General features: G+C 45.2%; 2 protein-coding genes across 9 annotated transcripts in view; one reads left to right on the top strand and one right to left on the bottom strand.

Annotated features, from left to right (window-relative positions):
* The first annotated feature begins 23,827 nt into the window (after positions 1-23,827).
* PAX6 (paired box 6) lies at positions 23,828-52,664 on the top strand. Of its 8 annotated transcripts, none has more exons than XM_004682947.1 (14): positions 23,866-23,957; positions 30,573-30,768; positions 34,599-34,675; positions 35,050-35,107; positions 38,554-38,684; positions 39,487-39,528; positions 39,623-39,838; positions 40,600-40,765; positions 46,507-46,665; positions 47,122-47,204; positions 47,422-47,572; positions 47,673-47,788; positions 50,862-51,012; positions 51,855-52,664. In XM_004682947.1, exons 4-14 carry the CDS (start codon positions 35,098-35,100, stop codon positions 51,938-51,940), a joined length of 1,311 nt encoding a protein of 436 aa, XP_004683004.1. In that variant the 5' UTR covers positions 23,866-23,957; positions 30,573-30,768; positions 34,599-34,675; positions 35,050-35,097; the 3' UTR covers positions 51,941-52,664. The 8 variants fall into 8 exon arrangements, with proteins under 8 accessions (XP_004683011.1, XP_004683004.1, XP_004683006.1 ...); XM_004682949.1 differs by lacking the exon at positions 23,866-23,957 and adding an exon at positions 29,279-29,439 and having other exon boundaries at positions 51,855-52,657; XM_004682948.1 differs by lacking the exon at positions 23,866-23,957 and adding an exon at positions 29,405-29,495 and having other exon boundaries at positions 51,855-52,657.
* A 5,606-nt stretch (positions 52,665-58,270) lies between these two features.
* ELP4 (elongator acetyltransferase complex subunit 4) overlaps positions 58,271-71,052 on the bottom strand; it is a 182,598-nt gene continuing 169,816 nt past the window's right edge. Inside the window, exon 10 of the mRNA XM_004682956.2 lies at positions 58,271-58,402. Within this exon, the coding sequence (XP_004683013.1) occupies positions 58,271-58,402 (132 nt within the window). The remainder of the gene's footprint in view (positions 58,403-71,052) is intronic.

A 71,052-nucleotide genomic window follows, 5' to 3' on the forward strand; every position in this document is an offset into this window, starting at 1 on the left:
TGAGACAGGAGAAGTCTGTTGCACCATGTGGGTCAGCTCCCTGGCCAGGGATCCAACTCATGCTGCAGTGACTGTGGACAGCTTCTTATTGTTGTTCTTGAACCTGCTGCACCACCAGGGAGGGCCCTATATAAATATTACTAACTAACTAGTAAAAGGGATTAAGTACCGAGGGATTTAATTGTGTGATTGCTCATTGCTTTTTAAGAGTTCCTGGTGTATTATCTATCCCAAGCCAGACTGTTAACTCAAGGACAAGAAAGGTGCTCATATTTCTCTCATAATGTTCTACACTGCCCAGCAAAGTGCTGGACATAAAATAACCTGGACATTCAGACCCAAGTTCAAATTCTTGCTCTGTAAGTGAATTTATGAATTTGAATGATTTAGCTAAATAAGCTGTAGCAACTATTATTCTATTACCATTATTATCACTATTCATTGTTAAGATCCCCTGCTTCCCATCTTCTGATATGTTACCCAGTATAATAATTGTAACAATATTTGAAAACCAACAAGACATCACTTTGGCCTCGTTTGCAGGAGGATCTGTCCTTTGATCTACTGTAAGGAACTACCATATCTTACTTGCCTCTGTTTTTGAGCATTGCCCTTTTTTTTTTTAAACTGAATGTTAATGTCAAGTGAACATCTATCCATCCCCATCAAAAATCTCTCAAGCACCAGCCTGCTGAAAGTCAGCCTTCTTTAATCCAAGGGTGATATTTCTGTGCCTGGCTAACTTTTCTTTAGCTTTCAACATGAGCCAATTGGCTTTAATCACAGGATGTTATCGAAAAAGACTGGGTAGATTATGGGTAGTAATAGAGATAATTGCCAAGGAGAAACAAGGAAAAATAAGTGAATCTTCCATCTCAGGGAGAAATAAATGGCCTTATTATGGGGTCAGGAGGGGTGATCCTAAAATTCCCTGTCCAAGATAAAATGCATAATGGTAGTTGGGGAGTTGGAGAATTTGGCAGCAATAACATCCATGGATCAAAACAGCTCTTAAGGGCCAACCTCCTGGGATTGCATTTCTATAAAAGGAATGAGATGTTTGACTTTATGCTGCAAAAAATGCAGAATCAAAGCTGGTTGGAAGCACAGCTAGCTTGTCTGTCATTATTTGCAAAGGACAAAGAGAAAGATGATTTTCTAAGATGTTAGGGTAATAGGCAAAACTCTCTGCAAGTTTCTGAAATTCATTTAGGCCTGCCTTGGGCAGAAGAAAAAACTTTAACGTACAACCTTTTCAAAATGAGGGTTTTTTCCCTAGAGTTAGCTTCCTAATGTTGGATTTAATAAGAAGCTTTATATTTGAGCTCCATTTGCTTTCTTCCATTTGCACCAAATCCAGTAATGCAGATCTGTGTGTCCTCTAAGTGACACTCTAGAACAAGTGGACACTGTGAGTGGGCTAGCCCTGAGGGAAAACCCACACAGAATGTCCCCAGGACGGCCAGCCAGCAAGTGTCCACTGACCTCCATCTTGAAGAGAAATCCCAACACCCAACCTACACCTCACTTAGGGCTGACCGAGAACTCTCAACAAACCCTGGTGAAGGGGCTTGGAGAAAAGTGCAGGGAGAAATAATTTGAATTACTGCAGGATGCTCTTTCCATTTCTATTGGGAGTCTTATTTTCTCATCTACTGACTTGTATCAGAACAACTAATTTCTCAGCAATGTTCGACATTACACTTTCTCCCAATAATGTCTTTCATCTTAAAATGGTTAAATGTCAACTGTGTGCAAGAAGAGAAAACAAGGAAGTGATGTGAGTGGTTCCAGGTTCTAGTCGTGCCGGGAGCTGGACCTGCGCACCTGAACCCTAAGGAGGAGGTAGCTGACCTCATCAGGGTTCTGCCAGCCTTCAACTCCAGGTCCCCGGTATTTCCCTGGCAACCTCCTAGGAAATGGCACCTCCTTAATGAGGATTCTAAAAAGTAGGTGTAGTGAGCAGACACTACCCAGGCATTGATATGGGGAAGAGGGACTACCTTCTTTCAGACCCCAGCCCCTGGAAATGCTTGGCTGATTCTGAAGAGTAGTGTGTTATTAATTTGGAATATTCAATCTTCACATTTACAAGCAAGTCATGTCAGTATCTTGGATTCATCTTTAATACAGATCTGAAATAAGTAAAAGTAAAAAAAAAATTGAATGTGGAAATATAAATACTGAGATGTGCTTATACCATGCACTCTTTCCATTAAATCATACTCTTAATAAAGGCCATATATAACTAGAATTGTTTAAATCTTTTATTTCTCCTACAAATAACTTCAGATTTCAGTTTTTTAAAAAAGATTTATTTATTTATTCATTCATATAGAACTGGGGGTACAGGCCAGAGAGGCGGAGGGTGAGAGGCTTCACCAGAGACAGAGTGGGGAGCAGAACAGGCAGATCGACCAAGTACACTGCTGAGGGGAGCAGCGGGCTGAGGAGAGGTCTGCCACACCATGTGGATCTTCTCCGGGGCAGGCGGGGATCGAACTCATGCGGAAGTGGCTTAAGTTTCTTAGTACAGTGCTTTAACCCGCTGCACCACCAGGGAGGGCCCTCAGATTTCAGTTTTAATTAGAGTAAAATTGGTGCCTTGAACAGGGATTCTATTCAACATCAACTTACTAGAAACAAGGAACATGACATAATATAATACATTATACTATAATAAATATAACACAATATAATATAATACAATATACTACATAAATAACATAAATCCCTAATAGTAAGATTGAAAAATATATAGCACAAATCATAACTTTTAGATTTTAAAATTCACTACAAATACAAGAAAATCCATTTATTGTGCTGAACTCTATAGTACTGAAAGCAATTGTTTTTTAGTAGCCAAAGAATGTGTGCCCTTGTAGAAGATAAATTGCAGCCCATCGCCTGTGCAGGTAATTACATTCTCTTCTGGCTTAAATCTCCTCCCAAGTTCTATGCCCCGCACATCACTCTCCCTGCATTAGCTGTGAACCTCTAGACCCTGGAGTCCATCGTAGCAATATCCTTACTTTTTTCGAGCAGCCCCATGCCCAGTCCTGGGCAGAATTATTCTTATGAGGGAGTGTGACTATTTCTTTATGTGTCTGTCACCCAGAGCTGAGAATGTCTTTGGGGGCTCTACGTAAGAGCCATCACGGCTTATTACCTGTCTATCTGAAATTCAAGCCTGGATGGCTTTTAATTTTTCAATGCTTAATGTAGAGAAAATAGAATTGCTTTTGATTGATCCTGCCAAAGTGTGCATTGCACATACTTCTTTTTTGTTCATTAGATCATAGAAGATCAGCAGCAAAAGTGTCTCTATCCAGAGGGGCCAGTGCACAGAAAAGGCTGGGTGAGATGCCATGCTCCAATCTTTGGCTACAAGCTTGGTTTCTCTCTGGTTAGCCTTACCTAAGTTATTGAGAATCTCACTACATTCCTTGTCTTTCAAAATATACTAAACCTACTGTGGTGATGAAGAGCAAATGAAGCTATATAGGTTATAGCACACATTTATACATATATATATAATATATAGTGTATACTATATAATATATAGTATATAATATATATCATGTGGTGACCTCTGGCATAATACAAAAGATATTCCTTAAGTGATACGTGTAAATTCTGTATATGCTGACACTGCTTTATTAACATTATAGAGATGATAATCTACAGGGAACTAATTTGCACCATTAGCTCACAGAAAGGATCTTACAGAATTGTAGTGAAACTTTGTTTTTCAAAGATTTACTTATTTATGCATACAGAACTGGAGTACAGGCCAGAGGTGATGAGAGGATTCACCAGAGACAGCCAGCAACAGAGTGGGGAGCAGAACAGGCAGATTGACCCAGTGCACTGCCCAGGGGAGCAGCGGGCAGGTCAGGAGAGGTCTGCTGCTCCAGGGGGATCACCTCCAGGCCCAAAAGGCTGCTGCTAGCTTGCAGTGCTGCGTCCTAACCCGTTGCACCACCAAGGAGGGTCCTGTAGAGAAACTTTTAACAAAAGTTCAAGGTCTTAAGAAAATGTAAAGCAATGCTTCCTTTTCCAAATTTTTGCCTACGTTAAATTGCTAGCAAAGGTTGATCTGGTTTCCTATAGATTCTGAATCTGGAAGAAGCACAATTATGTATTCATTGACAAACAATTCTTCTCCCTCTATAAATCAACATCATATCCTCCTGGCCCCCTCCAAGATACAGCAGCTGTCATAAGGTTGCCAGGTAGAATAATGATTCAGGACCCACAGACCACACTGTCTTATTGAACTGCTCCCAAGCTTGCTGGCTCTGGGACCAATAAATCATTGCTTTACAAGTCATCTGGAACGCAAGGTGCAGCTTGGAGTCAAGAGTCAAGGTTCCATGGAACTATTAGAAGGTATTTGTTCTGGGGCAGGGAGGGGGTGTGCTTCTTTAATTTTTAGTCTCAGAATAACTTTTCTCCTGATCCTTTGAATGGTTTCCTAACTACATGTTTTTCACTCTCTGCATATTTAATAATCCCACTTCAGTGTTCAGATACCACTGTGTTGGTGTTTTTTTGTCTTGATTTGGAAGCTTTTCCAGAGCCCCTGCTGTTTTTTTAAAATATAGAACTCAGGATTCTTTCTGGTGTGGCTTCCACTTCATTCTATCCCACTTCCCATGGAGATGACACACTCACTGAAGAGCCGGCCTGTTCTCAGTGTCCCTAGCAGATGGAGACAATGTTATTCCCCAATTTTGCTCCAAGAAACAAGATAATGTTGTGTTGCCAAGTTTGGCTGTTTCATATTGAGCAATGGGAATATTAAGACTGACACTAACCTCTCTTCATAGTTAGAACTTGAAGATTTACAGAGGTCTCGCCCCTCCACTCTCTCATCATCCTATTCTCTCATGGAAGAGAACTATGACTATAAAATGTACTTCATGGTGCTAGAAATGGCATGGGTAAGGGACAGGGTCTTTATATTTAAGTTGCATCTAAAACTCCAGAGGCTGTGAAATATGATGATGAAACTGAGAACAGCAAGACCCTCTGTCTCATTAATTTCTGCCTAAGTATTTAGTCACTCCGTTTGTTGATGACACATCTTCTCAGTTTTCATAAAAATCTGAACTGAACACCGTGAATATGCTTCTAAATTGAAGTCAATGGCTTGACTTCAAAATTAGGATTAGAAAAAGGGGAAACAACTGTCATTCTCATTCCTCCAGGATGAATGATCTTTGCCATAGGAAGTGTGCTCTCAGCTGCAAAGAAAACAAAACTTCAAATTTCAAATGAGATTATGTGCAAGAATTTGTATTCCTTGTATTAAAAGGGATCCATGAACACTGTAATAATAATAAATGCTATAAGACATGCTAGATATTTGACAAATGCTAAAATGAATAGGTGAAATTTTTAGGAGAAACAGAAAGTAATGTAAATTCAAACTATCTCCCCACCACCACCACCACTAAAGAAACTACTTTGGCAATTTTAGCATCCGTCCACAAACTGTTTAACCTTTTTTAAAAATTTATTTATTTATGCATACACAACTGGGGTGCATGCCGGAGGTGCAGGAGCGGTGAGAGGATTTACCAGAGACACAGTGTGGAGCATAACAGCAGACTGACAAGGTACACTGCTGAGGGGAACAGCTGGTGGGTCATGACAGACCCACACCATGTGGGTCACCTCCTGGGCAGGGATCGAAATCATGTGGAAGTGGCTTTAGCTTCTTAGTGCTGTGCTTTAACCCGCTGTGCCACCAGGGAGGGCCCCGCTGTTTAATCTTATTGCCCCAAGAAGCAGAACTTGATTTCCCTGCCCTGGAATGTGAGTTCAACTTACTGAATTGCTTCTACTAAGAGTAGGGGAAGGGAAAAATTGAAACTTTACAATGTCAAAATCATTTAACTAGGTGATCAAGATGAAGATATGTTATCCCCTTCAAAACTATCAAAGCAGGGAGCTACTCTGCTGGCCGAGAGAAGTCATGCAATAGGATAATTTACTTTAATGAGAAAACAACTAAAGTGTTAGTGGAAGCCTTTTTCAGACTCAGAGACCAAAGAGGCATTTTCTTTAAAAGCAAGAAGTTGGAAGCAAACAGAAATGCCTAAGAATGAGAGAATAAATAGGCAAATCATATTATAACTGCTCCATGGACTAGTATGCAGCCATTCAAAATAATTAACAAAGCTGAAATGTACAATGAGAATAACTTCTGGTTTTAATGGTGTAAAACATGAACCAGAGCTGTTCTCGGGGGGTGATGATTATAGGTGGGTTTCCCTCTCTGTTTCTAAACTCTCTACCATTGTTATATCATATCTATAATTTTAAAAGAAAACACACTTTCCCTCACTATATACTTATCCCAGTGTTCCAGGATGAGTCTTCTCCAAATGTGGGGAAATCCCTATAATCATCTCCTTGGCAACCACTTAAGATAATGAACTTCAGGGCTACTTTTAAGTCTATGCTAGCAGGGCAGATACTGACCTCACTGTTAAACTAAAGTTTCAGCACCAAATCCCCAAATGGACCAAAATGTCAAGCCCATCAACGTCTGTTGTGAGAGGAAGACCCTCATCCCAAAGGCACAGGTGCGGGGTGTGTGGGCCACCACCTCCCTGATCTCATCTTCCCTACGCACCACAGTTTTCTACTTCACACAAGCAAGCTGTAACATCAGCTTCAGGTCAAGAAAAATTGTAAAAAAAAAAATGAAGCCTAAATCCTTTGGCTCACACTTTTAACTTCTGTGAAGCTTATTTTGTGGGAGTCTTTACCCTCTATTTGTGGTACCTTTGTCCACTCATCTCACCCTCATTCTTCTCTGCTGCCCAGGCTCCAAAACCCAAGTTCGCTGTGAACACTGCTTCTAGTTTCCTAAATAATTCTCCCTAAGGCACAAATAACCAAATTTAATAGAAGTTGAACTACTAATGAAATGAAAATTGCGATTTATGTAGCTAGGGCAGCCCCCTCCCCTCACAGAGTGTACATTGTAGCGCCGGGAAGTCAAAGTTAAAAGCGTCTGAATTCACTTACCATTGCTCCTCAGAATCTAGGCTCTGTGAGACTAGCTTCATTTTGCTTTTGACAGATGTAACCCCCATCTTCAAGTCCAATACTTTAGTTACATGTCTCAAGGATAGTTTGCAGCTATTTGAGATATTTCTAGAAAGGAATTTATTTAATAGAATGGTCTATAAAACAAGAATTGCTAAGTAGTTCTATTTAATCAAACAGCCTGATTATCTTTCAAAATTAAAAAAAAAATGTATGAATCCTCTGATCCAGCAATTCCATTTCTTGGTAATTTATCCAAGAAATATATCCACACTCATGGAAAATGAAGTATATTATAAAACATTCATGGCTAGTTTGGTTTGTAATAGCATAAGACTTTTTAATTGATTAAATAAATTTGGCATGTTAATACAGTGAATTGCAATAATGAATCTTAAGATACAGTATTAAGTAAAAAAAAAAACAAGATAGTGTTATGGTAGGGTGTTATGAGAAAGTGGTGCAGAGAGAATATGTGTGTGTATAATTGTAAGAGTAAATAGAATGATGCTTGCTCCTTGGGAGAGGAACTAGGTAACACAGAAGAGAGCACACGCCCTTCAGTGTGCTTTCAGTGTATGCCGTTTGGTACATTGTAAATCTCCTTCCATATGAATGGACTATTTATTATAAAATAAAAGTGTTTATTAAAAAATAAAAAAGCTTTTCAAAAGGGGCTTCCCTTAAGTAAATAGTATTGAGAGTTAAGAGTGCAATCTGGCTTTGCTATTCACTATATCATTTACTCCCGCACAGTTAGGGTCATCTGTGCCTTCCATTCACCTGCTTCCTTTCAACCCTGCTGCATATTTATGCAAAAGATCCTCTCCGAACATGGAACTCCCAGACTACTCTGAAATTCCCTCAGTTTGGTCTTTAAAGGCTGGGAGACACGAAGGGAAAAGGGCAATTGGGGTGAGAGACCAGAACATATGTAGCAAATTAACATCGACAGAAATCTAAATACATAAACTTATCTCCTTTTGGAAAGAGAATGGTGTGTGGCCCATAGTAATGTTTCCCAAAATTTATTCAATGTTTATTTGCTTTTACAGTGAAATTGCTAGGATCCTTGAAAGTAGAACCTACTTTTAAGTAAGTAACATATCTCCCCTGTAATTTTGAAAGTAATTTAAACCTAAATGAATTAAGATTTCCTATTCAATCACCACTCTCCATTAAGTACTATAAAGCAAGCACCAACATCTGTGATAGTGTTTTTCAAGGTTGTTTTATTTTGGGTGCTGTTCCTTAACTTTAATCTCTAATTGTCAGATTAATTCTAAATCTAGATCAATTCTTTATGCAAAGGACCACACATTTAATCTTTATGCAGATTTTAGACATGAAGTCTTCTGAAGTGAAAAGAGAAAAAAAATGGTAATGATAATATTAATAATAGACACTTAATTATGTTCTTTTTTCAGCAGCACTGGTGTTACAATCACCCAAAGTCTCCTCACAACAGCCCCAATCTGGCCTTCCCAGGTGGTGCAGCGGGTTAAAACACAGCACAAAGAAGCTTAAGCCACTTCCGCATGAGTTCGATCCCCGCCTGCCCCGGAGGTGACCACATGGCGTGGCAGACCTCTCCTGGCCCGCCCGCTGCTCCCCTCAGCAGTGTACTTCGTCGATCTGCCTATTCTGCTCCCCACTCTGTCTCTGGTGAATCCTCTCACTCTCTGCATCTCTGGCCTGTACCCCAGTTCTGTACAAATAAATAAATCTTAAAAAAAAAAGCCCCAATCTTAGCTTTTATTTTTTAGTTGATTATATTTTTTATTTTCTTACATTATTGTTCATTTTGTACAGTACTGAGTGATAGCTTCACTCAGATGCAGCCCCCACAAATAGGCCACTGCCACATAACCCAGGCGCCACCACCATAATCCCCGTGCTCTTCCCTCCCCTATCCATCTCCCTCTGCCTTCCCTGCTGTTTACCCCAGATCTAGAGTTTGTCTTTGAGTTTTGTCTTTTTTGTTTGTTTGGCTTCCCTGTATTCCTCCTATAAGTGACACCATCTGATAGTTTTCCTTTTCCTTCTGACTTATCTCACTGAACATAATCTCTTTGAACTCCACTCATTTTGCTGCTTTCTTTTACTTAGCATAATCCTTTCCAGCCCCATCCAGGTTGCCACAAATGGTATGAGTTTATCTTTCTTGATCACTTTGTAATATTCCATTGTGTGTGTGTGTATATATATGTATATATATCACATCTTCTTGATCCATTCACCTGTTTTGGGGCATTTAGGTTGTTTCCATGTTTTGACTATTGTAAATAATGCTGCAATAAACATAAAAGTGCAGGTTTCCTTTTGAATTAATGTTTTTGTGTCCTTTGGGTCGATTCCTAGCAATGGAATCACTGGCTCTTATGGAAGATCTGTTTTTAGTAATTTGAGGAACTTCCACACAGCTTTCCATAGTGGTTGGACCAGTTTGCATTCCCACCAGCAGTGTAGAAGAGTTCCTTATTCTCCACATCCTCGCCAACATTTGTTGTTGCTGGTTTTGTGTTTGTTTTTTTTTTTTTTAAATATGGGCTATTCTCACCAGTGTGAGGTGGTATCTCCTTGTGGATTTGATTTGCATTTCTCTGATTCTAAGTGATGAAAACAACCCCAGTCTAAGATGGGCTGAGCATTTCACAAAACTTATGGGAAAGGGATAAAATTAGTTTATTTCAGGGTCCTCCCTGGTGGCACAGCAGGTTAAAGCACAGCACTGAGAGACTAAGGCCACTTCCGCATGAGTTCGATTCCCGCCTGCCCCGGGAGATGACCACATGGTGTGGCGCAGACCTCTCCTAACCTGCCCGCTGCTCCCCTCAGCTGTGTACTTCATAGATCTGCCTGTTCTGCTCCCCACTCTGTCTCTGGTGAAGCCTCTGAGTCTCTGGCCTGTACCCCAGTTCTGTATGAACAAATAAATCTTTTTTAAAAATTAGTTTATTTCATACATAGAGGTTTCCAGCTTGGTTTCCTTTACTTTTACAAAATGCCTAAGCAAATAGTATATCTTCAATACTCCAGTAATATACCGCCAAACAGGTCTTTCTGTATCCTCCTTCGAGAATGCCATTTGTCCTACTTTGCCACCTGCCCCAAATTTCCTTCAAAGCTCATGACAGTATTGTGATAAACATACAACTTCCCTTTACAGGTGAATTATTACTTTTTCAAGGGAAATGCAAACATATAATTACTTGAATTTCATTAAAATTAAACAAAATTTGAAAATTACTAGGGAAATATGTACAACTACATAAAATACAGTTACTATTCTTTTTTTTTAGAGATTTATTTATTTATGCATACAAGAATAAGAGCTGGGGTGTAGATCAGAGGTGCAGAGGGTGAGATAGAGTGGAGAGCAGAACTGGCAGATCCACTGAAGTACACTGCTGAGGGGAGTATTGGGTGAGACAGGATAGGTCTGCTGCACCATGTGGGTCAGCTTCTTGACTGGCAATCAAACTCATGTTGTAGTGGCTGGCAATAGCTTGATAGCAGTGTCTTTAAACCCTGCACCAAAGGAAGGTCCCACTGTTACTATTCTTAATAAAAAAGCATCCTAGTATTTTTCAGTGAGTGGAGACTACAAAGGGGCCACTAAACATATGAAAAGACATGAAGTTTACTTTATAAATGTAAATTAAAATCAGAGACAGGTCACCTATCAAGTTAACAAAGATAAACATTCACTGAATCAATGTGGAGAAATAAGACTCTATCATTTGCTATGAAATTATAATCTGTATCCTTTCAAAAGATGAGTGGACACACTGTGTCAAAACTTTTAAAAGTATAAATTTCCAGGCCCTCCCTGATGGCACAGCGGGTTAAAGCACAGCACTAAGAAGCTAAAGCCACTTCTGTATGAGTTCGATCCCCGCCTCCCCCGGAGGGATCCCACATGGCGTGGCAGACCTCTCCTGACCCGCCTGCTGCTTCCTTCAGCAGTGTACTTCGTCGATCTGCCTGTTCTGCTCCCCACTCTGTCTCTGGTGAAGCCTCTCACCGCCCCTGCACCTCTGGCCTGTACCCAAGTTCTGTATGCATAAATAAATAAATCTTTTTTAAAAAAAGTATAAATTTCCTCAATCCACTAATTTTACTTTCTGGAAAGTACATGACAGATATATGAAGATATGTGCAGAGTTAGCTGTAATGCAGTATCGTTCATAAAGACACACATGAAATATTGAAACTATCCACTATTACAAAACTGTTAGTATAACTAGTGGTGCATCCATAGAATGAAATGTTTATCAATGTTAAAAGTAAACTACAAGGGAAAGTGGTGATACTTTTGAGTGAGAAAAAGCAGCTCCCTGGAGGGAGCTTAGTATGACTGGCCCTTGCCAAGACTGGGGACTAGGTCAGTTTTCCCAACTGCTCATCCACTCAGATTTAGCTTTCACTGGATTCTGGATTCCACTTGAACTTTTCCAAAGTACCCTCCCACCTTATCTTACAAAGCAGCACATTCAATTGTCGGGAAGCTCTGTAACTGTTAGCATACTGTTCTTTGTGTGTCTGTGTTAAAGTAAAGAGTGCTATAAACAACATTATGGAAGAACGGGCATGGTTTGACATACAACATAACCAAATGCATCGTGGACACTGAGGTCCCTGATAACAGGGCTTTATTGGATAAAATTCTGATGGGTCTCTCACTAAGATAGAAAACTAACATTGATTTTATCTTCAGATTTTTCTTGACCTCCTGATGTGATTGTGGCTCTGGTTATCAGGGAGCTCTCAAAATGGGATATGAGCCCTTGTTTAATCAGTATTGTGCCTGTCTTGTCCCTGATTCTTATTATCTAATGCAAATGGGTTTCCTTATTACCTAACATGCTAGTTTCAAGCATGGAGAACCAAGCAAAAGGAAGCTACAGTATTCAAGCAATTCAGCACAGTCTTATCCCAGGGACAATAAAAGATTTCTTAGTAAATACATGTCTCAATGTCCCAATCCAAAAGCACTACAATAACCAGAAGGGAGTAAACGTCATCCTGAAAGAAATGAGCAGGGAGTGTTTAATTTTGCACTTGGTTCCATGATTTTGGAATAGAAACCAATCTTTTCAATCAAAAGGACTATACCAATTGCCCTTATTTTATCCCCACCTCCACTAACAAATTCCTGTTATTTGTTCTCATTTGAATGGTCTGAAACTGTCAAGTGACAGAAAGGTTGTTATCAATACTGCATCAGCCTCAAATGGATTAGAGGGAGAATGATGTTTGTGGCTCTCTGTAATCCCTCCATCAATTCCAGGATTCTGAGTTTCTCCAGGGAATGTGGCAAAACCACAACAAGTCCCCAGAGGAAGGATGTTGCAGGCTGCTCTCTGGTTCAGTTGCCACACACAGAAAAAGTAATGCAGGCAACACATTTAAAGAAAACTCTTCCTTGCCTGCAACTCAGAAGTTGTTCTCTTCCTCCTGAGGTACACTGTAGCCCATCAGTCTCAGGAACACACATTTCCTGGTACATCTTCTGCTTCCAAAATGAAGTCACCTGCTTCAAGTAGCCTCACGTCTAGTTTGCCTGCCATCTAGTTTGGTTCCCAAGTCCAAAATAGAATTGAAGGAGGCTTTGAACAAAATCTTTATATTCTCTGTGCTTGAGTTCCTCTAAATTGAATGACATTTACTATTCACTTTCATCATGGAATTAAGGGAAAATAGCTGCAATGGGATTTGTAAAAAAGATTTTGGAGCAGACTGTAAAGAGAACAATAAGACATAGAGTAGCCACTCTTTATTCTTTTAAGCAATAATTTATATTTATTGAAATTCATAGTGCATCCATAACCTGTGGGAATACAGTAAGATAGAGTATAGGTTAGTAGTCTCATAGAAACATAGAATCAGATAACAGAATGATACTCACTGGAAAATTCAGAGTCACATACTCACACACACCATAGCATCACAAATGATATTATAGAAAATGTTAACATTCTCTTTTTTCTAATTTTAGGTATTTTAGTCAGCATTGCACAGGACTGTATTAAATTCTCAGTGTTTTGCTTTATTGCCCTAAGATGAATTTGCACTAACAAAAGATTCAGCCTCATCACAAATGTAGATTATTTGATGTTTAAAAATAACTTAAAGATGTGCCAAATGTTTTATGTAAAATACTCACTGCCCTCTAGGAAGATGGAATAGAGAACTTAACACATTCCTAGAGCACTTAGGGCCTAAAATCGCCACAAATGACATTAGTAATGTGGGCATTTAAAAATCCAGAGTAATTACCACTTTAGCAACAGCAACAAAAATGAAGAGTTGAAATCAATGTTTTTATACTGTATCTGCATTGAGAAATACCTTCAGAGGATAAAATCATAAGCATATCAATATTGGGGAATATTTATTACACAATTTTTGAAAGACACATAGTGATATGTGTGATACATTATATATATCATAATATATAGTGATATATTATGCCTCCAGGCAATTCATGCTTCATTTTGGATGAGAAGACATTGTTACTTATAATTTGTACAGAACCTAAGAGACCTTGGCACTACGTCCTGCTTTTAGCTGCTCTGAACTCAACATATCTTCCTTGAATTAAATTCCCAGAGAAATAAAGAAATTCCCACTTCAAATACACAGAAGAGCTCAACAGAGCTTTAATTCTTTCAAATGTGATTTCTACTTCTACACACTCCACATAAGTGCCCGGCAGCAGGAAGGTAGAGCGTTAAAAGCCAAGTACAGTGAAATTTGATCTTGCCAGGACCCGGTCAACGTCTAGGAGGTTGGTTTTTCTTTCTTGCAAACAATTGCAAAGTAGCAGTGACAGGGAAAGTCCTTAAAATTTGGACAATCACTAGGGAATACTTCATTCCACCATACAAATAGGGAGTTGAGAGGTCGCCACTTGTTCTATGGGTTTCCTCAGCAAGACAGACTCTCAACACCCACGTTTTGAAACTATGAACTACAGTATTCCACAGATGATTGTGCCTGGTGTTTAAAAGGCCCCTGCAGAGGTCTAGTCAAAATATTTACATTCCTCTCAGAAACTGTAACGCCGAGGAAAAGAGAAACAAAGTGAGAGGAGAGGACGAATCAAAAGAAAAACTTTCAGTCGCAGGCAGCTAGAAAGGTGTTAGGCGGGGGTCTCTTCGTTTAGATCAAGCACCGATTAACAACCCTTTCCGGTGAACTTTCATCGATGGGAAGTACCTTAAAATTCTGTGTCAGAATTAGAGTTGTCTCAATTTCGGAGCATGTGGACAGCAGAAAGCCTCGATCGTCCCTCCGTAAATGGGTGTGTTGAATTGTCCAGGCGAGTGTCCCCAGCACTGCACCGGCGATGTAACTGCATGGGTGAGTGTTAAACACGTAGATTTTTGCCAGAAAGAGCAACCACTGTCTCAAAGTGAGTCAAAGTTCTGCACCGAAGTGTGTTCGAGCCAGGGCGACGCCGGGGACAAGGGGGGTGGGGGGAAGGGGAGTGTGTGGGGGGGACGCGATGATTCGCGTAGGAAAGGACCCTGCTCCCGCCTTTCTGTTTGCACAATCTGCGTCACGCTACTGTACTCTCCGGGTCCGCGGCGGGCGAGCGGGCGGCGGTGCACACCAGGTCAGGCCGGGCACCCGCCTCGCGGTGGCCTTCCCGGCCCCGGGATCCTCCGGCTCCCACGCTGCCAGCTGGGGGTTCCCAAGAGAAGCCAAGGTGGGCACTTGGCCTGGCATCTCGGCTCCAAACCCAAAACCCATGGCACCGCTCCCCTCTCGACGCCCCTAAACGTCCAGAAGCCGGGCGTGCAGCCGCCCGCTAGGCTCACCCGCCGCCGCCGCCGCCGAGCTCCTGCCAGCCGCGAGACGGCTAGGGAAGCTGAGATAACTCCGCCAAACAACTCCCGCCACCCACGTTTGGAACAGAAAAGTACGTTCTGGGCAAGCATTAATAGTGATACTCCGTTATTCCTGTTAAAGCAAGTTAATGTAAGGGTTGGGCCAGGAGGCCCCAGGCGGGGTCACGTGCGCCCCCGTCACTCCGGCTCCCCTGGCCTCTTCCCTTCGAGTTATGCCATCAAGCTAATATATTGTGACTGCTCTTCTCTCCTGTGACAAAGGCTTGCAGCTGCCTCCAAATCAATAGATGTCAAAGAAATATGAAAACAATCATGACACAAAACTTAAATCCTGGCTGGAGCCTACATAATCAGAACTGTGCTTCTGTTCTTCAAGCCGCCGATTAATTTATCCCAAAGTTTAGTCAAATTTTTATTCCGGTACCTTTTTCCCAGCAGATCCCGCTACATCTGTCGGGTTTGTAATGTAATTTGTAATTACTGCCCTTCATGTGGTCCGGTGCCTTGAACCATCTTTAATTAAAAGCATAATTAAGGGAAGATCTAAAGAAAGACAATTACCAGATGGTCTTTTTTTTAGAGGCAGTAGTTTCGCGAAGAGGGGCCCAGGGTCTGCCCCCCGACCCCGCATCTAGGGAGGGGGCGACAGGGTCCGACCAGCACTTGCGCATTGTAGAGGTCTCGGCCTGGAACCCACCTCAGCCGGCACCCCATTCCGGCTCTGGCCTGAAGACCAGTCTAATGCCGCGACCCAAGGGGAGCGCCGGCGTCCCCAAGGTGCCAAGAAACCTTTGCTTTCTTTGCCTTTTCCATATGGTTGTAGGTTACAGGGAGGCCGTGGGAAAGCCCGGGCAAGTCCAAGACAGAAGCAACATCTAATTCTGCGATGACTCCCCAGAAGCCGGCCCCTTCCAGCCCTGCGCGGGAGATTGGTGGTTGGAAGGCAGAAATAGGGGAAAGAATCTAAAAGGAAGGGCTAAGGAAAATAACAGCGCTCCCCAAAGGTAGCCTGGAGAGGGGACCCAACTTGGGCCCTCCGCAGACCCAGGTCAGCCAGGGCGAGACCTGAGGCCCCGCTCCAGAGCGGGTGGGAGAACCCGCAGACAAGAAGACAGTCGCGCAGCGCCGTCCTCCGTAGTCCCGTCGGGCAAAGTGGCCCCTGGACGGCGATCGTCTCAGTTGTTGGCTTCTCGGTGACCACTGGTTCCCCAGGATTTTCAGAACAAAATTCGAGGGGAGGAGGGAACAAACCCATTCTCCACCCTTATCCCCACCCTCACGTGCGAAATGAATAATGCAGGCAGAAGCCAAGATTTCTGCATTAGCTCTGCGTTGCCCAGGCGGCTGGTGCGAGGATCCCGAAGTCGGATCATGGAAATTAAGCTGTTGTTGTATGGCGGGGATGTCATTATGTGACTGTTCATATTCAAAGCCAAGCAGCAATGAATTGTAATCATTTCAATTATCTTCAATACACTTTCTTTAGGACACAAGTTGTCAAAGATAAAAAAAAAAAAGTACATTCTTGCGGCTCCGTAGGTCCATTTTCCAGACGGTTTGTTGCTCTTGCTGCCTGATTTGGTTTCGCCTTTTATTCCCCAGTCTCAGATTCTCTTACAGAGACTCCAGCGGAATGAGCTAGCCGGGGTAGTCTGGCCGCTTCTCTGGCTCTACGGGCCGGCTACGTGAGTCCGGAACTGGCCTCCGAGAGCCTGCAGCTAGCATTTCGGTAGCTTTCAGGTTTAATTAACTTTGAACAACAAATATGCTTAGAGCTCGAGATGTGGTGTCGCCCTGGGGGAAGGGGCCGTGGTGTTAGAGTCTGCGTTCTCCCCAGCCTAGGAGGGTGGGCTGGCTGTCACAGCCTGCGCCCCGGAGGCCCGCGCGACGAGTCAGAAAGGCACGTGCTGGACTACATCTGCTTCTCCGAGATCCTTGATAGAGCCCGGGACAGTCTCCTTTCAGTCCCGAGAGGACAGGGAGGAGCGGGCACCCGCGGAGCCTGTTCGTCTTTGTTGAAACTACCCACAGCCTCATGCTCGCTCCCTCTTGTCCCTGAACGCGAGGCAGTGGCGAGTTGAATGTGGTGTCCTCGGGGGATGGCAAAGCGCCCTCCGCCCCAGCCGGAGCAGCAAGAGTAGGGGTCGCCTTTGAAGCCCACGTCCACCGCACCGATTACGACTAATCCCGATCTTTACACTAATATTGCCTCTCAGGTTTTTATTATACTCATTTGGGAGGAAATGAGCTCTTGCCAGGCAAATAGCAGCCCGCACCCCACTCTTCATAGCTGCGCAGGGCCGGGGCCTGAACAACCCCGCGGGCAATCCCCGAGCTGCCGATATTATATTTGTGAAATGTCCTTTTGTTGAAGCTTTTAACACCTTCTTATAACGAATCATTTGTTCTTTTCTCTTTAATTTTGATAGACAATTAGCCATCAGAGATACACCAGTTGACTGTAACCGAGCATTAAACTCGCCTTTATGTAACGCTAATTTAGCATAGCTGCTTTGTTTAACTTTGCTATATAAGAACCAGGTTTTGTAGCAAAAAAAAAAAAAAAAGGTGTAATTTTATGTGGGGCTTCATTTCTTTTGGCCCTGTACGCAGCAAGCCCTCTCCTCTTTGTGAAGCATTCTGTTGGGGCCTGACGCCATTTCCCGTGCCTAGCACCTGCAGGCTGGGGGGAGAGAGGGAATTAGCATTGATATAGATTTAGTTGAAATGTAATCTCTTAAATCTGTCCAAGATTCGGGGAGATAATTACACTTTCACTGAATTGCCAGGGGTCAGCGTCTCAGAGGACCTGAGGAGTTGATTTACTAACAATAGTGTTACATAAAAAAAATGGTGTTTGAGATTATAATGTTAATGGCTGCGGTCGCTAGGGAATGTGGCTGCTTCCAACTAATTCCACGCAACTTGCTTTTTGCCTCTTCCTCTCCTTTCCCTTCTCTAAATCTGTCTTTGCATGGATGCAGAGCTTCATGGGGCTCAAACTGGTAGTAGGCAATGGAAGTTAGCATTTGGAATTTAACGTGGACCCGCTTTCTCTGAAAGTGTCTCTGGTGACACACGTTGTGGCCTCAACAGCAAGAAAGGGTTCTTCCCCCTCATGGACCAGGATGAGGGCGCAGGCTTGAGTGGGCACCATAGAACAAGTCTCTGGGTAGAAGAGACAGAACAGGGCATCACAAAGAAGCGTGGCACCGACCCAGACCAGGCCTCCCCCACTGGACTTGTTGGGTTTCCAGCTTTCTCAAACTCTCACACCAGCGGAGGTCTAGGCCCTGTTCTGTATCCTACTCTCCTGCTCAAACTGCTCTGGCCTGACAGCCTCATACCCAGAGAAGTTCACTTCCCATCTTTAACTTTCCCATGTTCCTTCCAACTTAGAATAGGTGGGTGACCCCAGGCATTTGTTCAGAGTATGACTAGAAATACAGAGACACCACAAAGCCCAGATTCTAGCTTGGAAAGGGGGTAAGATTCAAAACTAAGAAGTTAACCTCCTTAGGGTTGGGATGGGTAAGACATTTACGTTCCCCTACACAAAACTGTCGAACTTTACCACACTAGTCTCTATCTACAGACCCTAGACTACACCAGAATTTCCCCCAGAAACCCATAACTTGTAGCCTGGGTTTGGGGAGGAGAGGGCAATATTCCAATGCTTTGCTTTTGATAAAGCCTAACTAACCCTATTGGAATGGTCGTAGGTCACCCAGGGACCTACCCTCTGACTAGTCCCCCCATTCTTAAGCCAACTGTGCAAAAAGTCAAGGCATAAATAGAGTAAAGCAGCTCCTTTTCCCTGGTAGGACAAAGAGAGCCAGTTTTGTGACCTCCTCCTCCAGGGCGAAGGTGGGCAAGACAATCAGATCAGGGAATGTCACACTACTGGCTGAGCCTGAACCCCAGAACTCAGATTCTTTTCTGAAAGTGGAACTTTGGAGTTTGTAAGCCTGTACCCTCTACCTCTTCCTCCCTAGCCCAGGGCTTAGAAAGGCAGGTGGAAGCCAGGCTCCCTTGCCAGGCCTGAACAGGGGTCTTGCCCAAGCTGTTACTGGGCCTGAAACTCTGTTCTATGAAGAAAAGGTGCTGGAGCCATGACCTGTGGGTCCAAGCAAAAACATGGCCACAGTGATTTGGCTGGGGACCCGTGGCTGGCTTCTGGTGACCCTCCAGGTTCTGCCCTCCAATGCTAACAGAGAGACCCCCTATACCCATGCATGCCTTTGGCACTGGTGGGGGTCTCTCCCCACCGTGTTTATGTCAGCTCCCCCTTATCTTATATGTAACAGCAATATATATGTTAATTGAAAACTTCTGAATTTAAAAAGGTTGTGACAAGTTATAATTTGTCCTGTCAATGCCAGGAATCCTTATTTATCTCTTTAGCTTGCCTCCCCGCTCACGCCTGTCAACTAACAGCTTGCCTAACTCGTTGACTTCCTCACTCATGGCACGGAAATGACAAATGTGCTGTTTTATCCGTACAATTTATTTCATTATTGTTGCCAGCACGAAGCATCACAATCAATCATAAGGAAGTCCAGTTGGCAGGTGTCAATCTTGGTATGTTTTTGTACCTCTCAGTCTATATTTGATCCAATTATAAGGGTCACAGAGTAAGTGCCAATCCTCTTGTTACAATTCACATCTTATTTAAGATTTAAAGTAAAAAAAAAAGTCAACTCTATCACATAGACCTTTTGGGGGGAGAAAAGGAGGTATCTTTGAAACCCCGGTTTTTTTTCCTCTCTCTCTGCCTTCTCACCTTCAGTTTAAATTATGCAGCCATCTCTTTTTATTAAAGAATTGCAGGGATTCCGAGTTTTATGAGCATTTGTGTGCAAATGAAGGCTCTCGTTATTTTGCTAAAGTAGAAGCAGGCTTAATGATGAGAGATCTTTCCGCTCATTGCCCATTCAAATACAATTGTAGATCGAAGGCGGCCTTGTCACGTTGAGAAAAAGTGAATTTCTAACATCCAGGACGTGCCTGTCTACTTTCAGCGAATTGCATCCAATCACCCCCAGGGAATTCAGCTAATGTCTCAGTCTCCACCCGGACTAGGGAGAGAAAGAAATCAAACATGGGCACAAGCTGACTTAACATGAAAATAGTTAGAAGGAAAGAAAACACAGGGTTTTCTCCAATTGATTGTATAGAGAGTTTCTTCATGGGAAAGCAAACTAGAAAGATTTGCAGATTTCCCCAAACGCCCAAGAAAACTTTATGGTGTGGTAGAACTGTCAGAAGAGGAAATTCTTTCCTCCTAGAGAAAATTCTCTAAGTATTTCTTTGAAAAAGAACAGGAAAGTAATTGAATAGTGGAGAAAACAGAATTGCATAAAATCGTTTCATTTTAGCTCTGGGTGAAGAAACACAAGTACTATCTTTGCTAAATGTTTCCCTTTTTGAGACTGAGACTCACAAAACATTTCTCCTTAATTTATATTAAAATAAAATTTTGTTTTAAAAGCTTGTCTTTAAAGAAAGGGTGTGGAGCAGAGGAAGGAAAAAGCAAGTGCCACTTGTACTTCACAGTAAATTTAATTTCTGAGGTGATATATAGATTCCTATTTCATTCAACTATTTGAAATGACACAGTGTACACAAAATTTTTTCTCTCAATTTGCCTGGGACTTTTCCATCTCCATTTATTTTTTTTATACATAAATGCCTTGTTAAGCCTCTATAAACTAGCATCCACCCAGGAATATTAATTCAGAAAAATAGAAGAGTGCATTATCATCCAAAACTAGCAAAATGAAGTTAAGATACTGAAGTGGAAAATTCTACTTTTTATTCCTTGGGTTCTCAATGCCCATTTTCAGTGAAAAGACAAATATGAAACCAACTCCCACCCACCCCAAAGCACAGATCTAGCGGGAGGGACTTCACCAATCTAGATGCCACTTTAAATGCATGGAGTGGTTAAGGGGTGGGAGGGGACATACCTTGGACAAGAACAGCTACAGTTTAAGCCAAGGACAAGCTATCTCTCTCTCTCTCTTTCCTGCCAACCAAACCTTGATATTTAATCATTCCTCTCCAGCTCTTCTTCCACCAACCTTATCCCTCTGCCAGTCTCCTCACCTGCATCCCCAGCTTCTCCTCTGACTGGAAGACAAGCTTTGGGCTCCCTGGCTGCCATAGGCCAGAGCTAATCAGGGAACCCCGGGTGGGTTAGAAGCCCTGGAGCTCGCTCACTGCTGTTAGGAAGAGTTTGGGATTGCTCTGGGTGTCAGAGAATCTCAGTCAGTACTATCCCCACCCTGACCTTGAGTTGAGGGGCAGCGCAGAAGTCAAGCAGGTTCCCAACACCCGCACCATCCCACACCGTGTTTCTGGCCCTTTGCATCGCACCTACAGCCTTTCTCAGTCCGCACTGTACATCCCGGGCTCTCAAGTAATCGATGACGCCCCCTGTGTCTCTCGGGGTCCCCTGCCCTGGCGCTGCGTGATGGTGCGGCCTAGAGTGTCCACCAAGGCAAAGCAAGACTGGGCCTCCGTAGGCTGGTCACCACGAGGGGCTGGGTTGGAGGTCTCAGACTTGGGAGGCCAGCCGCAGCTCTGGACTCTGGGAGGTCCGGGGGTCTGGGAGGGTCTCCAGAGTTCTCCCCTGCCAAAAGCTACCCAGCTAGCCGAGTATCAACAGTGGTTAAATCTGCACCTTTTCGGTGGAGACCCTTAAGCGGGCTTCCTCCCGCCCTGCCTCTGTGCCGGGGGCAAATGGAGAGGGTCTCTGGCGTTGGCCTGGAGCTCGGAAGGGCCTAGTCGGGCTTCACCACATCCCTCCCGGCTCTCTCACGCGGACGGGAGCTCGCCCTTTATTGACAGGCAGATAAGCAGGCGGGGGCCGTGGCGTTTCCAGCGTTGCTCTCGAGCACCCTGCTGGGTTGCAGGGATCCGTGCACATTAATGGCCGGGACTCCAAACAAGCCGGGAACTGCTTTCCCAGCGGCCTCCAGAATGGGCAGAAGGGGCGGGTGGAGAGACAGCTACCGATGGAAACTGGGGAACCAGGGAAGCCTACCCAGGCCCAGGGCCTACCCCCAGTCCAAACTTCAAAGCGTAAGGAAGAGTGGGGATGAAGGGGGATCTCAGAAACTCTGAGCCCCAGGGTAGGTCCTGGAAGGAGCTAAAGGTTCGTGCAGAAACTAGTTCATGCATAGCCTCGAGAAACTGTAGTTAACGCCTCCTTTAGTGCCACTGAATCGGCCTCGGTCTGGGGGATACAGGTCACTGCAGGGTCCTGGCTCAAAGAAGTGGCCGGTAGGGATTTAGAGGGCCAGGCCCAACACTCAGGACATCTCAGGTGTTGGGACATTGAGAAGAAGCGTGAGAAACGTTTGTAAATAAGTGGGAACAGCACGGTCCTTAGACCTCTCATCCAAAGGCTCTGTTCTCTTTCCTACCTCAACTCTTGATGGGAGGGCCTGAACACACTCAGAGAAATAAAAATAAGAAAAGAAACCAAGTTCCACTGGGAGCAGTCACCGGCAAAAGGAACCGGCAGTCGGGCTGCCCGGAGCCGTCTCTCCGCTGGTTGCGAAGTCCCACACCTGTCCAGGTGTTCCCGGGGGCGGAACTCGACCTCTGGTGCCGCCTGTGCCATCTGTGCTCCTCTCTTCCTTCACCTGCCCCCGTCGGAGCATGGTCTGCTGGAGCAGCCCTGACGCCCTCCTCGGTGCAGACATCCATCCCCCTCCCTGCCTCAATGCGAACCTCTGAGTCTCCACAGGCTAAGTCTCCCACCGGCTGCCTAAAGGCAATTCCACGCCTGCCACTTCCTCGCGCCACCTCCTCAAGTGCCTCCTGGCTTCTCCTGGCCAGACTTCTGTCACTTCCAAGTTCGTGACCCGGATGGAGGCAGAGAAGGAAGAGATTGGACAGTGAGAAGCCGTTCGCTTGTTTAGGAGGGGGAGACAGGGGAATGACAGATACGGTCTAAGTCCACATCCCAGGATAGCCAGGCCCAGCTCTGCTAAGCCTCCTCCCAGGCGGCAGCGGGTGTGAGTAGAAAACAAACACGGACCACCGGGTTAGTATTCTTCCGACCCCGCCCCAATTTCTGTTGTTTGCTCCTCTTGGCAGGGGGAATCTTGACTTCAGAAGCTGGGACTTTCTTATTTTCCTCTTCTAAGCCACAAATAAACAGTTAACCCCCCAAGTCAAAGATTAATAAAGTCACCTGCATTTTCTATGCATCCCAGAAGTTTTTCAGCCCAAGGGGGCGAGGAAGCCCGGGTAACCGCCTTTGGGGCTCCCCTATCAAGAACCTATAGGGCCAGCCGAGGACTTTGACCTAGCCTGGGGAGAACGATCTCTTGTACTTTCTCCAGAGTCCCCTTCTGTGCCCAGCCGGTGACTTGCAGGTGCGAGGGCCAGGTTTGGGTACCCGTTGCTCCTCTTGAAAATAATTCCTGTCAGAAATCCCTCTCAACCCCGACGCGACCTCCTGCTCCCTCTGATGAAGTGACTCCTTCAGGGATCTGAGGAGGGGAGAGGGTGGGCACCCAGAAACGTAACTGGCCAGCCTAGTGATAAGGACACGGGTGCCCGCGTGCCAGGCAGGGCGGAGCAGCGCACTCAGGTTTCCTCGGGGTTCACTTTAAGCCCCAAAGGAGGGCGGGGCGGGCCGCGGCTGGGTTGGGCGTGGACAGCCACCCGCCTGGCTCTGGAAGGCCACGGTCGGGGAAGGAACCTGGCAAGACTCGGATGGGGAGGGGGAGGCTCCCGCCGGGCCCGAGCGCTAGTCCGCGCAGCGCCGAGCCCAACTCTGGCCGCCATGACGTCACGCGGGTAGAACAGCCAATGAAAACCGCGCTGGCATGGATATTAAGGAAAGTTAGCGCCTGCCTGAGCACCCTCTTTTCTTATCATTGACATTTAAACTCTGGGGCAGGTCCTCGCGTAGAACGGGGCTGTCAGATCTGCCACTTCCCCTGCCGAGCGGCGGTGAGAAGTGTGGGAACCGGCGCCTCCAGGCTCACCTGCCTCCCCGCCCTCAGCTCCCAGGTAACCGCCCGGGCTCCGGCCCCAGCCCAACTCCGGGCCTGCGCCGCCTTTTCCGCTGCCCGCGATGGTGCCCTCAAATCTAAGCCCGCCCCAAGTAGCCCAAGGGTTTGCTTTTTGCTTTTTTAAAAGAGGTATACCAAAATGGAGGGGAGTTGCGCGGGGGAGGGGTATTTAGTAAGGGCGGGGGGGTGTCTTCTCTTTGAGAAGCGTGCTTTTGTGCAAAAGTAGCAAAATGTTCCAGTTCCCAGAGTGGACCTCCAGTTGGGTGCTGTGCTGGGGATTGGGGAAAGGGAGAAGGATCTGGGAATCTGCTGCTGCTGTCTCGCGACCGTGAGAAATGCATGAGGTGGTGGTGGGGGGTGTTTGCAATCTGCACCCGGACCTCCCCACTGGCAGTTCAAGACATTCATACATAGAGAAGTACCCCCATTAACGCCTAGAATTCGTGGAAACACCCCGCCGCCGGTCTGGCGAAGCGCAGCAAAAGTTTCCCGCGGTTGCAAAGTGTAGATGGTTGGACTGAAACAAAGTCTTAGAAAAGGGAGTTCGTTTCTCAGAAACGAGCGGAGGACGAAAGAATGCGGCCGGCAGAGCTGGGCAGCGCGCAAAGCCCCCAGCGTGTGATTTGAGCTTCACTTCGGAAGACCTAATAATTAGCGATTCTCACTGAGCTAGAACACTGTCTCGGGTTACCGCGGGAGCTGCAGCGCTCGCTGGCTCGGTGGGAAGCTTGTCGGCCAGAGGAACCCGGCCGCTGAAAGCCGGGCAGAGAGCTGCGCTCCGCCACTCTTCTGGTCCCGCACCGCCCAAGCTAGGTGCCAGAAGTTTCTTCGAAGTATGTCAGGGAGAGGAGGCTTTCAAACTTAGACTAACTCGTGGTTCCGCGGGACGAAAGTTCTGGGAGTCTAGCCTCAAGCGGCCAGAGACGCCCGGGCAGGACTAGGCAGTGCGAAGGAGCACCCCGCCCGGAAGGCTGGAGAGACCTCTAGGCCAGCCTGGCTCGCCCCCTCACTCCCACGCATGCTTCCTAGCGCCCCTTCTTTAGACCTCTGGAGGCACCTTTGGAGGACTTCTGGATCTCAGGCACCTACGACAGGTGCTTGGGACCACCGCCTAATTGCGAACAGTGAACGGGCCCTGCCCACCCCGCCTAAGAAGCAGGGGAACAAGAGAGTGGCCACCCGCCCGCGTGTCTTACCTGAGCCCGGGTCCTCTCCTCCGCGGGTTCTTTTCTCCAGAGCTGGGCGGCGAGGGAGTAGCCCGCTTCGCAGTAGGAAATGGACCTTCTCCTCCAGTCATAAATCAAACCCAGCCATCCTCGGGCCTCCTCCCTCATTAGAGATGTTTATTGGAGATTGTGTTTATTCGGCTGTCACGGCGAGAAAACGCGGTGACATAATTACCTCTGACCAGAGTCCTCGCCCTGAGCCCAGGGCAAACCGGGGACCTCCTCTGTCGCCTTCTCACTCCCGTCCCCTCCTTGATCGCAAGGGCAAATGTGTTTGGAGCGTCCTTTTTTTCTCACACTCTGTTATAATTTCGGTTATGGAATGAATTACTATTCAAATGTCCCCAGGGCCTGGCCTTCATTTACTAATTTATTTTAGAATTTGAAAGGAAAACCGGAGGCAACCCAACGCCCCTCCAGGGCAGAAGGGGGCAGCGCGGGGAGCCGGAAGGAAAGTCCCTCTCCCCTCTAGCTGCGCGAACTTTCCAGCCCGCCCGGCTGCGGCGCGCGAGGGCCAGACGCCACCCGGCGCCAGAGCCGGGTCTGAGCAGTGGGGGCCTGAGAGGAAGGGGTGGATGCCGATATTGGTGATGCTATTTACTGTTTAATTTTGCATTCTCTTTCCTTTCGGGAGGAATCTGAGGCTTCAGAGTCACAGGCTGAGGATTCTTAAGCTCTCCCCGGCCGGAACACCGCGGAGCAAACCCGCGGCTCCTCCCCCGCCTCTTGCCCCACGACTGCCCCCGGGCATCGGTTTCCTCCCTAGCTTGGTTTGCAAGTCGCCATCTGTGAGACTGGGTTAGGAAGTGATGAAAAGCGCCGAATTGTTCTCTAATTGAAAATACATTTTTTTTTTTTTTTTTGGTGGCCGCGTTGACAAATATCTGGGATCCCGGCTTTTGATCCCTTGCTGCTGCCTCTGTTCTCCAATCGCTAATAAAACTCGCATTGAGCCCTTTAGTGCCATGATTAACAGGCAGATTAACTCTTACCGGGGTGGGGAACAGCTTGTCCCAATCAATGTCATTTTAAAAGCCCGTCAGGATATGCTTAGCTTGGGTCCCCTTGCTGCTCCAGCGAGCCAACCATGACATTTACTCCCTCCCCTTTCCCTAGCCCCAAGTCTCCCTCTCCCCCAGTAAAAACCCCCCAGTCCTTGGATCTGCCCCACTCGAGGACAGGACTAGGTCCCAGGCCTTATAAGACAAGTAGCTGTTTAGAAAGCGATTCTTTGGGGAGAAGGGACTGAGGTGGCCTTGCTTGCTTTTCCGTTTGAAGCCGAACTCTTGAGCCTCTTAAGGGGCAGATGTTACAGAGAAAAGAGAAGTTAGACAGACCTTCCTGGGTGATGAAATGGAAAGCAAACTTTCCTAAGAAGCCTATTTGCAAATATCAGAGATCACCACTTATTGCAAGTGTCTACCTATCAGTTTTAAACCTGGCTCAATCTGGACAACATGTAGAGTCAGGAAAGAGAAGACTGGAGAGTTCAACCTGCCTGGTTAGCAGGGATCTCTTGGCTGGGAGACCCCGCTGGACAATATTTTTTAAGTGATTTTCGAGGGAAGGGAAGCCAGAGAGATGCTTGCTACCTCAGGTGAATGGAGGAGGACTCAACCGAGAAAAAGCAATGAGACAGTTGCCATTTGGCAGGAGGCGAGCAAAGGCTAGGGAGGACAGCGGGGCTTTCCCCAGACAAGCGTGGTCATATCCTGGAGATTTTAACCGGCTTGTTCCAGACTCTCTTCGCTCCTGGAAGCTTTGGGCTTCTCCAAGCTCCGGGTGAACGGGAAATCCTCTGGTTGCTGGAAAGGGGAGAGAGAAGGCCCCCAATAGGGAAGGCACCCCGAGCTAGGCAACTGGAGTAAGCGCCTATGCTTTTCCTGCTAGCTTGACCCATTTCTCCAGTTTTGCAATCCAGGAAACCCACCTTCTTAGAGCCTGCAAAAAGGGTCATTTGAAGCTCTGCAAAATGACGCAGGTGTCTGCGGAGACTTTACTCCTTCAAATAAATGGCTCAAGTCCACTCTTCTCAGAGCGCCAGTACCGCGCCTCTGCTAAGTGAGGGAAAGAGGCAGATCCGAGGTGTCGCAACACTGGGTGGGAGACCCTTGATTCGAACGCACAATCCCTGAGAGCTAGTCACCTTTGCTTTGCCAAAGGCCTCTTCCAGACCCGAAGCCTGGGAGTTGGTGAGAGGCTAACGCCAGGGGCCGCAGGGAGTGAGAGAATGTTGGATCCCGCACGAATGCACCAATACTAGAGGCTCGGGGCACTCGGGCGAGCGGCGGTCCCCCAGCGTGACTCTTTCAATACAGCCAGCCTCCCCCTAACCGGTGCGACGACCCCTAGGGCCCCTGCGAAGACCCGCGGAGCTGTAGTCTTTCTTGAGCTCCAACGCTTGTAGGGGTGGAGGAACTTGGGGAGCGGCGGGAAAAAGCCAGACAGAAAACCGAAGGTGCGATTCCTTGGCCTTAGAGGGCAGCGTGAGCGCCACCGTCGTGATGGAAGCCGCAATTAAAATGGCGACCTGCAAGAAGTTCAATTTTGCGCTCACCTCTGGCCCAAGAGCGCCACACCTCCATTCACACCCTGCCCCCCCGCTCCTCCTCGCCCCACAACAGGTACTTGTTAGAGGGCGCGAGGCACTCCAAGAGGCAGAACTGTACCCCCACCCTCCTGAGTAACCCAAAGAGAGCTAGAAATCTCGCTTTCCACTCCTTTCTCCTGAAACTTTGAAAACTGCCTTCTTCCAGGCTGAGCTCCCTCCCGCCTCCCAATATTGACTCGTAGGAAGCAGCCAGATCCTTTTTGTTTCTGCTTGTGCTGAGGGGTTTCCAAGAGCTCTTCTCTCAGCCCCCACCCCCACACATGACGTCAGTGGCATTCACTCCCAGCCTCTCGCCTCCTATGATTTTTTGTTGTTAAAACTTTCTCCGAGGTTACGTTGGGGAGTAAGGTGGGGGCGGGGAGGGGGGAGCGAAGGAACCGGCTCAAAGAGCCAGTGCCCTGGGGGGAAATAGCAACAAGATTACGGCTGCTTCTTTCCGAGGCAAAGCTTAAGAAGGTGCTAATCCACTCGGTCGCTAATTGAGAGGTTGTAAAAATGATATTCGCCTCCAGTTCGGACAGAGTCTCTGGGTCTTGCCCCAATACCCCCACCCCTTGCTTATGCCCGGCTGCATTGCAGTTCAAGCTTTTTTAATGCTTGTTTGAAAAGTTAAAAGGGAGAGAAAAAAGAACACTTCTCGAGTCCTAAAGTCGCGGTCCTACGAAATCTAGCAGGAAAGGCCGAGGACCCGGGCGCCGACTGCCACCTCCTTCGCTTCAGGGTAGATTTTCATCCTGGGTTGCGTGCTCCTGGGCTTCGGGAAGGACCGTCCCTAGGTCGAGGAGGTAAGCAGGTTGTACGACCCCAACCTTAGCCCTGGACAGGAAAGGCCTCGCAGAGCTCTGGCTCGGCAACTTGGTTACTGCGTCGGGGTTGGGGAAGACGTGTGAGACCCACAGTGGCCCAAGGCGGTCTGCGGAGTCCTTAAGTTGGAGCCGCTCGTCAGCGGTGAGTTCTGGGTACACAGGCTTTATTGCTGGGTTCTGACTTTCAGCACTTTTCACGAGTCAAGAGGAGTCAAGTGTTCCCGGCAGAGGCTTCCTTTCAGACTCCCTCCCTCAGCTCTTCCCACCCTATTCTCCCTCGCTGGTTCCTGGGGCGTGTCCCCCCATCCCAAAACTTCTTTCGCGGAGCCTGGGCCTGCAAGCTCAGACAGCGCTCAGCACAGCGCAGAACAACCAAGCAGTGGCTCCCTCCTCTGTCACCTTAACTGCTGGCACCAAGGGGTGCCTTTGGAGTGTACTGAGGTGTATCCTAATCGTCCAGCATTCAACAAATGGACTTCTGGTGTGTGGTCAGAAGAGAAAAGCCATTACTTACTTTCCTCCCCGGCTTTCTGGCAACAGCTGAAGGGGAGCTGCCTCCGTGGACTGAACAGACCCAAAAGAGGGAATCCCGGTGCTGACACACACTCAACACACAGAGCTAACGGTGGGCACACACAAGACGCACGCTAACACCCTGTTGTCGCCACTCAGCGCGCACATACACACACGCGCGCGCGCAGAATCTATCCCTGCACGGGTCATCTGCCTCCACCCCAGGCCTCCACCCCTCCCTTTCATCTCCCCTCCCATCCCCTCCTCTCGGGAGCCTGGAAGAACAGCCGCACTTAGTCAACAAATGGCACGTGGGAGAAGTTGGTGAGTGTTTGGTGAGGACTCTTCAGGGCTTTTCACAAGAACCCTCTGTACACAAAGTAAGTGGCGTGTTTGCTCGGGCCTCTCCAGCCCCGGGTGTGCCTCCGTTCCGTTGCGCACCGCGGCTTCCGAATGGAGAAAGGACAGAAGAAAGGCCGGGGGAGCAAGGGTGGGGGGGCGGGTAGGAGGCCTGGCTGGGGAGGCCGCTTGACTTCGCTGAGTTCCCAGCCTAGCGGCCTCCTCTCGGCCTAAACTTCGCTTGGGCTTCCACCGGAGTGTTGCTGCCCCGACCAAGTGCCGATCTCGCCCCATATTTCTTCTTCTTAGAGGATAGGTGGGCTAGGGAACTTCCATTGCTGAGCCCAGGCAGATAAGGGGTAGGGGCGGGAGAGAAAGGGCGTGCGGGGGCGGGGCGGCAGGCCACGCTGCGCTGGAGTTGGCAAGAAAGGACTGCACAGAATTGCAGAAACTTGCTCCCTGCGTGAGCGGAGTCCCACATCCAGCCTGGGGAGTTGAGGGGCGCGACCCCGAGCCAGCGGCCCTCCCTTGATCCTTCAAGTTCGCAGACACTGTGCGGGTAGCACTGACTCCCGGATCGCTTGGAGCTTAGAGATGTCGGCGAGCGCCAGCTCCAGAGCCCGGGCGCGGGGGCCCAGTGCCGGGGAAAGGAGCCGAGACCCACCCGCGGAGCCGAAAACAAGTGTATTCATATTCAAACAAACGGACCAATTGCACCAGGCGGGGAGAGGGAGCATCCAATCGGCTGGCGCGAGGCCCCGGCGCTGCTTTGCATAAAGCAATATTTTGTGTGGGAGCGAGCGGTGCATTTGCATGTTGCGGAGTGATTAGTGGGTTTGAAAAGCGAACCGTGGCTCGGCCTCATTTCCCGCTCTGGTTCAGGCGCAGGAGGAAGTGTTTTGCTGGAGGATGATGACAGAGGTCAGGCTTCGCTAATGGGCCAGTGAGGAGCGGTGGAGGCGAGGCCGGGCGCCGGCATACACACATTAACACACTTGAGCCATCACCAATCAGCATAGGTGTGCTGGCTGCAGCCACTTCCCTCACCCACACTCTTTATCTCTCACTCTCCAGCCGCTGACAGCCCATTTTATTGTCAATCTCTGTCTCCTTCCCAGGGATCTGAGAATTGCTCTCACACACCATACCAGCAGCGTCCGTGGAGAAAACTCTCGCCAGCAACTCCTTTAAAACACCATTTCAAACCGTTGTGGTCTTTAAGCAACAACCGCAAAAAAACAAAAACAAAATCAAAAAACCCAACCAAACAAAACTCTTGACAGGCGCTTTCACGAGAGAGGATGCCTCATAAAGGTGAGTCTGCTTCTTTCTTCTCGCTTCATTTTTATTGCGATATCCAGGCAGGTCTCCCCCTTACGCCCCCCTTCCTTCCTCCCCTATTCCCGGTCCCCTCCCCCACTGCTACGCTGGGAGAGTTGGGCCGGAGAAGTTTCCACGCAGGAGCCCAAACTTTCTACTTCCAGCGAAAGCCCGCGTCCGAGGGCTGCGGCCGGCGAGCGGGAGCAGCGACCGGCTCCGGGTGGGCGGCCGGCTTCTTCCCAGCGCCTGCGGCAGCGCTGGTTGAGCTCACAGGAAGAATTGAGGTTCCGGGCGCAACAGCAGCCGCGGCTCCCAGCCCCAGCATCGCCAAATGCTCCCGGCCGACGGGAGAGAACGCAGAGGTTTTCCGGTGCCCCCAGGCCCGGGAACGGCCGCAGGGACCAGCCGCCCGCGGCTGCTTTGTCCAGCCAAGGGCCCAGCGAGTGCGCAGAGAGCTGGCGCGCCGAGGAAGCGCCAAGAGAGTCGGCTCGCGGCGCCACCGCCCGCCCCCGGGCTTTGTGCCGCGCTCAGCTCAGGCACCGAAGAGTCCGCTGGCACTCGAGCGCCGAGGGGCACTTAGCCCGTCACCAGCCCTAGCAGAGACAATCCGCAAGGCAGCCTCACGCTGGAGGGAGAGCGAAAGAGCGAGTGAGCGCAAGCCGGGAAGAAGCCACCAGGCCAAGGCGGTCGACTGCGCCCGAGGGAGCTCAGAGCCAAGCGGGAGAATTGTCAGCTTCCATCCAGCCCCCAGGCTCTTGCCCCCAACTTGAGCGCAGATCCCGGAACTTGAAAACTCTCGGCTCCCCAGGCTTCCCCCAACCTTCGCCCTCGCTCTGCTAAAGCTGGGGTCTTCCCTGTCCTCCAGCCCAGCGCTCGGTGGGTATTTTTCCTTGTCTTTCTCTGACAAAGCTGCACCCCGTGTTGCCATTTCAACAAGTTTCGAGGTGGAAAGATAGATTGCTTTTAGAAATCCAGATCAACTGATTTTTTTTTTCTTTGTGGAGCCTAAAAAAAAAAAAAATCAATACTAAAGCATTGGTTCCCCTTCGTCTGATCACATCCTCTCCCAGCTAATTAGCCTGAGTAATTTGAGAGATTTTGGATTCTAAGACCCCAGGAGGAAAAGTGTCTTTTCAAAGTTGGTAAAGTTGTTGCCTCTTTTCCTTGTGCTGATTTTTTCAGTCCCCTTGCACTATAATAGCCCTGAATTTTAGCAAGTGTAATTGGGGGGAAATGGAGTTGAATTTCAAGTGGAAATGCTTTCTTTTTCGAGTGCTAAAACGCGGCCCTGCAGTCATGAGTGATTTCTAGAAAGTTTAAAAACAAAGTGAACGCGTTTCTTTTTTACTCATACTCTCCAAAGCTCCTTAAGCCATTTTGGAGAGGTTTAACTCGAACTTGGGAAGGCTTGAGGAAGGGATGGGAGCAGAAATTGAAAAGTCTAGCGAGTTTACCGTTTACCAAGGAGAAATAACCGTTGTTACCATTGACATTACAATTTTAATAGCAGAAGGCCTTTCCAAATGTCTGAAGGCAATGTGATTAGTCTTTATCTTATTTGGCCTTGGAGAGTAAAACTTTGTCATCTTAATTGCTAATTGCTCTTTGGGGGCCAGGAGGACTGAAAGGGAGCCCCCTCCTTCACCCCAACTAAGCAGTTTGAGGTTGAATTTTGAGAAGGAATTAATTAAAACAGCAGCAGCATTTGAAAACTGAGGCTTATGTTGGGGGTGAGGGTGGCAAGTAGCCTGAGGCTCAAGCGACCCTCAGGTGTCTGGGGACTCTTTTCTTACCCAGCGCGGGTCTCTGAGCTGGGCAGTGCCTTACCAAGCCTGGGATCTAGCCGGGGGCCTCTGGCTGCGACTTGTACTGGGGGGGGTCCAGCCTCTCGGTGTATGACTGCTTCCGGGTGGGTGTCGGTGTGTTTGCCTTCCCAGACCGCTTTTGCACTAAGTGTTAACGATTACTTAAGTAATTAGATAGCTTCTTAGCGGAGAGGGGGGTGGGAATGGAGCAGAACCGGAACTTGAAATGCGTCCACCTTCCCAGCTGCTGCGAAAATTGATCGACTGAGCCTTTCTGAAATCAGCTAACGAATTAAAAAAAAAAATGGCTGCAAGACTGTATAGGCCAGGGTAGGGGTATTCAGCTGTGGCTGAGTACGGTATAGGTTCTTGAGAGGTTCACAGGAAGTTTTACCCCTTCTAGGAGAATTCCACCCCTGCCTTTCTCTCCTGGAGTCCTACTCCTGTGCAGTCTCTGAGTACCACTTTGGTGCGGTGGAGGGCACATTCTTCCGGGGGCGTTGGGAGTTAGGATTTCTGGCTCTCGATAACTGTGGTCATAAGTCCTGAAAGACCAGAGGGATCCCTTGGGGAACCAACCCAACTCGGGGTAACTAGGTGGCCATCTGACATCAGTATTTACAAAGCCATATTTAGAAGCTGGGAAAAAGTCCTCCTCTTAAGTTTATTTTTATAGATTTAAACTGCTTTCCAAATAGTTAATAAACTAGACTGTGAATGGCATTGATGAGAAGAAAATATGATTTCTTTAATAATTTCTTCTTCTTCTTCTTCTTCTTTTTGGTTGCTGGCAGACAAAATTAATCACAAAAGGCAAAACAGGAAAAAAATGTTTTTACAAAAAAACCCAGAAATGATGCTGTGACTATTTAATTATTTTACCTTTTTTTTTGGCAAACCTCTTGAATAGGCTCTTTATTGTAACACTCTCTTCCCAATTGAGCTCCCCACGGTGCCGTTGTATCTTTTTACAGCCCCTAACAACTCACACCAGCAACACAATTACCTCTAGATATTTATAACAAGAAATTACTTTCCTATGCAGGCATGAACCTTCTTCTTAAGGGAAGACAGGGAGGGGTGGTTGAAGGGGGAACCTTGGAGGACCCACACCAGGTCAGACCTTATGAAGGGAGAAGCATCCTTCTGTTCCCTTTGTGAGTTGGTGGGTTGTTGGTGCATTTAGTTGAAAGCCGAATTGCTGGTTAGGGAGACTCAGTTTTGCTCGTGAGGTTTGGGAGAGGAGTTGGAGAATAGAAACCATTGTTTGCTGTCTGTAGGCTTTGTCGATCATGTTCACCCCCTCCTGTTCGTACTTTTTAAAGCGGTGAGGTGAGGTAGACTGCGTGTGTCACAGTACAGTAAAAAGGGGGAAGATCTAAACACCAAAAGAGAAGTTAAACACAATAAGTGAGTTGGGGGGGGGGGAGGAGTTGGTCTCACTACTTTCAAAGTCCCAGAAAGGCTGCATGCGAGGTGGGTAGAGAAGGGGCCTAAGTGGGAAGCTTTGAGGGAGAGAGTGAAAGATAAAGGGGTAACCACAGATAAGGGGTCTGGGAGCATAGGGCTTAGTAGGATAGTGAAATTCCTTCAGGAAGGACCAAACCTGGCTCTGTAGTCTTCCAGTCTCTCACACCCACCCGCATGCACCCTCTGAAGTTCTGAGGTCCTCTTCCCTATAAACTTAAAGTGTTAACCTTCTCCCTCTCCATATCACACCCCCCTTCGGTTTCCTCTTGCTTCACTATTTCTTCTCCTTCTGTTCCCTGGTTCTTGATATTTTATAATATGGAAACCAGGCGCTTCAGATTCACTAAGCCAGGCTAACACACTCATTTCCAAACGGTGGGACTTCTGCAGGAGAGGCCAGTGGAAATGTTAATGCAACTCTGGGATTTATGGTTTGTGGCAGTTTGAACCCTGTGTATTTTCCCCCTGACAGTGTGGCTCAGAGAGCCCATGGGCCTGTGCTCTGGAGCCACAATTTGACGTCCTTTCTCTCCTTCTGTTTTGTCTTAGGGGGAAGACTTTAACTAGGGGTGCGCAGATGTGTGAGACCTTTTACTGTAAGAGTGGACAGACATCCCTGATCACAGGCAAGTTCTGCAGTGGCTACTTTGGGCTCCAAAACCCAAAAGAGTCAACATATTTCAGAATGGTTCTTCACTGTAGTTCAGATGGGGGGGGGTGGGTTTCAAACTTAGCTCATCATCTCTCCTGATTAATGACTTAACTAACTACAGGATTTGGGGAAAACAGATTGGAAATACTGGAATATTTTATTTGTATACCAAAGGGTAGATTTTTCACGAGCACTGGAGGGCAGAGATGGATGATTCAAGCGACTGAGTGGATCACTGCCTAAAGGGGGGAGGTAACCCTTCTCTCCTAGCTCCAGGTCATCCTCTACCAGAAATTAGGCCTCCCTGGCTCCATGACCTGGGATTAACACCTGTATTTTTGCTAACAGAGTCCCAAATTCGAGCCCCGTGGGATCCCGCAGCCCCCCAGTGCCAGTATGCAGAACAGTAAGTGCCTCTGGTCAGTCTGGGTCTTAGGGCTGGGGACTAGCTGGTGGGTCAGGGGAGAGCAGCTCCCGGTTCTGGCCAGGCTGCCCTGTGAGAGAATTTCACCCTCCTCCTCATCTAGCAATCCGAGAGGGGAGGGCATTTGCTCCTCTGTTTTCGCTCCTGGAAAAACAGGGTCCCTTCAAAACAGCTCTCGAGTTGGCCAAGCTGCAGTAGAGAAACCCCATCCCTTCCCCCCCAAATCCTGTAACCCACACCCCCTCCCCGCCCCTGCCCGGGCTCTGACCCCAGAGAGTGGAGCTGGGCTGAGTAGGGCGGGGCAAAGGCCTCTCCTAGTTGCAAGAGGGGAAGGAGGCCCCTTTGGGCTTAGCCAAAGCTGAAAATCTATGGGGTGGTGGTGGAGGGTGCTTCCCCTCCCCCAGTCACTCTAAGGGCAGCTCCTCCCCTCCCCACCCTTTTTTATGGGGAGAGAAGGGGAGTGGGATACCCAGACCTGCAGCAGGGTGCGGGGCAGCAGGGTTTACTGTGTGGGCAATGCATGGGGGTCTAGCTAAAGAGCTGGAGAACCCTTGACATCGCTGCTGCGGTTGCTTGGGTCCTGGTCATTTCCGGGCCTACAGTGCCTCGGATTCCCAGGCGCCACCTTGCCTCTGCTCAGTTCCCTTGAACTCTCAGCCAACCTTCCTGTTCAGTAGTGGGTGCTGGTATCTGACAGGCCAGTCTGGAACCAGGGCCTGACAGCCTGGAAGGGCAGCCAAAGGAGGCCGGCTTGAGGTGCTGGAGTCTGCAGCTATAGTGGAGTGCGGAAAGACTTGTTATCTACAGATCTTCCTTTGCAGAACTCCATTTGGAAGGGTCACTGGTATCCCCATTTATCTGTTTGGAAGCGCAGGTGCTAGTGGACCCCAAGCATAGGAATAGTGCAGAGGTGCGGAGCTTCAATGCGGGTTAGTTGTGCAGAACCTGTCAAGCCCCGGGCTTGGCCCAGGAACCACTGTTTGGGCTAGGTGAAGTCTCGGCCAAGCCCTGTCCAAGCTGGGGTCTTCCCTTGGAGCTCAGGCTCCTCAGCCGCAGGCCCAGGGGTGGGTCCAGCAGGGCTCATTGCTCTGAGTATTTGCCACTACGGCCTGGCTGTCTGGCCCAGAGGGCCGCGGGGTCGCGGGCTGGCCTGCAGGGCTTTGTACCGCTCTCCCGGGTGTGTGCGAGACGCAGAGCTTCCAAATTGACACCATATGTTTTCCTATTAGATACTTCGCGGTCGAATTCTAGGCGCATAATCATCGCTACCGGGCAAGAGCGCCAGCGTCCCTAGGGAAGGGACACAATGATTGAGGCTTAACCTCTGAAGGGGAACTTAAAGTTGCTCTGTCTGGCTGCCATTTCGATGCTGGCAGAGGCGACTTGGCCCTGGCGTCTCCTGGGTGAGCACCCGGCGGTCGCTGCGGAGGTGGCAGGCACGTTAGTTTTTGCAGTAGGGGAGGAGGGAAGGAAAAGGAGGTCTAGGACTCGGCGGTTTCCCGTGCCTTGGCACCGGTAGATTGGGAATTGCCCAGGCCAGGCTTGAAGTTTGGAAAGTCTTACTCCGTCTCTCCCTGGGACAGGCTTTTTCTTTCCGGGTCAGTTCCTTTTGCCCAAAAGGGAGGCTCCGTAGCTGCGCTGGAGATGCGTTTTGCTAGGCAAAGGAAAGCAATGGAGGGAATTTAGGAGAAACCGGAAGAGCAAACTAGGCCTTAGTCAGTTGGAGAACTGGTGTCTTCGCGACATCCTCGCTCTTGCTGGGTCGCACTGGAGCCCAGATCCCCCCCGCCGTCCCCCCCCCCACGCTTGTCAGTTCTCATCGAATTGAGGCTCCGGCCCCCACCCCTCCCTAGAAAATAGTCCCCCTCCTCCCTCAGTCTTGAGCCTTCGGCTACCCTGAAAACGCAGTTCCCCTGGAAGGGGAAAAGAGTGCAGTTCAATCTCGTCTGAGTGATCTACAAATAGGGACAGAAAGGGTCGTTTTATCATGGTCCCGTTTGTCGTGACGATGCAATTTCCCGGAGCGGAGCACTGTCACAAAGTGACAAGGCTGCCACACGCGCCCCGACTGATCTTTTCAATTAGCCTTCCATGCATGATCCGGAGCGACTTCCGCCTATTTCCAGAAATTAAGCTCAAACTTGACGTGCAGCTAGTTTTATTTTAAAGACAAATGTCAGAGAGGCTCATCATATTTTCCCCCCTCTTCTATATTTGGAGCTTATTTATTGCTAAGAAGCTCAGGCTCCTGGAGTCAATTTGTCAGGAAGCTCCAAGGAGAAGAGAGCAGGAGAGAGGAGAGAGAGCGCCGCGTCTTCTGGAAGGGCTGCTCTTTAGAGTCTGGGCTGCAGGTTGGAGATTTCTAAGAAAGTAGAAATGGGCACTTGGCTTTATGTGTGTGTCTGTGGTTACCAGGGAGGGAGCTTCAGAGAGGTACTAACTCCCTCTCTGAATTCTCTAAAGAAATCAGACAATAGGGTGAGGTGGTGAGATAACTGGATCGAGGAGGAAAGGGGGACACTGTGGTGTGTTCTTTTCCTTTTCTCTTTCTGATTTTTGCTAATATGTGTCCCTGGTTGTGGGAAGGCCAAGTTCAGAGCAGCAGAAGTAAAGCCAGTGAACAGACGTCCAGCTCTCAGGTCGCCTGGGCAATGGGACAACTTTATGGTTGGAACTGGGTGGGAGCTCAGACCCTCATGTCTGAAGAGGAAGCGCTGAAACCCAGGTTGGAGTTCACTAGCCAGAGATTTGCAGTTCGGGTTCTTGGTTCTTCGCTGCTCTGCTTCCTTCTCTTCTACAGTTTGTTTTCTTTTAATACTCCAGTGTTTGTGTGGTGCCTCTGCCAGTTTGGAGTACGAGAGCAAACATTTCTGGACTCTAGTGTCTGATAGAGCACTGAAGAGCTGTGGGATTTGCTATCATAGTTCCAGCAATGCAGAGACATTGGAGATCCAGTGTGGGCTCTGGAGAACCTTGGCTTTATCAGGACACTCAGAAAGGGTCTTGGGGAGGACATTTTTAGAATGGATTGTTTGTACCTTGTGGATTCAGAGACTAGATGGTGTGTTTGTAAGAGGGGCAACAGGCTTGGGGCATTGCTGGGGTGATGGTGGTAATGAGGTGTGTGTTCTTCCTAAGCATGTGTCTGTATGGTGCTTCACCAGTCCTGTGGGCAGGAGCATGGCTGATTTGGGGGGCTGGGCAGCCCGATGCCTTGCATGGCTGGGTGGTGCTGTTGCTGCGGGGTTTTGTTTTGTTTTGTTTTTAATCAGTAGCAGGGGCTTGGTAGCCAAGGATGGCATGGGTTGGCAGGGAACTGAGGATGCAATGTGGTTGTCTTCTCTATATTCTCTTTACCTTTCTTCCTCCTTTCTCTGCTCTGTTCTGCTCTTTTCTTCTGTGCTCTGCTCTACTCTCCCTTTCCTTAGGTCACAGCGGAGTGAATCAGCTCGGTGGTGTCTTTGTCAACGGGCGGCCACTGCCGGACTCCACCCGGCAGAAGATCGTAGAGCTAGCTCACAGCGGGGCCCGGCCGTGCGACATTTCCCGAATTCTGCAGGTGATCCTCCCGGCGCCGCCCCATTCGTCGCCTCCTTGACCCTCTACTCTCAATGCCCTCTCTTCATTTCTTACTGTAAACGCTGCTAATTATGGATCCCCACCCTCAAAACCCCTCCCATTCCAGTCCCCACCCCAGTCTCCTGCCTCCGCTCTCCCTTTCCCTCCCAATCTCCTTTCCTATCTCTTTCAACCTGGGTCAGTCACATAAGTGATCCATCTGCTTCAGAAGAAAAATGTATGTGTGTGAATTTTAAAAATACACCTTTCTATTTTCATTTGGTTAAAAAAAATTTCATTGATTGTTTAACAGTTTATGAACTACAATAAGCTGAGTCATTTAAACTGGCAAAATTTCCCTCCCTCCTCCGTCATCCCATGTTTACCTCGGCTTTTGAGATACTTGTTTGCACTCTTCGTATTTGTGAAATATATATTGATTTAAGAAGACACATGGTATTTTTCTCTCTCCCTAACTCACATTCAATTGGGCATATTTTTAAAGGAAAAGATCAGTTTAGCCCCCCTTCCTTGCTCATGTAAACATAACCTTTAAGCAGGGTCAGCACAAAGAGAGAGAGAGAGAGAGAGAGAGAGAGAGAAGCTGACTTATTTTTGATGCATCTTCAGGCAGTATTTAAGAGAAGTTTTTTTAAAAAAACTTTTATATTAGTTTTTTAGTTCCAACTGTTTGAAAGTATCATCCTCTTTATAGTTTTTAGGGCTACAGATGTAATTTTAAGAAAAAAAAAGCTCTCTACAGTAAGTTCTCGTACCATTGAAGGTATATTTTTGTGTTATAGACCCATGCAGATGCAAAAGTCCAAGTGCTGGACAATCAAAACGTAAGCTTGTCATTGTTTAATGCATACTTAAACAATTTTATTTTTGTCTTGAAATTATTAATAATGTGGTTTTCTGTCCACTTCCCCTATGCAGGTGTCCAACGGATGTGTGAGTAAAATTCTGGGCAGGTATTACGAGACTGGCTCCATCAGACCCAGGGCAATCGGTGGTAGTAAACCGAGAGTAGCGACTCCAGAAGTTGTAAGCAAAATAGCCCAGTATAAACGGGAGTGCCCGTCCATCTTTGCTTGGGAAATCCGAGACAGATTACTGTCCGAGGGGGTCTGTACCAACGATAACATACCAAGTGTAAGTTCACTGGGGACATCCCCTCTCCCTGCCCTAAGCTCCATGCGCTTTCTTCTTCACCATCTCTTTCTTTACCTTTTCCCGCTCTCTTCCCTCCCAGAGTCTCCCCAATTTTTATCTTTTACTGCTCCACTTTTGTCCCTTCTACCTTGGGGTGTTGAGAGGAGCAAAGTGACCTTATTCTAATCTCCTAATCTCCCCAAAATGGGAGTCAAATGTGGAGATTCATTTTCCTCACTGGCAAGCTGCAAAGAAAGTAGAGGGTGGAGGCACCCGGGAAAAGGCACTTGAATCAAGAAGGAAAATGAAAACAGATTCTAACTTTCCCCAGATCCACCTCCCTGAATCTTCCTTTGGGTGCCAACCATCCTCTTCCTTCGTCCCCTTCCCTCATGTTAAAAAAAAAAAAAAAGTGAAAGAAAGTGTCAAACCCAGTCAGCACCTTTTTTGGGGGAAAATCTTTAACAAAACAAAGCAGCCCCCTGAGTTAGGGCACCACAGATACTGAGCAATGATAAAGGATTCCCTCCCCCAGTCTCTCAATTCTCTGCCCAGGACTGTTTCTGTGATCAGAATGATGGCTGTCACTCTTTTTATGATATCTCCAGAATTACATCCACTGTCCTGGGGTGGCTGGGAATACTATAATATATTAAGGATCATTCTTTTGGGGGATGGGCATGCCAAGATGGGAATTTATGACAGGGTGGCCATGTCTTCAGGAGAGGCTACCATTTGGTTTATTTTGGTTTGATCTGCAGGTGTCATCCATAAACAGAGTTCTTCGCAACCTGGCTAGCGAAAAGCAACAGATGGGCGCAGACGGCATGTATGATAAGCTAAGGATGTTGAACGGGCAGACCGGAAGCTGGGGTACCCGCCCTGGTTGGTATCCTGGGACTTCAGTACCAGGGCAACCTACTCAAGGTAAAAACCCAAGCACACCCATCCTCAAAAACTCTCCATATAAGCAGTTCTTTGCCCATTTTCTTCTCTCCCTATCTTCTCCCTCTCCTGGGTCTGTGCTTGGAAAATGAAGTGGGGACACACTTCAGAGACTTGGGACATATATAATGACTACACAGTGTATAGGTGGTGGTGTTCGTTGCACTATCTGGTTGACCTGGAAATGTGAAGGTTATAGCAGGAGTACTTTGTATGTAGCTGGTTGTATAAATATATGTGCATTTTATGGGCAGGAGTGTGTATCTGAAAGAACTAGCTGTGTGGTGCCCTTATTCACATTTTACCATTTAAAATGCACAGGGAACCCCCTCCCTGTACAAGTGTCCCAAGTTAACACCAGACGGACTGTGAGGTAAACATAATTGCATCATTTTGCTTTGTGCTGTGGTTGACACTTATGTGACTAGGAGTAGTGTGTACATGAGAGGTGAGCAGTGAGATGCAGGGCGCATCAAGGAAGGGGCATTGAAAGTGGTCATCTACCACCTGACACAAGCCCAACCAGACCCAGCCTTTCCCCTCTGCCACTCTGTGGGTGACACCTAGGTAGAAGGGTGGGGTGAGTATGAACTGTGAACTGAACTCTGTGATACCTGGAGCGGCTCCCAGGCCAGGAGGAGAGAGGGAATCTGGGCAGCCCCAGGACCTGTGAGAAGGGCTGGAGGACGCGAGATGGGGGTAGGGTGGGATCGGTTGGCTCTCTCTTGCTCCCTTACGTGCACCGAGGTAGCTTGGTCAAGAATAGGAAACAGTTTACTCCAAAGATTAATCGGTATTTGTTGTCCTTGTGACAAGGAGATAATATGCAGGATAATGGGACGTGGCGTCTCACTCCCCCGAGCACAACCAAGCCAGGGGGCTCCCAGCCGGGGCTGCGTGGGGCTGCAGACTGGGCCTCCTGTGCGTTGGTGTGCTCCGGGATGGTTCCGCATGCCCCGAGCCTTCACCAAGCCAAGCTAGAGAAGGGAAAATCGGTAACAGTATGCGAAATATCTGGTACAAAGGATGCTTCTGTCACTCGCAAGAATTTGTTATGGGAACAATCCTGTCGCTCTGTAATTGCTCATTAGAGAACGTTTTGTTTCTCATTAAGGCGACATGAATAAGCGTCTAGTTGAAGGAGACAGCTGTAGAAATGTTCCACAAGAGACCTCTGGACACGATTCGGCACCAATTGCCAATTAGACATGTCAGTTTTAAGAGCAGAAAACAATATAGGACGGACACTGGGAAGATAGGGAGCGAGGCGCCCGCTCTGTGTTTCCCAGCACAGCCGCTGAGGCCTCCCGATGTTCTCCCCTGGGCAACCCTGCCTTCCCGCTAGCCCGCGAGATCCTGACCCGCGACCTGGGGAGGGGGTGCGGCGGCAGGTAAGGCTCTGTCTCTGAGAGCCAAAGACCACCACACCCTCACCTGCCGTTTAAAATTCTAGAGTTCCCACACATGTGCCCGGACACATCCAAGTGACACCCAAATTCGCATTCCCTACCGCCTTTCTTCAGCCTACCACACTCCCGCCACCTCCTGCTTTTAAGGCGACCCCTCCCACTGAGTCTGGCGGTCTGCGGTCCAGAAGTCTCGGCGAGGGTGAAGGGCACAGCGGCCGGGGTCGCAGGGCTGAACCCACACCTTCACACCCGGGACCCCTCCCCTCCAGGGCTCGAGTCAGCTTGGGACCTAGAGGGACGCCCTCTTTCAGCTTCCCGGTGCCTGGACTGCCCCCTTCACCATCCCCACCGCTTCCACCAGAGGCGGCACCCACTTGGGGCAGCTTTTCGTGGTGGGAGCCTGAGGGGGGAAGCGAGGGTGGAAGCGGAGGACTTGGTGGTGATGATTGTGGCAGGAGGTGGCGCTAGTTCAGGAGCATTTAACTTTCAGGTGCCAAATTGCTAGGGCATTCTGGCTCACTGGCTGCTAATCTCCCCTTTCCCCCTCCCCCAACAAACAGCCCCACTTCACTTCTTGGTTCTGGGGGCGTTGATCTCTGTCCACGCTGAATGGGGAGGATACGTGGAGCCAGGGCAGCGCGGATTCCCGGGGTGCGGGTGTCGCTGGTGGTGAGCTCCGGGCGGCATAGTCCGGAGTCCTGGGCCTTTGGCGCTAAGGAGGGCCCCGCCCTTCTGGTCTCTTTCCTCTGCTCTGGGAAGCCTTTTTTTTTTAAAGTTTTAAAGAGTCCATTACTCCGAAAACATAAGGCGAGGTTAGGTCTCAGAGGGAGACAAATATGGTTTCCATCTGATCGATGCCATGCGGTGGTGAATAAAATACTGACGACGTGGGCTGACAAGAGACAACTCTATCCAGCCCCAATTCTCCAGCGATTTGCTGATTTTAGGGATCACGGAGACACTTTTCTTATCTCCTCCTCCTACCCCCACCCTCCATAATACCCAGGCCCTCTGTAGGATTTAGTCAGTCTCTTTTTCAACAGATGCTACAATGTTTTGATCCGCGCTCCGGAGCTGAAAAGGTGCCGCAACCGGGTTGCTATCTTTTCTTGCTTGTTTTCCGCCTCACTGATTAAGACACTAAGAAACTAAGGAATGATTTTATTTCCCAGCGTCTTTTTTTTTTTTTTTTCTCTACTCCTTCTTCCAGGAAACAAATCCTATCCCCAGCGTCAGATGGTCCTGGGGCTGGGATAATGGGAGGCGCTTTCACTCGCCTTCTCACGGATTAGGCTGGAAGGTGGACGGGGCCCATTGAAGGCCCCTTCTTTGCTCGCTGTGAGGGGGAGCCTTTTAAAGCAGATATCTTAATTGTCTGCCACTTAGTTTTATCATGTGGGGAATTTGAGATTCAACTTCTAGTTTTATTTTGTTAAGAGTTTAAAGAGTGGTAGGTAAACTCACTAAAGAAAAAAAGTGCCCCCCCTCCCCCACCATCTAAGAGTGACCTCCTTGTCATGGCCTCCCTGCAAACTTGCTACTTTGTAAGTAGCAAACTAACTTTCAATGATGCATGCTCACCCTGAGTGAGGGTGGTGCAATCATGCAGCCAGAGTGTCTCCTTACCAGCTTCGAATTCCACTTTTTTATTCCCCCCCCCCCCAAAAAAAGCTTAAAATCCATCTGCTTTCTGCTCTATGGACTTCCCTCCACTCTAAAAGTCAGTTGTTAAGCGGCAGACAGGCTCTGTGTGTGTATATGGGATGGGGGGGTTGTTGAGGGAGTGGGGCCGTGGGGAGGAGCGAGGAAGAGCTCACAAATGCAAATCTGTTTTGAAATTAGGGAAATGTCATAGCAGCACATGGGAGCAGAGAATACTATCTGCAGGGGTCTTCTGAGGGAGATCCAGGCAGTTTTGTTTAATTGGCAAGATCGAATGTGCCAGAAAAAGGACTGAACTGGGGTCTCCTGGAAGGCAGGGACATGAGTGACCACCCTGGAGATGGGATTGTGTTCTTGGTGCAACCCTGAAATGTGTGTAGGATGGTGGAATGATCCCAGATTGTGTTTGTGTTTTTTTCCAAAACAATAGGCCACTGGCCTTCTAGCTGACCATAAAGGGCTATATTTCCAAAAACTTTTTCACCAAACATGAAATGAGGATGCTTCATTTCTTTCCCCCAAGAGCACTTTGGGAAACTTGGGGCAGTGAATTATCAGCTGCTTCTGTGTTTGGCCTTGGGTTGAGCATCTTTCCTCTTCCACCTCCCAACCATTTCTGACATATGGAAAGTCAACCCAGGTAGAGCACCGCCTGCTTACTAATCATGTCCATTGTCCTCTTTCCCTCTCTCCCCACCCTCCTTTTACCTCTCTCTCTCTCTCTTTTTTTTTTAACCTCTTAGCACTTTCTGGTTTATATCTTTCTGATCTGTTTCTTTGAAACCCTCTTACCTTCGCTTTACCTTTCTCTACCTCTTACCTTTCTCAACTCCCCACTCATCCCCAATCTCCTTGTCCACCTCTCTTCTTCATAGCCTACCCCCCACTCAGGTCTCCCCACTCTCTGTGGGTCCCTTTCCCCATCTTCTTGCCGCCTCTGTCCCCATCTGCCCTCCCTGCCTCCCCTCACCCCTGTTCTGGGCCCCCATCCATCCTCCATCCTCCCCTCACCAACCCCCCCCCCCCAGCCAAGTGCCCTAAATAGCATTGAGACACCGCTCTTCGGACAGTGATTAATGATAGCAGAGCAAAGGGGTTAACACACTTCACTGAAAAGTCTGTTGACTGGGCTTCTTGTAACACAATGTGGCCCGCTGCACGCCTCAAGAGAATCCTTTTGTTGTCCTCGCTCATTGTGGCCTCAAAATTCTGCCCACGAAAGTTTGCCAACGCTCCTGCCCCAGGAGTTTAATAGTTTCCCTTACTCACAGGGCATTGTGCAGCGCTGAAAAGCAGCCCCTCGCTATTCAAGTGTTGGTGGTCATCTCAATAGATCTCCAAGGGCCCATATGGTGGCCAGTGCCGATGAATCCGCCTGTTTAAATGGGGGAGAAAGTTAGGGTTTTAAAACATTTCAAAGTTCCTGAAAAGATCCCACTAGATCCTGTCACAATTCCCTGAACTCTTTGAAGGCACTGCCTATTGTCTCCTGGTTATAAATGATATTTCTGGCCAAGTCGATTCCCACCAAGGCGTCCCTGGAGTCCCCTCCCCCCACTGGGGCGGGCAGCCCCGGTTGGTATCCCTTGGGGGCCATAGGACCCAGCCTACGTGGTCCTGGAAGCAGAGTCCTTCTGCTCAGAGGGGCTGTGGTCTCTCAGGCAGGCGAGGTGAGAGACAGCTCACCCAAGTGCACATCTTGCCTTCTAAGCAGCAAAGGAAAACAATAAAACTTTCCCCTGTTTAATGATAGAAATTACATTAAAAGTGGTGGAAATGCCCTAATTAAAAATGTACCACTTAAATGATATGCCAAGGATTCAGCTGCAGCATAGCATATTTAGCTAGTTAGTGAACTCTCTACTATTTCTTTTTTAAAATTACACGTTAAAAATTTAAAAGAAATCTTACTTTTCTCTGGTGCAACACATTACAAAGAATGGACAGTCCTTTTATCTAAATATAAAATTCCATTTTCAGCAATTATAGCCTGTTCTTGGTGATGATATAATTACAGCTGTGCTCGTAATAGGTGTCAAGGCAAAGCGCACTCATACAATAGTTGAATAAAACTGCAGAACAATGCAAGCACTTCTAAATTCACAACCTTTAAAATGAAATTGACTGTGCAGAATTCAAATAAAAACTAGATAAATATTTTTTTAAAAAAATTACAAGCTTGGTTTGGTTTCTTAATAGCATTTTCTACAAACCTATCAACATCTAATTGATTAGATAGGAATTACTGATTATAGATCAGCTGAAATCTTGTACATCACTCTTCTATTTTCCCAACACAGCCATAGGTAAATAGATTCTTGAAGGAATGGGAACTGGGTGAGACATTTGGGTAGTCAGGATTTGTTATGAAGGATCATTTTCATTGGAAACTTTGGTGCTTGTTTTTTCATTCAAAGAAATGCCACTTGGTGTTTGTATTGTATGGTCTCATGATAAAAACTGACAGAGAGAAAGTGGTGGGATGTCATTGATGTCTTTTATTAAAAGGAGGTCGACACTTAGTTAACTTTGGGAGTGTGGTTATGAGACTATGGGACTACACTGTTCTTGGAGTTTATGGCTCTTACAGAACCCTTTTGGAAGCTCTGAGTTATCCTAAATTTCTCTTATTGTCCTTTCTTTTTGTTCCAGATGGCTGCCAGCAACAGGAAGGAGGGGGAGAGAATACCAACTCTATCAGTTCCAATGGAGAAGATTCAGATGAGGCCCAAATGCGACTTCAGCTGAAGCGAAAGCTGCAAAGAAATAGAACATCCTTTACCCAAGAGCAAATTGAGGCCCTGGAGAAAGGTGATGGAGTTTTTCAAAGTAGAGAAGCAGTAAATCAAAGTAAATGCCACATCTTCAGTACAAAGAGCTAAATTTAGCCAAGGCCCTTTGCATAGAGGACTGAAAAGGTTTCTCTTTTTCTTCTTTTATTTTTTTTTCTGGGCATCTTTTCAGTGTCTGTGTTTTCTTTTTTCTTTTCATGTACCGGTAACTCGAAGACTTAAAGTCTGACTTCTCATAAGGGAAAAAATGATGATTTGGGTAATCCAGGCCACAGAAAGGTCCTTGAATGTCATTTCAAAGAAAATTTAACTTGATTCTGATGGGATAGTTCTTTCAAGTTCAGTCAGTGTTAACAGTAGTAACATTTTAAAGGAAGGTGTTGGGAGAGGAAAAGTGAGGCCAGCTTGACCTAGAGCTTGCTGGACGCATTTTGTATATTTCTGTCACACTAGAAAACTCAATTTACTCTTGCAGAGTTTGAGAGAACCCACTATCCAGATGTGTTTGCCCGAGAAAGACTAGCTGCCAAAATAGATCTACCTGAAGCAAGAATACAGGTACCAGCGGTTGGGTGATTTTCATGCTTTGCACTTCATACCTGTTGCCTTATCTAAAAACAAAGGTGTTTCTGAGAAACACCATTTGTTTGTATAGTAAGTAACAGTTCAGTCTGCTAAATACTTCTCTGCCATGGTGGGTGAGGGACATGATGTATCAGGGGTGGGACTGAGCTGGTGGGAGGCACAGAACTAACCTCTTCTGCCTGATTTCCAGGTCTGGTTTTCTAATCGAAGGGCCAAATGGAGAAGAGAAGAAAAATTGAGGAATCAGAGAAGACAGGCCAGCAATACTCCTAGTCATATTCCTATCAGCAGTAGTTTCAGCACCAGTGTCTACCAACCAATCCCACAACCCACCACACCTGGTAATTTGGAATAATGGTGCTGCTAAAAATGTGTTTAAACCTCTGTTCCCAGTAGCTCTGACTCTTGCCATGACCCTCTGTCCTGTTCTTCCTCTTGCAGTTTCCTCCTTCACCTCTGGCTCCATGCTGGGCCGAACAGACACAGCCCTCACCAACTCGTACAGTGCTCTGCCACCCATGCCCAGCTTCACCATGGCGAACAACCTGCCTATGCAAGTAAGTGAGCCCGGGCACCGCCTGCCTGGTGGAGACACAGGAGGAGTGAGGAGTGGGTCAGGCCTGCACACCCCATGCACCCTGAATGCACCCTTGGCGTTGTTCTCCCTGCAGTGGTTGGCTTGACCAGTCAGTCTGAGGTGAAATAGTCATTCCACATTTTAGTTGATGGATTGATTTGACTCATGCTCTATATGAGCATGACATTAAGCCAAGTTCTATCTGCCGTCTGCTCATAGGGAATGCTCACTTTACAGCCTTGGATAGGAATGGGGCATGTTTATGCACCCGTAAAACTTGTATCCAGAGTTGGAAAACAATGTTGGCATGTGACTTAATAGTAAGGGGTTACTTACATTAAAATTGGGTTTATGTTGATGTCTGCATATTAATAACTTTGTAATATGCATATGCACATTGGACATTATTTAGGACATATGTGATAAATTAGTGAGGGAGTAAAAAGGACTGCAAATGGAATTCATATTTGCATGATTGAATATGCTTTAGATAGAAGGAAAACTAGTTTTTCAGCATCTTATAATAAATAAAAGAACAAGAAGGTTTGGCTAGAAATGTAGTGTGTCTTTGCCATGAATGATGTGGTGAGCTTATGATACTCCTGGTTGTCTGGAAAGGTTGATGCTCTTTTATCACTATAGCCTGCTCATACTCTCAATTCTCTCTCCAAATGTTTGTCAGTTTCTATTTGTGCTAGGCTCTGTGCTGAATTTCCTTTAGGATGGAAGCTGTGTACTAGAATTAGGGGTATATTAGAACTTTGGAGCTAGGTGGATTTTTGGTGGGAAAAAAAATTGGTCTTTTGGTGAGTCTTCTGCAAAAGCTTTCCCAGGACTCCTGTTTGTTCAACAATGAGAGATGCCAGGATGGTGTGCAGTTGGTCAGCATGAACCCCTGCTGGGAGCACTTCTGGGGCTACACAGATTGTTTATTCTCCATTGAGTATGTTTTGCTGGACTTCTAATCCAAATAACAGCAAAATAAATGTTTCACAGTTTTCAGACTAACATAGGAGCAATTTAGAGGAACTCATCATATGTTTATTTTTACTGCCTCTGAATATTATTAACTTTAGTGTAATTGATATAAATTAATGAATTAACAGTGCATTAGTTGGTATTGCAGCAATAGCCTTGGAAATTTTCAGAAATCAGGTGGCCTAGAGGAAATAACTTCAGAAATTAGAACCAAATGTAAGCTGAAATGTTGACAAAACCCTTAAGGCCTGCTTGCTTCTTTGAATCATATGTTAGCTGTCATCCTCGTTTTAATAAGGCCAGTGTCTTGCACCGTTTTGTAAATTATAGCAACATTAGGTCTCAGTGAAAATAATGTGTATATGAGAAAACAGTGGGGACCAATGGGCTGTTTCCATGCATAGACAGATGTGGAGTCAACTTATTTTAAATAGTGAGCCAAAAGTTACACCACTTACACACTTTTAAAAGATATATATGAGTGGAGCTTCCATATGACCCAGCAATCCCACTCCTAGGTATCTACCCAAAAGACACAAAAACAGATTCAATACCTGCACTCCCATGTTTATTGCTGCTTTATTTACAATTGGAAAGACATGGAAACAGTCCAAATGCCCAAAAGTGGATGACTGGATTAAAAAGATGTGGTACATAGATACAATGGAATATTACTCAGCAACCAAAAAAAAAATAAACATATGCCTTTTGCAGCAACATGGATGGAGCTGGAAAAGATCATGCTTAGTGAAATAAGCCAGAAAGAAAAGGAAAAATACCAGATGGTTTCACGCAAAGCAGGAGTATAATGGACCAAACGAGAAAATAACAATAATAATGAACAGCTATATACCAGAGACATTTTATGGGGGTGGAGTGGGGAATGGGATCAAAAATGGTGGGGGGGAGGGAAATGCGCTGGACTGTGGTGATGGCACACAGGTGATTTGGTGATGGGAAGCCCACGGGGATTACCAGTGAAATGGAAAAAGGCACAAAATGATGTAAAAATAAACTATTGTATTATTTAAATATATATATGTTCATGAAACAAAGAAAATAAAAATTATGGATCATTCTAGTTTCAGAGGAGACTACTCTGATTTTTGGTGTTGGGGCTGCTCTGTTTGTCCATCAGTTCATCCTCTTGACCAAAATCCTCAGCCATTTTACAAAGGAATGGTGTCCTCTGACCTTTTTCTAATGTATCATGCAATTCGAGATTGTGGATCTTGGGATGTCAAACATTTCCGCAGTTGTGGGGCAGAGTAGAGTTATCATCTCCCTTGTTCTTGACATTATATTTCCATTAAATCATCCCCAACTTGCCGATATGGCCTAATCCTCATGAGCGCTCATGAGAGGTTTTGTTCTAGTTCTTTCTTACTAGAAATAAATAAATGTATTTGGAGAAAGGTTTATCTCTACAACACCATCATTTCAAATACTCAGAGGATAACAGTGTGACTGTTTTTGGTAGCAGCTCACAGCCCATTCTCAGGATGGGGCTGGTTATTTACTCACACACCTGAGCACATCAACCTGGGATCGTTACCCATCTGCCTCTTCAAAAAATCTTTAATCCCATAGTTCAACCATGAAAAGCCCCCAGGATTCCTGAACCAAACTTTTCAAAGAGCTGCTTCCACTTTTCTCTGTCCCAAAGCTCTAGATATAGGATCTGGGAGTCACTGGATCCCCAAACGGATTGCATTTGCAGAAAAGATGGGTTTTTGTGGAAGTTCTCATGCTGCAGGTCCCCAGAAGATGTTTGCAGAGGTTCAAAATGGAAACAGACAAACATTCTATTATTTGTGTAGATAGTACACACTTCTAGCAGGACAGTTGTCTGAAATGACAGCACTTCAGAAGTCTGGTTCACAGGCACCTTGATTAACAGTGGCCAGTAGAAGGACCGGTGAGAAGCCCAGGCTTAGCGAAGCCCATACTTTTTGCAGGAAGGCATCTTAAATGATCATGCTGGTTGGCAATGTTCCTGGGAATGGGGAAGACGTCTGGGACACAGTTGTGTGATGAGCTCCTCAGTAACCACAGGTTTGTCTTTTTCCTCTCAGCCCCCAGTCCCCAGCCAGACCTCATCGTACTCCTGCATGCTGCCTACCAGCCCTTCAGTCAATGGGCGGAGTTATGATACCTATACCCCCCCACATATGCAGACACACATGAACAGTCAACCGATGGGGACCTCGGGCACCACTTCCACAGGTGAGCTGCTGTTCTCTTCAGCCTGCACACAGGTGGCCTGGACAGCTTCTTTTGCCAGGTGATGTCCCTTCACTGAAAACTGACCTAAAACCCCCCTCTGGCCTTGTGTGATAGTGTTTAAATCTTAGATGCTTGCTTCTCTGGAGAAAACTGTTTGAAAAGGAAAATCCAATCAAGCTCATTAGCTACTTGACACCATAGGAACAAACTCTGAAGTTGTTTTCCTTGAATTTAGTCAAAGAAGTTATATATCAACACAAGACCTGGACTATAAGTTTTTGTAGGATAGATTATTAGCCATAGTGCCAGCCAGGGGGTGGGGTTCCCAGAAGATGCTTGCAGAGATTCATGATGGAAATAGACAAACATCCTATGATTTGTGTAGAGAGTACACAGTGTGTAGCAGGACTGTTGTCTGAAATGACAACACTTCCGAAGTCTGCTTCACAGGCAGCTTAACTCTTAGCAGCGGCCAGTGAAGGACCGGTGAGCAAGTTCAGGAGGACTGCTCCTTGGAAGACCATCTACATTCCTTGTTCTTCTATGCCTCTCATTGCAACTGAAGACCACGTTGGTTTTCCAGAAAGTTTTGTTAAAATTCCAAACATACAAATAAATGGAGGGTTTTTCCCCCAATTCTTTTGGCTAGGGATTCAAGATACATGAAGTCAAAATGTTATCTGGCTTCTGGAAGATGTTTTATTTTGTGTTTCTCTTTATAAATACAGTTAGAAAGTATTTGAGATTTTTTTTTTTTTTTTTTTTTTTACCGCTGCATTCATACCCCATGCCTGTTTCTCTAAGGAAATATCTACATGGCTATTTCTTTCATTCACTTCTAGGACTCATTTCCCCTGGTGTGTCAGTTCCCGTTCAAGTTCCTGGAAGTGAACCTGATATGTCTCAATATTGGCCAAGATTACAGTAAAAAGAAAGAAAGAAAGGAAGGATATATTGTGTTAATTCAGTCAGTGACTATGTGGACACGGCAGTTGGGCATGCAGGAAGGAAAGAAAAAATGGCTGTTAGAAGCACTTGAGTTCTGCAATTGTGTCCTGTATTGTACCACTGGGGAACGGACTTGACATGAGGACCTTTGTTATACAGAAGGCACGATATCAGTTGGAACAAATCTTCATTTTGGTATCCAAACTTTTATTCATTTTGGTGTATTATTTGTAAATGGGCATTTGTATGTTATAATGAAGAAAAAAAAGAACAACGTAGACTGGATGGATGTTTGAACTGTGTTGGTCATGAAATTGTTTTTAAAAAAAGGAAACCATGATCAACAATTTTGCCACGAATTTAAGAGTTTTATCAAAATATATCGAATACTTCTACCCATCTGTTCATAGTTTATGGACTGATGTTCCAAGTTTGTATCATTCCTTTACATATTATTAAACCTGGAACACGTGCACTAGATTTGTGTAAGAAATATCTGTTGGTTTTCCAAAGGTTGTTAACAGATGAAGTTTATGTGCAAAAAAGGGTAAGATATAAATTCAAGGAAGAAAAAAGTTGATAGCGAAAAGGTAGACTGTGTCTTCGATATAATCCAATTTGTTTTATGTCAAAATGTAAGTATTTGTCTTCCCTAGAAATCCTCAGAATGATTTCTATAATAAAGTTAATTTCATTTATATTTGACAAGAATACTCTATAGATGTTTTATACACATTTTCATTCAATTCTACATTTCCTCTTTGGCCAGCAAAAGATTGTTCTTAGATATATAGTTGTATTACTGTTCACAGTCCAATCATTTTGTGCATCTAGAATTCATTCCTAATCAATTAAAAGTGCTTGCAAGAGTTTTCAACTTAAGTGTTTTGAAGTTGTTCACAATGACATATCAAAATTAACCATTGCTGATTGTAAAAACCATGCCAAAGCCTTTGTATTTCCTTTATTATACTATTTTCTTTTTAACCTTATAGTGTGGTGTTACAAATTTTGTTTCCACGTGAGATTAACATTCTAAACCAAAGGTGACTTTCATACATACTCTATTTTCAATTCTGTTGCTCCTTAAAGAAACAACTCTTATCGATAACATAAATCAGAAATGCGTTAAGGAAAAATTCCACATAAAGCTATGTATAGCTCTGCCCCATTTATACTGATGACATATCTACAAAATGGTAACATTTCTCATTTAGCAGTTTAAGTCAAAGTCTAGAAATAATTAAAAAATGCAGCAAGCTATTAACTAGGAATTGTCTTTTGAATTAGAGCTGGCATTTTCAATCTGGGCAGATTTCCATTGTCAGCCTATTTCAACAGCGATTTCACTGAAGTATATTCAAAAGTAGATTTCTTAGACAAGACTCTCTGAAAGCTGTTGCCTTTCTCAAATAGGCCCTCTCCCTGTTCTGTCTCCCTCCCCTCTGCACAAGAGGCATCATTTCCCATTGAACCACTACAGCTGTTCCCATTTGAATCTCGCTTTCTGTGCGGTTGTGGATGGTTGGAGGGTGGAGGGGGGATGTTGCATGTCAAGGAATAATGAGCACAGACACATCAACAGACAACAACAAAGCGAACTGTGACTGGCCAGTGGGAGTTAAAGGCCTTCAGTCATTGGCAGCTTAAGCCAAACATTCCCAGATCTATGAAGCAGGGCCCATTGTTGGTCAGTTGTTATTTGCAATGAAGCACAGATCTGATCATGTTTAAAGTGGCGGCACGCAGGGCAGGAGTGCTTGAGCCCAAGCAAAGGATAGAAAAAAATAAGCCTTTGTTGGGTGAAAAAGAACTGTCTGACACTTTCTGTCTGTTCTGTGCAACATATAAGTCAATATAGATAACTTTTCTTGTGCAAACTTCAGTCGAAGGCTGAGCATTCCAGCAGTCCAGATGAAATGCTTACACGGGCAGAAATCTCTGGGGACAACGACACAATTTCCACTGAACTGAATGGCACTCTGCTCTTTTATTTGTTTTGCTTTCAATCACCAAAGGCAAATGATCAGAAATAGAGAAATTAATTGGCTTTGAAAAATAATCCAGTTCGACCCCTACTATTTTCTACTTAAGGAGTTACTTGTGAACCAATAATTGTGATTCATCACTTGCATGCCATATATTACTAATTTTACTCCGTCGGGGTCACTGCAGAGACACCTTCCTCGCGGCATTGCAGTTCTGATGTGTGTGTCTATCATTTTCTTCAATGCCAGTCTGCGCTGTGCCCTCACACGTCCATCTGCTGTGGAGTGTCTCACATAGGCGTTGTTGGGATAGTCACTCATGCAGCTATTTCTACTTCCTGACATTTTGAAGCCTGCATTCCCTGCGGGGCATATGCCCAGGGAGCTGTGAGCAAAGGGCTGTGTGTAAGTGCGTGCTACAGCTGCTGGCGGGCTCACTTCTTCCTGGTTATGATTTGGGCCAGGCTCAGGCCTCCAGCCCTGGCCCATGGTTCTGAGTGTGGAGGGCATAAACTGTAGACAACTGGATAGGGTCCTGGGGATGTAGGAGCTGGGACTGGGAGGAGGGGAGTGCCGAGGGTCTGTTTGACCACACTTAGTGCAGAGACATGTCTTCTAGGGTCAGGATTGCAAGAGTCCTGGCTCAGCCTGCTTGAGTCTGCTCAGCTGCAAAAGCCCTTGGGTTCGACTGGATGGATGGCTGCTTGCTTTCTGCCTTCACCCTAGGGAGAGAGCTGTCCTCCTGAGTGGGGCCAGGCTCTCTCCCAGGGCAGCCTGGCAGGCACTGTGTGGAAGCAGAGCCCAGGAGGTGGCCTTTAACTCATTGTTGAAATAATTTATTATTATTTATTTATAGGTAGGTATATTTATATATTTATCAATGGGAACTTTGCAGGGACACTGCCCTCAGGATGGAGACCATCCATAGGTGTTGTCCTCGGTAGAGCAAGACTAACCACCTACGATGTCTCTCCAAATTTGACTGACTTAGGAGACCAGGTGAACAGAACTTGAACTGAATGTTTAGGAGACATTTAAGTTACTAGGTGAAAAATGCTTTTTATTACAATATTTCTAGAAGAATTTTCCCTCAAAGTTGTGCCTTCTAATGCTTCAATGCTAAGCAACTGGCTCACTAATCATTTCTTTCTACTTTTTAAAAAAACATAACTAGTTTTTCTAAGATTTATTTATATAGCATTCTTAACATTCAGCTCTGTTCTGTGAATATCTGTCATCTCAGGATGGTGTCTATAGTCTTCTGTTTATTTTTTTTTGTGCTGGGCCTGGATGTTAAAAAGCTTAAAAAAATTTTTTTTTTTCTTTCTCTTTACAATGTTTGGCTCCCAAAGGCCAAACACATATTCTTTCCTTTTCTGTTTCTCAAGAATAAACCACATCTGTTTTTGCCTCTGTCCTGAATGACTTAACTGTTCAAATTTAAAGTTCAAAGTGTAAGTACTTAGGGGTAGTGTTGCCTAAATTTGATGGCATTGATGGTGACTATCTTTGGAAAGCAGTAATCAAACATTTCAGAGATGACATTCACAATGGGTTTAAGCAAATGAATAGCCCTCCCTTCCCTTTTGTATGCCTGTGTGTCTGAGTCTTTAAAATTAAAAGATGGACAGGGAATTGACTGCAGGATTGCTTCCTTTTGAGTTGTTTTATTTTGTTTAGTGTTCATATTTGCAGATCTTGGAGGTGGAGATAAAGAAAAAACAGAAGAGCAGAAAAGTGCAAATTGTCTGGTGGCTACTAGAAAGAAATTCAGAAGGTCTTAGAACCCTAGCACCTGAGCGGAATGCAGTAGTCAAAATATTTATCTCATGTTAAAGAACGGGAAATCTAGCGTAAGAAATGAGTACCATAGAGGGCTTTAAAGTTTTAGAAACATTTAAAAGATGTGAGGACATTTCAAATGCTATGTTTGGCATTGTTCTTAAGTATTTATATCTTTGACACAAGTTGATAATTGGGCAAATCTTTTAATGGAGGGTATATTTCATAATATGTCAAAGTGGTAGGTATATCTACAATAGTATTAATGAAGACCTTATTTTTTATGTAGAAGCTTATTAGCATATGATAATGCATAATGTTGCAGAGGAAGGAAAACACATTTTTAGAATGGGTTTTTATGAGAGGAAAACAAAAATATACATTCTTCCCTAGTAGCTGATTTTCACAGACTGCCTAATGAATCTGAATAACAAAGCACTTAGATTGATTTTTGAAAAGCCCAGTATTCTTACTCATGCAGTTTGAGTTTGAAGAGTTTTGTTCATACTGAAAATAAGAGTTCAAATATTCACATTCAATTTTTGTAGTATATATTTATTTGCAAAGCATATATTAACCAGTAATTGGCTGTTCATTTTATAGACATGATAGCCATGGTAGTAAATCAATGACCTATTAAGTATTTTTGACAAGCAATTTACATATCTGATGACCTTACATTTCCTTTTCAGAGTCAAATGCTATGTAATTGTTCTGCTGTGTTTGTAGAAAATGCAATCACAACATAGTTAAAAAAAAAAAAGTTAGAGTTGTTAAAATAAGAACCTGACTAAAATATTACTTGAATTTATTCAGATTGTTCAGAATGCTTTCAAAGAACATAGTAAAGCTTTTGTGGAATATCTGCACATTATTTATTATCTATGAACTAAATTGATTTTTTGAAGTTGCTTTAAATTTTAAAAGCACCTTTGGTTAACATAAAAAGCCCTTTAATTTTAACTGACAGATCAATTCTGAAACTTTATTTTAAAAAGAAAATGGGAAAATTTGTGTCTTTAGAATTAAAAGAAGTGAAAAAAATAAACCAGACAATCTAAAAAAATAGAAAAACTTGATTTTTAGTACTAATGAAATAGCAGGTGACAAAATAGTTGTCTTTTTGATTTTGATCACAAAAAATAAACTGGTAGTGACAGGATATGATGGAGAGATTTGACATCCTGGCAAATCACTGTCATTGATTCAATTATTCTAATTCTGAATAAGAGCTGTATACAGTATGTGTTTATGCTACAGTGGGTTTTTTTTTAAGTGAATGACATTCATCATATTGGTTAGACAGTTTTAAAAACCTAGTCTTTGTTTTCTACAGTGTTGTCAAGAACAAATAAAGTATAATTTGTGGTATACTGAAAGCAAACTGCTTAAAATGCTAGTTATAACCGCTTCAAAATCCTCCAACATATTTGAAAATGCATTTTGGGAACTTAGTTTCTCCTAATGGATATTAAATAGCTTTTTAAAAATCCAGTCTCTATTGAGATATGTGCAAGAAACTTTATAACTTTTGCTTTTTTGATTTACCATTTTTCAAAAGCTTTCAGAATATGAAAATTATGGCTCAGAAACCTAGTGTTTCTTATGAAAACCAAATCTATGAGCTATGTATCTTCAAAGACATGTTTATTTGTTTAGAAATGTACATATTCAGTCATGTTCATAATTAATGAAGGGCTATCTCATACAATGGGAGTCTGAGTTAGCTTTAGCTTTTCTCTTTGCCTCAGAACTGTGTTCTGTAAATACCTCTCGCTAGCTCTCAGTACATGTTTTCCTGCCAGTATTCTAGCATTAATGTAGCTGTCACTTGGAATTTCAATCCCAAATTATGTCTGTTTTCATAATTTCATAATGTTGACTTCGTTGTTTAGCATTACTAAGCAGAAGACCATCAACTCCTTTTTCTATGCTTTCTATCAGTCAAGTTCTTTATGTTTACTAATGACTGTGGCATACTAATTATCTTCAATGAAGTCAATCTCAAAATATTACTTCACAAATTTAATAACAGGATGTATACATGCAAATCTACTATAGTTAGTCTTCATATAATAGACAAGTGGATTTTTCATTAAAAAAACCTTAGCATTTTTGAGGCAAGAGACTTTTTCAGAAATAAAAAGAAAGTATATTTTTGATATATAATTTTGAACTTCATGTTTTATATGCTTTCTGTTGTATCATGTACTCTCCCTCAATACATTAAGTCCCTCAATACAGGTAGAGTAGTGACAACTGAAAGGCATCTTGAACTTCTGACATTTGCTTTTATTTTAAAATAAAATGATCTGTTTTATTCAGTGACAGCATAACACAAATTTTAAAATGAAAGCATGTCTATGGTATTATTTCTTTATAAAAAGTTGGTTCAAAAAATGAACAGTGGCCTCATTTTGCAATCCTGTGTTTTTCAAGGACTGGAGGGTCAAATCGTTAAGAAAAATATTTACATAAGCTATTAGCAATCATAATTAGAGTGTCATATAATCCTGCAAGCAACAACTAAGGAGAAATTGCTAGAAGTCCAGGTGCTTCTTGCCTCCGGCCATCGTGCCACAGCCTGGGCCCAGCAGCTTGGCAGATTCTGCCAGATCTTGTTTGCTTGAGCGGCTCACGGTGTCTGACAAGTCTGGAGGCAAATGCAGTCGCTATGGCAGAAAATTTCAGGAGAAGGGAAGAAGAAGAAGAAGAAAAAAAAGAATTAATTTGACTTTCACTAGCACACTTCAGAATACAATATTATGCTCTGTTGATCATCATTTAGTCTTGCATATAAAATTCCTGCTAAAACAATTCTTCAGACGGAAGCTCAATAGAATCACATGCTATTTCTACTAGATTTTACAAATTACAGCCATTGCAGAAACTGGACCAGGAACCTTAGTGGAAGATTTCTAGAATTCAGACATAAATGTATTAAGATTTTTCTTATTTAGGTAAAATGAAACATGAACATGGACAAATAAAAGCATAATTGAAAAAAATAGCACACAAACAATGGCAGAGTTGATTTTTGGCTTTGTTGTGTTTTTGCCAGGGCACCAAGTGCTATTTTTCAATCAAATAATAGCTTTCCAGAAATTCTGTATTCCCACAAATGCTTGTTTCCACTTTGTCTGTGAGGTTGATCTAATGATTCTATTTCCAGGCTCTGCTGCATTAAGAACTTATTTTTTTTAAAAATAGAAATACTGATGTAATTAAAAAATGATGCTAATGAAAGGGTCAATATTTCCCATATGACCAAAGAAGTCAGGATAACAACTGTCACAGGTCTTCGTAAGTTTGTTTTGACGAGAGATGTTGGACATTCTTTCACGAACACTGCAGCATTGAGCATCTTCCTCCCTGCCACCCCCATCCTAATTGCTTCTCACCAGATATAGGCTGACTTTAAAAAATCCAGTAGCCAGATAGCTGCAGTCTGTAAGTAGGGAGAAATAGTCATATTTCGGAAGAACATTTCCAGTTTTCAAAAGGGTTTCCACTAACTTTGTTTAACTCTGTGGTCCCAGCCTACATGATCTGTTTCATCGAAATCAAAATTCAAAGTCACACACCTGCTGTGTGAGGTAGAGGTGAGTGGGAGGCTAAAAGGTAAGGTAGTGTGGGACTGTCCTTTAATTACCAACCAAAGCTTTTTAGGGGTGAACTGATCTGAAGAAACTCATTTGAAAACTTTCACTTGGAAAAGTCCCTTCAATGTGAAAAAAAAAAAATTGAAGAAAGGGAGACTCATTTTTTTCTTTTTGGTCAAAATATTGTGGTCTACAAGAATGTTTCACCTGGTTTCTTTCCAGATAAAAGGCTGATTTATTGTCAGACACCACAAGCTGAGTGTGAGGATCCAAATATTTTAAACACAAAAAATAATATCTGAAAACATGCCTCGATTTCATTTTGTCTGTTTTTTTTTAATCAAATATATCTACGATGAAAGACACCATTATACAGATATATGGTCAATGACAATGTCAGAAAGGTCATAAAGGGCTGTGGTATCCGCAGTAGCATTCACTTGGCATTATTTACTTGTATCCTGAGCACCCAGTATGTCATAATTTAAGTAATGTCTATTTCTTGAATAATAGAAAAAGTTCAAATAAAGACACACGTGTTTCTTTGTTCCAACATTTTCTTTATCCCCAAGTTTGTTCCAGAAAGGACTTCAGGCAAAATGAAAGCATAAAAGGCCCAGGAATCTTAAAAGATATGCGTGACTCTAAAGTCTGAATCTCTTTGTAGTGTTAATACTGTCAGTGTTCGTATGAGGAAGTAGGGAGAAAGATGATTATTATAGGTGTGAGTGCTAATACTTCTTTAAGACCCTGTAGTTATTGCTAATAAGCAAAGGGAAAAATTTGAACCCAAGCATGATCTGAAGATTATTTGAAACTTAAAGTTCACCATGAAAAGGTGCGTGTGTATGTGCATGGTTGGCTGGGATTTCACAAAGGTGATATGGGATGGTGACTTGGCTTTCGGGGAAGTCAATGTTATCAACAAATAGAATTCACTTGAAGCACGGCATTCCGAAAGGACACGTGAGGCTCGGAACTTCCACACTCCACTTATGTTTTCTTGCAAACCATTCACACGAATGAGGCAAGCTTACACAGGTAACCCTAAGAGTGAACATTCCAAGTTACATTAACAAACAAAACAGAGACAATACTGAAATCATGGTGGGGGAGAGGACAACATGAAAGGTCGATGGAGATGAATTAGGTGTTAAATAGTGAACTGGATTCCCCCATGTCCAGAGGGTGATTTGCTCAAAATTGAACTGACATCTCTTTGAGAATCGTTTGATTGAAGGGGTATACCACTTTAGTGTTCTGAATGAGGACACTACTTAATTTGTTCAGCACCAGACCAATACAGTTGATTTTGGGAGCTTACATATTTGCTAAAAATTTCTCTCTTTCTCTGCTTCTCTAGGCAATGAGACTGAGCCAGTTGGCCCTCATGGCACAAGTAGCAAAAGGTGATATGCGACATCCTTGGAAATCTTTTAGGTTGAATGGCTTCGAAGAAAAGTAAAGCATCCTGTGTGTATAAGTTCCAAGCACAAAAATTTTGGGTGATATGATTAAATACTTCTAACCAAACATCTGCATTGAAAAAGCTAGTCGTGTGCTTGTGCCCTCTGAGAAAGTCTAAGGATGGCTTTAGAAATATGTGGGTCTATAGGCAAGTTTGCCAGCTTTTGTTGACTATTACTTGAACAAGGAGTTGAAATTCTCAAGCTGTGGGTTTTTTTTTCTTCTTTGTGAGTCTCCCCTGTGCACCATGTCAGTGCAATGTGAAGCAGCGAGGAAGAAGGAGAGATCAGGTTCCAGGCTTGCCAGGTGTGTCAGGGACTTTCCCTCTGAGGTTTCCAAAGCATTTACACACTTGACATGCAAATGTTCAGATGCTGCTATACCCCAGATCTATCTTCTGAAAACACATGCAGAAAGAGGCACTGCATTGCATGGTGACCTCCTTTCGACTGAAACTGCAAGGCTGTGGGGGCTTGGTGGTGGGCCCTGTCAACTTTCCAAATTTAGGTTTCACTGTGTAATGGTTAAAATAAAACTCAGACTACAAAAACAACCATTTTCAACCTTGTAAACCAATTAAAGGTATTCATCTTTCTCATTTTATATCGAAGGTTCTGAGACAAGGGTTCAAAAAATCTTGAGAGCCTATTTTTTTCCACCCGATTTTCTTTTCCCACAATCTGGGAGGCAGGGATTGTACTACTGATGCAGATGCATAACTGGCTGCCTGCCTATTTTTTCCTTTAATGTCTTGACTAAAATGATGGTTTCTACGTAGGCAAAGGGATCTGGGAAAAATTGTGACAACTCCCTTGGTGATTTGCTGAAACTCATCCTGCTGGATTCATGGGGCCCTTTTCTTCATTACTATAAGATGGGAAACAGGGAAGCTGGCAAAATATTCTGGCAGATCAGGGAAGTCCTGCCAAAAGGCACCCTTAGGCCCCGGGGAGGCCCTGGGCTGTAATAAAGGAACAAGAGCAGAAGAGCTGTGTTTCGTCTCTCCAGCAGGTACCAAGGGAAGCCAGATCGAAATCCTCCTCCCTCTGCCTACCTCTTTGTTGGGCCGGGCCACTGACTATCCTTGAGTCAGCGATAAAACATCCTACAGATACACAGGATTGGATTTCCTGGGTCCACACATCTTTCCTAATTCCTTTTTTCCCAGTTACCAGACCTGTACTCGGCACTCTCACTTCCCAGACAGAAGGAGCAAGATAATGAATCTAGATTACACTTGAATTTGAGACAAATTGCAGGTAAATAGCTTTAAAGTGAGTTTAATCAACTTCTGTTTTTCATATGTTGCCATGACCAAACTGCTGGACAGTTTTCTGGAAACAATGCTGCAGTACATTTTTAACTCCTAGCAGATGAATAAAGATATGTTTTGGTCCTTTAAAAATTTCTGACATTTTCTGAAATCACCCTTTCTACTACTCAGCACCACAGAAATAGGTATTCATATTTCAAAACTCTTTTTAACAGATTTGCTTAACAGTGTCAAGTTGACTTAAAATTTGTTAACACCTTATAGGTTCTATACTGGTCCCTTAACGGAGGCAGCCAGTGATGGTTATATACTGTTTATATGGTTATATACCGGTCTCTGTCGCTCACTTTCAGTGTGACCTTGGACAAGTCACCTGTCTAAGCCACAGTGTCCTCACCTATCATGGGGGGCTGGTCTTCTCTTACCAGACTGTCGTCAAAATCAAATGAGATATGCGAACCATATCCAGTACCACATTAATTTTTTATACCTCTTCTTGCTCCAAAAGATGGCTTATAAAAATGTAATATGGTGCAAGATAAAATAAGTGTATTTATTAGGGCAAAGAAATGAGTCTACCAATAAAATGAGTCTACCACATGTATTATAGTAGCAAGAGACTGACAGACTTAGCAAGCAGGTTTCAGTCATTTAGGTGGGCCTGAGCATTAAGTATATGTTGCCTTTGACTGTGGCTCTGTAAAGAGATATAAGAGGAAGCTGCAATCATAGTCCTTGCTTCTGGAAAGAATTAAAATGTCTAAACAGTTTCCCTTATCCTGGGTAAGGTGGTAGTGAAAATGGAACATGTCAGACGCTGCCTTCTGGGCCACTGAACACATGCATGGCTGTGTAAAGGAGGCGAATAGGTTCTACCTATTTTAAAAATCTATTTTGCATGTCTTCATAGCTGACAAAATAACTAATAAAAGAAATGTCAGAAGATGAAGCTTCTTCGTTGGTATTTTAAAAGCATTTCCTCTTCTTTACGTAATGGGGTAGAAACTAACAAACAAAAGACATGCCATCTACTCCATTCCAGATACTTCCAAGAGCTGCATGAGGTCCTTGCCTTGAAGACAGTGATGATTCTGCCTGCAGGACAGCTGGACATATTTGTATCATGCGCTCTGCTCTGAGGGGCAGGCAGGGGGCTGCAAGACCAGATAAATCGCTGTCATATAGGCAGTCCTGCCCCTTCCCAAAAATGGTTTCAAAAAGGTAGTGGTTTATTTTCCTCCCATGTTAGAGTTCAGAAGTAGGTAATTCTGAGTTGGAAGGACTTCCTTAACAAGGGGCCCTCAGCTCCAGCTCCAAGGTTGATGTTTTCTCTTTCTTTCAACTGTGAGAAGGAGGGACCACGAAGGGAAGACCGGGATGTTAGAGACATCACACTCACTATATCCAGAACTTGCACTTGGCACACCTGGCTGCCAAGGGAGGCTGGGAAATGCTTAAAAAATGAGTAGAAAAGGTTAATATGTCTACTAATATGGAATAAGGAGCAAATGGATATTGGGAGACAAGTGGCAATGGGTTACAGTTGTGAGAAGGACCACAGCACACTGATCACTTCACCAAAGCACTCCCTCGGTGTGACAGGCTCTGACTACCTGAGTTTCTGACTGAGGAAATGCACTCCTTATGTCCTGCTGACTCAGAGGGCAGGGCCTGGCACTGTGTTCAGTTTCTCTTGCTCTCTCTATCAAGAGAGCGCTATTTCCCTTGCCTCTGTGAAATGATTTCCTTCCTGGGGCACAGGAAGGAGGATGGAGGGATGGAGACAGATGAAGCCAGCATGTGATAGTCATCATCACAGTATTGCTGCTATTTTTTCACAAGATTTCAAAGTGTTGCTTCAACTTGGAAAAAAAAATCAATATTATATGCTATTAGGTGATGAATATTTTTTGGATGGTTACATTTATGTTATTCCATAATTATATTATCACAATGTAAGGTTATATTATAATTATTCTACATCTGGTTAAAATTTTGCAATATGGGCAATTTCATGTGCCCATTTTTGGGGTTATTTTCATATATGAATAGGTCAGTGGAATTAACACTAGCACCCACTTTTTGCTGTGTTTGGAGAGATGAGTAAATATTTGGTTGTGAATGAATATTTCTGGAAAAAAATTCTACCTAACACGGTCAGGTTCTTTTTTAGTTTTTGTTTGTTTGCTTAAGATCCAATTTATTCATGGTTTAAGATTTAAATAGTTTCACTCAATATCATAATCATGTCTTTAAAATATTCATTTGGTTCTCCCTGATGAGACACAGTTTCAGAGTCAGAACATGGCATATTGGCTGCCCATTGAAAAATGCTCAGGTGTGCAATTATTTTGACCGTCAATAATAACTGACAGTATTGTCTTGCTTCCAAACTCACCTCTCAGATTGTGAAGGACTCTCTTGTCTAAACAAGAGCGATTTGTGAAAAGGGATGTGTCTTTTCACACATGGAAGCAACTGCTGGTTTACTCCCAGTATCTATTCTCTTCCTTCTCACTGAGTAAAAGAATCCCAGGTACTAGTTGGGGGCACACAGTGTCCTGGAATAAGGGCCCCATTTCCCAGCTTCTCTTGCCAACAAGACTGAGTGGCTAAGTTCTGGTTGTTTCACCTTGAGCAGAAGTCCCACAGTTAAGAGCAGCGCCACATCCTTGGGAGGGGGCGGGGGGCGTGTTTCTCTTTTCCTTTGGTATTGCTTTTGGACCTTGGCAGGAGGGCTCCTGCTCTGAGCGCTGACAGACCCCCCCCATGGGAAGAATTAAAGGGGGGTGGCAGGTGCCCACACAACATCACAACGTGTACCCATCTTTTTTTTTTAATGAATAAAAAATAGTTTATTTTTACATCATTTTGTGCATTTTCCCATCTTAGTTGTAATTCCTGTGGGCTTCCCATCACCAAATCACCCATGTGCCAGCACCATAGTCCAGTGCATTTCCCTCCCCCCACTGTTTTTGATCCCATTCCCCACTCCACCCCCATAAAATGTCTCTAGTATATAACTGTTCATTATTATTAATATTTTCTCGCCTGTTCTGTTATATTCCTGCTATGAGTGAAACCATCCGGTATTTTTCCTTTTCTTTCTGGCTTATTTCACTAAGCATGATCTTTTCCAGCTCCGTCCATTTTGCTGCAACATGTACCTCCGTCTTTATAGGAGTTTCTCTGGGTCTGCTCAACCTCAGAACTCCTGAGATGGCTAGGGGTCACTAGATGTCTAGAGATGGCTATAAATCCTTCACCAGTCTATTCCCCAGGATGGTCCCCCAAGGGTAGATCGTGTTGTCTGAGTGAGAAAGAGGTAGGGGTGGGAAGAGTGAGGAAGTAGGCTGAAGGACAATTCTCCCTATGCCTTCATGTTCTGGACCCCAACCCTGACCCTCAATTTAAACTTGACTTTCCAGGAAGATATATATGCGAAAGAAGGAATAAAACTTATCTAACGGTTTGTTAGCTTGATAACTTTAGAATATGTAGGCATATTATATGGCTCTTTATTTGCTTTCTTGCTTAAGACTTCACAAGTGGAGGGATGTGCCTGTCCTCTGTTTCTACTTGCTGAAAAGTTGCTTCAAGGGTAGGTCTGAAGCAGCCATTCTAGACCACCAAATGGAAGCTGTGGCTGAAGGCCTAGTAAAGTGACACGTGGAGTTTCCTCATGTCATCTGGTCATCAAACTGGGCTTTCTCTCTCTCTCTCTTTTAAAGATTTATTTATTTATACACATAAGAACTGGGGTAAAGGCCAGAGGTGCAGGGTGGTGGTGGTGATGGTGTGGTGGTGAGAGGATTCACCAGAGACAGAGTGGGGAGCAGAACAGGCAGACTGGCTGGGGAGCAGCAGGCAAGACAGAATGGGGAGCAGAGGGAAAAACAGGAGAACAGCACCATGTCGGTCAGCTCTCTGACCAAGGATTGAATTTGTGCTGCAATGGCTCCAGGTAGCTTCATTGTGCTGAGACTTAACCCTTGCACCATCAGGGAGGCCCTGAACTTTTATATTTTTTAACTCACAGTCTTTTTGAATTTCTGTAGGAAGTCTACCCTATACGTTGCATGTACAGAATTTGGAGCTGAAAAATCACACGCTCCAGTTCTAGGCTTTAAATATAAGTGGCTGAAAGTAGGCAGTGAGGTCAGAGAGTGAAGGTTGGGAAGCAGGTGATGCTTATTATGCCTGTGATAAATAGGAAGGAAGGTTTATGCCTCCTAATCAGTGGCTTTGGGTGAAATGTTGGGAGAAATTCAGAATATTCTGTTAGTTGTATCTGGCCACATTTAGCAAAGTTACTATCAAAGATAAATGAATTTAGGCGAGGGCTATAAGATTTTCAAGAAGCAATAGACAGGAGTACATACAATTCTGTTAACGAGGCTTTGCCTGTAGCTGCAATCTCAACTGACTAAAGCCTTGGTCACTGGGAGTCTTGGAGGGTGGAGGAGGCTGTGCTGCTCCAGCACCTGCACTGAAACAGTGGCCTTTGTAAGAGAGATCTGCACCCCATGTCTTGGTGAAATACCCTCATGGTCAGAAAACACGAGCCAGTTCCAAGATGAAAGTGGGACTAAAGGTGAGGCTTGCTTTTCATGTGACTTTTTTAGATGACTTCAAGCCAGTGACTCATAAAGAGAGGACTATGGGTAGAACAGAGGCCAGAAAGTGAAGACGGAAGCAGTTCAGTATGGTTGTAGTGGACGTGGGGAACAGGCCTACAATGTCCCTCATTGTGTGTGGTGGGCCTCACTCAGGTCAGAGGCTGTAAGGGAGTGAATTAGGTTTATCTAGTGAGCGGCCAGCACCTGCACTGCAATTAGCAGGCAGAAGGAGCCATCTTCCTGCTGCTTTCACTACTGCCACTGGTAAGGTGGGCACTGTTGCTGGGACACTTTTCTCTTTTGTGTCAGTATTCCAGTGACTAGACAGCAGCTTCATGGAAGCTGAGAGGCAGCTGTGAAAGAGAAGGTCTTCAGTGTCCCGTTACTTGCTTTACGAGTGCCAAAAAGTGCTTGCGGCAGTGGTCATGCGGGTCTACACCCTCAAGAGCATAGCCACAGAGATGTTTGGTTTCAGTTAACAGCTACCGTGGTGGCCTGTAGTGGCAAGATGGCAGGCCGGCAGCAGGGGCCCGAGGGGCTGTGGGCCAGGAGGCTGGCAGCAACCACCACCCCCCGCGAATGTTTGCACTCTTTCTCTGGCCTCTCTGTGGTGTTCTCTGACTCGTGCTGGCTTGTGGTCTTGCCTCCGAGTGGTCTTTTCACAGTTGCAGCCTCAGAGTGAGACGCCCTTTATCCCTAGCCTCTCAGCACAGGTGCCTACACTTAACACATGCGCATCCCATGCCCTTTGGGCCCAGGTGTCCATGAGCACAGGCGCCCTTACCCTAGGCTCATGACTCTTGGCCCTGGGCGGGCAGGAAAAAGTCTTTTTACTTCGTTCACCCTACACAGTCTCCCTATTCCTCCCCTTTCTGACTGCTAGCTTGTTTCCTGCAGCTGAAACCTGAGTCTTATTTTGATAACTCTCTGGCTGTGACTATTGTGTATGGAACAGAAGGGGAGCAAATAGGTTGGGAATCTTGTATTTTTTTTTTTTTAAAGATGTATTTATGTATGCATACAGAACTGGGGTACGGGCCAGAGGTGCAGGGGCAGTGAGAGGATTCACCAAAGACAGAGTGGGGAGCAGAACAGGCAGACAGATGAAGTACACTGCTGAGGGGAGCAGCGGGTGCTCAGGCGAGCTCTGCTGCGCCATGTGGGTCACCTCAAAGGCAGTGACTGAACCCGTGCTGAAGTGGCTTTAGTTTCTTAGTGCTGTGCTTTAACCCGCTGCACCACCAGGGAGAGTCTGGGATCTTCTATTTAACAGAGAATACACCCTGGTCACAAGTCTATTATATCCAGTCCCTGAAGTAAGTGTAGGTCCCAAACCTGATCTATCAAGTATGTGGGGTGTGAGCTCTGCATGGTGCCCAAAAGGGGCTCCAATGGTGACTTCATAGAGCCGCAGTGATAATGGACAAGGAGTAACTTCTTGGGGCCACAGAGAATATTGGGCTCTGGAACTCCTTACAGTGAGTAGAAGAGGAGGCTACAGACTAGGCCAAAGCCCTCTATTGCCAGGGTAGAGACTTTCTGTAGTTTCTAGCCAGTCTGAAGAGGCATCAGTGTGTGGGAGAGAAGACCGTGTATGGGTATTTAGGTTCCAAAGGGTTGCGGACTCTGGCAGAGTCCGCAAATTCTATTCTTACTCTTTCCTTTAATAAAAGAACCCCTGACTACATGGCTGTGCTGAACAAAGGCTTCATTCCCAAGCTTCTCTTTCAGATAGTTGGGGATCATGAGACCAAGTCTGAAAAGAGCAGAAATAACGTTGTAATTTTAGGATATTCAAATAGCGTTTGAACGCAGGTAGCTTGGCTTCAAAATCCACATGTTTATTACTCCATGTGCCAGAACTTTTTTAAGCACTAGAGATAAAATAGTGGACAGGCAAGATCCCTGTGTTGGAAGTGCTTAGAATTTCATATACATAACAATAGGTAGATATTTATGTACTCATGGAAGGATAGGAAAACAACAAATGTAGGTAATTCAGATAGTGAGAACTGCTTTTAAGGAAATAAAACATGGTGATTTGATACTGGCTGGGGATGGGGTATGACTTTAGTCTGTGAAGGCTTCTCTCAGGAGGACATCTGAGTGAAAACCTAAAATCTGAGAAGAGGGCCCTCCCTGGTGCAATGGCTTAAAGCACAGCATTATGAAGCTATCTGCAGCCACTGCAGCATGAGTTCCATCCCTGGCCAGAGAGGAGGCCTACATGTGATGGCAGACCTCTTCTGACCTGCCTGCCCACTGCTCCCCTCAGCAGTGTATTTCAGTCCCATCTGCCTGTTCCAGTCCCCACTCTGTCTCTGGTGAATCCTCTTACCCCCTGCACCTCTGGCCTGTACCTCAGTTCTGTAAGGAACCTGGATCAAGAAGTTTCTAGACAGAGGGGGTACCATGCAAAGGCTCTAAGGCAGGAATAAACTTGGCAAGTTTTTAGGGGAAAAAAAAAAAGCCAGCTTTTCAGGAGCAGTCAACAAATAGCAGTAGTTATGAAAGGTTTGACTTGGCATGTGGTTAACAGATGCTGTAGGGTCTGTAAGCTGTGGTAAATGACTTAGATTTAATTCTTAGAGCACAGGGTAGCAAAGGAGTGATGTAAATTAATTTCATTGACTGTCAGAACTATCTCACCCATATCTTCACAAAACCATGCCATGGTCATTTTCAATAAAAGAAAATGAGTTGTTGAAAACATGTAAAAACCTAATTTTCCAAAAAGTGGTAGCCCCTGACTGTTCTCTATCCTGTCTTTCTCTGATTCAGAAGGAACATTCTAGCTCAGTGAGGCAAGTATTCCCCTAACTCACCCCACTCTCTTCCTTTCCATTCTGGGGCATTTTGGCTCAATCTCACACCTGTTTAACAGGAAGATTCCAGGTGAGGGAGAGTTGAGTCCTGTGTGACATGTCATGGAGGAGAGAGGACTTGGGGTACTGTTTTGGGGGTGGTATGGGGAGTTTGATTTGCTTAAAATCTGAGGCAGAATCTTCTGGACTATCTCATAATAACACCACCACCAGGTTTCAGTCCTAGTGCCTCCAGTGTCCAGACATTTAAGATGTGGGGGAATTGTATTATTTTCCTCAAAGCAACAAAGAACAAACTAGATTATTCCTGGAAAAATTTGCTGAAAATGGTTGTTCTGTACAAACTTTTTTGTTTCTCCTTTTTTTCCCCCACATTTAATCCTCATTAATGTTCCAACATGAGCAGAACTTAAAAAAAAAAAAAAAAGTCAGTAGGTAACAGCTGAAAAGGTGATTTGAATTGTTACTTTAATGTGGACATGGAAATGCTGTTAAAGATGCCTCCCCCCAACCCCATTAGACTCTTCTCAGAAATAAAGGGATATGATATATCATCACATGGGGCCACCACCACCCCTGTGATTCACTTACTGTGCCCCGTTACCTTAAGGAGGCTCCTAATATCTCCCTAACTGACTCCCTTCCATTCATCTTTCCTTAATTGTGCAGCAGGGCTTCTCACTCCGGCAACCCTTTTACTGGTCTCCAAATGCTGCTTAACCCAAGACTTGTATGGCTCTGGAAGAGACAATGCAGGCAGGAGCATATAAGCTTCAGAGTGTGTAGAATTTGAATTAAGCTATAACAGGGCCAAGCCGAGAAGTTTGAGACCCAGGGCCTACTGCTGCTATGGCAGTAAAAGGAAGAAGCCTGGCTCTTACTGTGCACAGACTGTAAGTTCTTCAAGCCTGGTCCATCAGGGCGCCCCCTTTTTTTTTTAATCTGAGATAAGTGAGGAAACATTTTAAGATCAATATTTTTGGTACTCCCCCTTAAGTGGCATAATAACATTAAGGTATTTTGGGAACATTCACTATTTTTAGATCTGAATGTTAGCTTGGAAAATAATTATTCTAGAAATAAATCCAAACTACTTAGTTTAGTGTATGAGGATCTCTTTCTATTTCCCCTTTTCTTTTAAAGCACATGGAAACTACGCTGGTGGTGACAAAAGGAAATAATCTCTTTGCTTTTGTCTATCAGAATTCAACTAATATTTGCTCCTTAAAATCATCTGAAACCTCCTATTCAATAAACTGTTGGCAGAGAGACGCATGTGTAAACTCAAGGCTGATACCCCCATCCTAGAGATTTTCAGAACTACAGAAGATCTACTCTTAAGCTTAGAAAGGGGCAGACCTCTGACCAACATAAAGCTAACACATCAGATGACTTCCACGATGTGAAAAAACAGAAATCAGGGAATTTTGAAATCAAATAATTGTTCAAGTTATCACACGAATGTCAGAGCACTAAATAACTCGAAAGTGGCAGCTTTTGATAAAGACTCCGGGTGGAAATGTGGCAATCACAGAT

Source organism: Condylura cristata, unplaced genomic scaffold (genome assembly GCF_000260355.1).
Source record: "Condylura cristata isolate star-nosed mole 26May11 unplaced genomic scaffold, ConCri1.0 scaffold00015, whole genome shotgun sequence".
NCBI classification, from domain to species: domain Eukaryota; kingdom Metazoa; phylum Chordata; class Mammalia; order Eulipotyphla; family Talpidae; genus Condylura; species Condylura cristata.

What these genes read in the sequence shown, in the direction of transcription:
- PAX6 (XM_004682947.1), top strand. An exon ending in ACATTTCCCGAATTCTGCAG is followed by an intron (nt 38,685 to 39,486) that starts GTGATCCTCCCG and finishes TTTGTGTTATAG; the next exon opens with ACCCATGCAGATGCAAAAGT. An exon ending in AAGTGCTGGACAATCAAAAC is followed by an intron (nt 39,529 to 39,622) that starts GTAAGCTTGTCA and finishes TCCCCTATGCAG; the next exon opens with GTGTCCAACGGATGTGTGAG.